Source organism: Stegostoma tigrinum, chromosome 21, assembly GCF_030684315.1.
Source record: "Stegostoma tigrinum isolate sSteTig4 chromosome 21, sSteTig4.hap1, whole genome shotgun sequence".
Taxonomy (NCBI): Eukaryota; Metazoa; Chordata; class Chondrichthyes; order Orectolobiformes; family Stegostomatidae; genus Stegostoma; species Stegostoma tigrinum.
Window position 1 is genome coordinate 13,721,473 of NC_081374.1, and position 60,260 is coordinate 13,781,732.

General features: G+C 42.6%; 1 protein-coding gene across 3 annotated transcripts; it reads right to left on the bottom strand.

Moving 5' to 3' along the window:
* Positions 1–15,652: 15,652 nt before the first annotated feature.
* Positions 15,653–52,966, bottom strand: LOC125462761 (pepsin A-like). Of its 3 annotated transcripts, none has more exons than XM_059653358.1 (9): positions 52,830–52,918; positions 24,318–24,480; positions 22,953–23,070; positions 22,183–22,301; positions 20,743–20,942; positions 18,177–18,296; positions 17,242–17,386; positions 16,499–16,597; positions 15,653–16,339 (listed from the first exon to the last, which is right to left on the bottom strand). In XM_059653358.1, exons 1-9 carry the CDS (start codon positions 52,883–52,885, stop codon positions 16,193–16,195), a joined length of 1,167 nt encoding a protein of 388 aa, XP_059509341.1. In that variant the 5' UTR covers positions 52,886–52,918; the 3' UTR covers positions 15,653–16,192. The 3 variants fall into 3 exon arrangements, with proteins under 3 accessions (XP_059509341.1, XP_048409059.2, XP_048409058.1); XM_048553102.2 differs by lacking the exon at positions 52,830–52,918 and adding an exon at positions 24,580–24,711; XM_048553101.2 differs by lacking the exons at positions 15,653–16,339; positions 16,499–16,597; positions 17,242–17,386; ... (3 more) ...; positions 22,953–23,070; positions 24,318–24,480 and adding exons at positions 42,054–42,792; positions 42,938–43,036; positions 45,580–45,724; ... (3 more) ...; positions 49,710–49,827; positions 52,568–52,730 and having other exon boundaries at positions 52,830–52,966.
* Positions 52,967–60,260: the final 7,294 nt, after the last annotated feature.

The following is a 60,260-nucleotide window of genomic DNA, read 5'->3' on the forward strand; positions in this document are numbered from 1 at the left end:
ATGAGAGAATGTGGAAGAGTAATGCACAGCAATCCTGAGAACATTTGACTTTCTAAAATAGAAAAAAAAATCTGCAGATTCTGAAGCAGAAACAGAAATTGCTGAAGAAACTAAAGACAGCTAGCAGCATCTGTGGAGAGAAACCAGAATTAATGTTTCAAGTCAGTGACCCTTCGTCAGAACCAGTCAAGATTGTACACCTCTGCTCTGTTTGGGGATCCTCGGAGGTGGAAGGGGCAAAATTGCAGTCTGGTTATCCTAATATCTGTCCAAGGGAAAATTCTAGAATCTAATTTTTAGGAAGTTGTAGTAGGGCTCTGAGCAATTTGGAACGCAATCAAACAGTGTTTTGTGAAAGGGAAATTATGTTTTGCTTACTATTGGAAATTTTTGAGGAAGCAACAACAAAAATAGATAAGTGGGAACCTGTGGATGTGCTGTACTTAGACTTCAAGGACGAGATATGCCATCAAAGATTGCAATTCAAAATTGGCGATCGTGATGTAGAGGCTAAGGTATGAACATTGAGAGAGTATTTTCTGGTTAATAGGAAGCTGAGGGTCGGCATAAATGGGTCATTTTAGGCTGGCAGGATGTGATAAGTAGTGTGCCACAGGAACTAGTGTTTGAACCTCATTTATTTACAATTTAATATCAATGATTTGCTCAGAGGTACTGAAAATTCTTAAATTTGCTGATGATAGAAAAGTAGATACAGAAGCAGTTTGTGTAGAAAGATATGAGCAGGTTAAGTAAGTAAACAAGGCTTTTGCAAATGGAGCATTATGAGAACGTGTCTACCTGAGCAGGAAGAACAGAAAAGTAGCATGTTATTTAAATGAAGAAAGGTTACAAATCTCTGAGTAACCGAGAGATCAGGGTGCCTTAGTACATGACCTGCAGATACAGGAAGTGATTTGAGAAGCAAATGCACGTTGTCACTTATTACAAAGACAGTGAAGTTAAACACTACTACCATTGAAAAAGGGCACTGCTGACAATGCACCTGGTGTACTGCATCCAGTTCTTCTTTCTACTTAAAGGATTTAAATATATTAGAAGCTGTTCAGAAAATGTTCACCTGACCGCTTCCTGGTAACAGGGGGTTAACTTACAAGGAAATATTGTACATGTTGACCTGTATTAATTCATGTTTAGAAGAATGAGAGGTGGTCTTATTGAAACACAAGGTCCAGAGGGAATTTTACATAGTGAATGGTGAAAGGGTGCCTTCTCATGTGGGAAAGATGAGAAATAGGGGCTGCAGTATAAAAACCAGGTGTCTTCCATTTAAAACATGGATTAGGAGGGATTTTTTTCATTCAGTTGCTCATGACTCTTTCAAAGTTCCTTCGAAGGAGTGCAGAGTTTTGAAAACTCCAAAGGCAAAAGCAAATAGATTCTTGACTAACATGGTCATCAAAGGGCATTGGTGTTCAGTGGGATTGTGTACTTGTGGGCCCAGTCAGATCAGCCATGATCTTAAATGGTAGAGTAGGGAAGGAAGGTCAACTGACCTTGATCTGCTCCTAATTCACACACCCATAGTCAGATGAAATGTATGCTGTTACACACGATTATCAACTGTTCACCTACATGATAACCTATTGCTCCTTCTGAAATGTACATTATTTAACTTACAGTACCTTGCTCCAATGCGTGTCTATTGCATGCACTGACCCAACAAGGACAAATGGTTCAGAACAGTGCATAACAGAAGAATATGTACTGACCAAAGCTGTTACTTTGAAATGTAGGACATTTATGGCCACGCATCTTGTTTTCCCCAAGTTAAGTTATCTGACTTTCTGTCAGATCGTAATGCAAAATGCAATGAAACAACAGAGGAATGAATCAATGCATCAGATTTAACCAACACTGTCTTGAATTCTTCAAGGTCGACATAGCTTCTTTATATTCCTATACACAATCTCCTGCGCAATCAACATGTGTTGAGTTATCCTTGAAATGCCCTTGTTATGTAGTGAAGAAGGCATTATGGTATGCTTATGTTAATAGTCAGTGCATTGTGTATAGGAGTTGGGAGATCACGTTGCAGCCGTACAGGACAATAGTTTGGCCACTTTTGGAACACTGTGCGTAATTCTGGTCTCCCTGCTGTAGGAAGGATGTCGTGAAATTTGAAAGGGTTCAGAGAAGATTTCCAAACATGTTGCCAGGGTTGGACAGTTTGACCTATAGGGAGAGACTGAATAGGCTGGGGCTATTTTCCCTGGAGCATCGGAGGCTGAGGAGTGAGTTTATAGAGATTTATAAAATCTTGTAGGGTACGGATAGGGTGAGTAGTCAAAGAATTTTTTCCAGGGTAGGTGAGTTCAAAACTAGAGGGCATGGGTTTAATTTGAGAGATAAAAATGGGACTTAGGAGGCAGCTTTTCCATGCAGGAGTTGGTGCACACGTGGACTGAGCTGCTAGAGGAAGTGGTGAAGGCTGCTATGGCTACAACATTTAAAAGACGTCTGGCTGGGTATGTGAATGGGAAGGCTTTAGAGGGAAGTGGACCAAATGCTGGCAAATGGGACTAGATTTGTTGAGGATGCCTGGTTGGCATGGACGAGTTAGACCATAGGGTCTGTATCTGCGCTGTAGAACTCTGACTCTATGTCTGGGCCAGGGCTTTGGTAGACATATTGTTACCACCTTTGAGCAGGGTGAATCAATTCCCCTCTTTTCAACCTCCACAGTTAACAGTATCAAAGACATCCATTATTAAGGAAGAAATAGAAAGGCATTTCTGAAAGCTTAACACAATCAAACTGAATCAACATGCTTTGTTGTGAAAAGGAAATCATGTTTGACAAATCTGCTAGAGTTTTTTGAGCAGAGTTTTTGAGGAGGAATCTGTAGATGTAGTGTACTTGCATTTCCAGAAGGCATCCAATAAGATACCAAATGAAAGATTATTGCACAGGATAGGAGAATATTGGAGTTAATGTATCTGCAAGGATTGAGGATTGGCTAACACACTGATGGCATAGAATCTGGTTGATGGATCTTTTTCAAGTTGATAAGATATAACCAGCAGAGTATCATAAGAATCAGTCCTCATTCTCAATTATTAATGACTTGGAGGAAGGGGCAGGATGTTTTGTATTCAAATTTGCTGATGATACAAAAATAGGTGAGAGGGCATGTTGTGATGAGTGCATAAGAAATCTGCAAAGGGATAGATAGATGTAATGAATCAACAAAAACTAGTCAGATAAAGTTTAATATAGGCAAATGTGAGGTTAAACACTTTGGAATGAAGAAGGAAAAGATAAACTATTGTTTAAAAGGAGAGAAACTCCAAAAGCATTTAGCTCAAAGAGATCTGGGTGTTCTTATGCATAAAAGACAAGAAAGTTACCATGAAGCTGCAGCAAGTAATTCAGAAAGTATAATGATTGGAACCAGGTTGCCCTTGTTGAGTGCGAGGTAATTGATCGGTGTTGCTAACATGGGCCATTCAGGAAAGTTTTGACTGACCGATATAACCAGGAAATGAAAATTGCCTCGGATCAGGGGACTGACTCCAAGCTGGCTGGCTGATCACATCCAGTGTACTGTGCACTAGTAAATAAAGGGTGACTGGGTGACTCACTCCTCAGCCTCCGATGCTCCAGGGAAAATAGCCCCAGCCTATTCAGTCTCTCCCTATAGGTCAAACTGTCCAACCCTGGCAACATGTTTGGAAATCTTCTCTGAACCCTTTCAAATTTCACGACATCCTTCCTACAGTGCCATTGTTTCAGTGGTGACAAGAGAAAACCAAATGTGCCTGAAGAATTTTTACTTGCTAAGTCATCTTGGAATTGGGGTAAGCATCTGTGGCATCTTGCCTTTATTTGGGAAGTTTGACCCGTTTGATCCTGCTGGCAAAGACTCGGTCCAATTTGTGGAAAGAATGTGATTTTTTTTCTGGGCAAAGGACATTGGGGCAGATGAAAAGCGACAAGTAATCCTCAGTTATGAGGGGCTTCACTTTCCCAGAGGCACCAAATACTGAAAATTTCCAAGAGTTGACAGAATTGGTTAAAGAATATTACGACCTCAAACTTCCTCTAATTCTGAGATGCTATCACTTTTATTTGGCCGTTTCAGAACTGAGAGAATTTGTATCAGGATTTTTTTTGATGAGGTTGAGATGGCTGGCAGAGGCATGCGATTTTGGGTTTACATTGACTGAGATGCTGTGAGACAGTTTGGTATGTAGGATTAACGCATAATCTTGCAAAACACCTACTAGCTGAAGTCCAAATGGACTTCAAACAGGCTCCACAACTGAAAAAGGGCAGGTGGAGCATGGGAACTACAGGGCATCCCAATGGAAGTGGACACCCTCACCTGTCTGACTAGGCTCAGGGAACACCACTTGAGTGTCAGCAATCGCAGAGCCTCAGTCAGGGTATTTCCTGAGCAGGGAAATGCTAAGCCAGCACCCAGCAGAACCCCACAACAAGCCGAGCCTCAGCTAAGCCATGGATGCCTTGAGCTGCCTCCCACTGGCTGATGTGCCAAGCCTGGAAGAGTCCATTTGAGTTTTAAACTTTCTGCCACCTTTCCAGTTGCTGTTGACGATACCCTACTGTGCGCACAACAAGACCTGGTCCCAGCAAAACTAAAATAGGTGGTTTTAATGGGGGAAACAGAAGGGTCCGTAGCAACCCGGATTGAAACCTCTCTGGTGTCAAGTTCGTTTTCGGAGACGCTCACAGACTTGCTGCAATAACAAGACACTGACCTGTTTAGAAAAACACAAATTATTATCAAGCATGTACAAGCTGTGGAGAATCACTGCACTTAACTTGGCACAGAGTGCAGAGTCTCGCAAGTAATTCCACCAAGCAGCGGACAGTCCCCGCTTTTTATACTTTACTAAGTACACGATACATAAAACAATTTCACATTTCACAATGACATGATACATGAAACAATTACCACAACAGACAAAGACAGGATACCAAACAATTATTACATCAAGAACATAAAAGATCAGGATATAGTATCGATTGTTAGTGAAGTGGCTGCTAATGGCAGGAGGCGATTTCAAGTTGTTACTGGGACAGATTGTGATTTCAAGTTGCCGGTGTGTCTGGCTAGAACAAAGTCAGTGCCCTGGCCCCTTTGTCAGTGACAGAAGTTACATGCTTCAGAAGTCTCACACCTTTACAAATGTTCCTCACTTAACCTTATTTGAGACAGTTTAATTCTAATTTTATTCAGTCAGGAAGCTTAAGACAGCGTCTGCATACCGATGTGTGGGAAGATAAGGAGTTACAAAGTCTTACACTGAATTCCTAGCTGGGCAGGAAGCTTCAGGGCAGTGCCTGCATACCTATGTATGGGCAAGATAAAAGACATTAATTTATAGAAGTATAGAAATCAAGGGGATGTTATCCCAATAACATCTCAGTCCCGCCTTTTATCATTTCATGATAACCTATATCGGGGCCGAGAAGGGAGCTGCCAGCCTGTCAAACACAAGTCTGCAGCAAGGGTTCAGGCATGCCATAAATGTACAGCAGACCGCTGCGTTAACTGCTAAAACAACTAACCCGTGTAGCAGGTATAAGCCCCAAGAACCGCTCATAAGCCATCCTAACAATCCCTCCCCAGTTCGGGTCTCCTCTCTGCACTGTTCCAACTGCCCCTGCATGGCTTGAATAGCCTGGGTAACGTTATAGGACTTGTTGGTGACATGGGTGATGCACTTGTCCCCTATAATAGTGCATACTCCATCTTGTTGACCCAGCTGATAGTACGCTGCATACCGGGTTTGCTAAGCATAGAGCCGAAGTTCAGCTAATTCTTGGTTGACTGCCTCCAATGCCGTCATTGTGCTGTTTCCCAGGGCAGTGAGCCCACATACGAGGTAATTCGGATTTTTTGCGGCTACCACCCCAGGGGAACCTTCCAAGCTGACAGTTCCCAGGAAGCCGTATCCCAAGGAAAAGCCCAAGGCAACTGGGTTCTGCCATGCAGCACAAAGCTCCCGGCTCAGGAAGCGTGTGACAATTCGCCATTGAGTTTGTGCTTGTTGGGGACCATGGACAGTGAGGAACCCAATGGTCCCAACAGCAAAGAACACCAGCAGAGTTGGAGTGGCAGTAGTGAAGGTCCCGTTAAGGAGGAAAACGAATCCCTTTTTTGCCCAGTAGCAGATAACAGATTCATATTTCTTGCTAGCTATGCCAGGAGGACTGACCCTTATGTGGATGGAAATTTGCAGAGTTAAACGGAAATGACCCATAGCCTGTTTCTACATGGGTGCTATTGCAATCCCCACAAGTCCACTGTACGCCCAGAATCACAGTTATGGGCTTAGATTCTAAGCAGGGGCAGTTCAACAATCCTCCTCTAGTGGTGCAATTTCTTTTTACGCACCGATGGGGCCAGGAAACATTATCGGGGTGATTAGTGACTAGAGCATGCACACAACAAGTCCCAGTTCCATGAAAGCAAAACGGATAGCTGTTGGGATTTGTACAGTCAGCCCCTTCCTTCCCATGCCTAGGTCTAGTGTCCACACAACCAGAGGGGCCACTAACTACCAGTTTCACACACTTACCCTGCACACCTCTCGTCCAAGTTCCCCTCTCCCCTTGGCAAGGATTACCGGAATACTCTACTTCATAAAGCTGAATAGGGTTACAGGCATAAGTGATAATGGGAACTGCAGATGCTGGAGAATTCAAGATAACAAAGTGTGAAGCTGGATGAACACAGCAGGCCCAGCAGCATCTCAGGAGCACAAAAGCTGACATTTTGGGCCTAGACCCTTCATCAGAGAGGGGGATGAGGAGAGGGTCCTGGAATAAATAGGGAGAGAGGGGGATGCGGACCGAAGATGGAGAGAAAAGAAGATAGGTGGAGAGGAGAGTATAGGTGGGGAGGTAGGGAGGGGATATGTCAGTCCAGGGAAGACGGACAGGTCAAGGAGGTGGGATGAGGCTAGTAGGTAGGAAATGGAGGTGCGGCTTGAGGTGGGAGGAAGGGATGGGTGAGAGGAAGAGCAGGTTAGGGAGGTGGAGACAGGCTGGGCTGGTTTTGGGATACAGTGGGGGGAGGGGATGAGCTGGGATGGTTTTATAATGCAGTGGGTGGAGGGGAAGGGCTGGGCTGGTTGTGTGGTGTAGTGGGGGAGGGGACGAACTGGGCTGGTTTTGGGATGCGGTGGGGGAAGGGGAGATTTTGAAGCTGGTGAAGCCCACATTGATACCATTGGGCTGCAGGGTTCCCAAGCGGAATATGAGTTGCTGTTCCTGCAACCTTCAGGTGGCATCATAGTGGCACTGCAGGAGGCTCATGATGAGCATGTCGTCTGAGGAATGGGAGGAGGAGTTAAAATGGTTCGAGACTGGGAGGTGCAGTTGTTTATTGACAGTATACCACATTGGCAGATGTGCAGGTGAACATCTAATATAGAAAGTCATCTTGGGGCCTGGGATGAGGGTGAGGGAGGAGGTGCGGGGGCAAGTGTAGCACAACCCACATGGGCCCCAGCTATGCCTGCCTCTTTGTAGGTTACGTGGAACAATCCCTCTTCCGCACCTACACTGGCCCCAAACCCCACCTCTTCCTCCGTTACATTGATGACTGTATCGGCGCCGCCTCTTGCTCCCCAGAGGAGCTCGAACAGTTCATCCACTTCACCAACACCGTCCACCCCAACCTCAAGTTCACCTGCGCCATCTCCAACACATCCCTCACCTTCCTGGACCTCTCAGTCTCCATCTCAGGTAACCAGCTAGCAACTGATGTCCATTTCAAGCCCACCTACTCCCACAGCTACTTCCGCCATCTACAATCCGACCCCACCACCCAAGACATTTTTCCATCCCCACCCTTGTCTGCCTTCCGCAGAGACCACTCTCTCCGTGACTCCCTTGTTCACTCCACACTCCCCTCCAACCCCACACACACCCGGCACCTTCCCCTGCAACCGCAGGAAATGCTACACTTGCCCCCACACCTCCTCCCTCACCCCCATCCCAGGCCCCAAGATGACTTTCCATATTAAGCAGATGTTCACCTGCACATCTGCCAGTGTGGTGTACTGTCAATAAACAACTGCTCCTCCCAGTCGCAACCATTTTAACTCCCCCTCCCATTCTTTAGATGACATGTCCATCATGGGTCTCCTGCAGTGCCACAATGATGCCACCCGAAGGTTGCAGGAACAGCAACTCATATTCCGCTTGGGAACCCTGCAGCCCAATGGTATCAATGTGGACTTCACCAGTTTCAAAATCTCCACTTTCCCCACTGCATCCCAAAACCAGCCCAGTTCGTCCCCTCCTCCCACTGCATCCCAAAACCAGCCCAGGTAATTGTCTGAAGGAGGCGTGCGATTTACCACCTGCTTGTTCATAGAGGTATAATAAAAATTTGGTCTGCAGCAGCCTGTTTAGCAGCCCAATCAGCCCGAGCATTGCCCCGAGTAACTATAGAATCAACAAAGGCATGGGCAGCACATTTGATAATAGCCAATTGTTTAGGGAGGAGGATTGCCTGGAGGTTTTTAACAGACAGGGAATCCTGGATGGGTGAACCTGAAAATGTTAAAAATCCACACTGGGCCCGGAGAAGGGAGTGGGGCATCAGTAAGGTCCAGGCGGGGAGAGGTTAGAAATTGGTCATGTGGGGGTTCGCTCAGAAATGTAACTGGGTTAATAGTGGAGCAGGAAGAGATAAGGAACAAATCGCAGGGAGAACCTGGGAACAAGGGGGTAATCCCTGAGCTACAGTGTCCAGGCGAGTGGAGTAGTAGGCAACTGGTCATTATAATTCAAGGTTAAAGAGCCTATTGTAAACCTGTCAGTTTCCGCGTGATGTCTGTGCGTGTGTAAGTGATGTAGTACCACACGGGGTAGGACAGCTTCAATACCCACTCCACATGATGATTGGTATCAGTCAGAAGGAAGGGCAACAGGATGAGTACACAGGAGGAATCTCTGCTCTGTGTCATGTCTCATTTGCACAGTGTCACAATATCCCATTTGCCAAAGTGAACCATGGAGGCAGTATGGGCACTAACATTGCAATGGTGTCCTGAACTGAGAGAGCGAGTGGCAGGAGGGGAAGAAAACTCTAGTTCGTTTAAAAAATTACCAAGCAAGAGTTGGATGTTTTAGAAATGTGCGTGCACATCACCATCAGTCAACAACTAGTCAAGAATTATAGTGTAAATTGACCAAATTATACATGCTAAAAAAAATTAATCAAATTTACCATACACAAAAATCAGAAATTCTTGGGAAAAAAAGAATTAATGTTGCAGGTCCAGTGACCATTCCTCAAAACGAGAATGAATGAATGGATGATGGGCCCTCGGACACAGCGGAGCCACAGCTGTGGGAAAAACCGCAAGTTTCAAGAGGTATCAATTACCTGGATAAGTGGTTGTGAATTTCAAAACAATGGCGCATGCCATTGATGGAAAGGTGCTCTCCTGCCTTAAAGCAGGGGGCAAGTGGGGGTGGAATTTCACGGCGCTGGATATCTTGAATGGTTTCTGGTCTATCCCAGTTCGGCAGGACCAGTACAAATTCGCATTTACTTTTAAAGGACAACAGAACACGCGGAGTTGTCTGCCACAGGGTTTCCATAATAGCCCCAGCGTTTTCCACCAGTGTTCAGCAGACTGTCTAAAAGACTTCAGTGAGTCACACAAGCTTGTACAATACATGGATGGCATCCTGTTGTTCACAAACAATAGTGAGGAACATGGCCCCCTACTTAGTGATTTGTTAAACTCCTGTGCAAGAGCCGGTTGAAGCTAAACCCTAAGGCGGCACAGGTAGGGTTGAGGGAGGTCAAGTTCCTGGGGCTGACCCTAAGGGCTGGAGAGCGCAGCATAGATGCAGCACAGGCTAAAGAGGGCTTAGGGGGTGGCTTGGTACATTTGAATAGTGCCTGGGTTAGTCTTTCAATCGGGGCCCTTGACATAATTAAACACATCTCTTGTGGCTTCCAAGGGGTGTAGACCTACATTGTATTTTGACCCACTTGTGTTGGGCTCAGGTGAGGGACAGTGCGATTAGGAAATTGTTGGTGATTTTTCTTATGGGGGTCCTTCTTTAGAGGGTGGCTATTCGAGGGTCTCTTCCAAACTCTGTCCTCACATTCACTATCTGCTGCCTGTGAGTCAGGACTATCATATTCTTCGCTACTTGTAGAATCGCTAGGAAACACTAAACAGGCGCTAGAGGGTCGAATGAACTGCACCTGGCGCTTATGTTTCCCGAGGCTTCTCCTTTGGGTTTTAAAAGAATCCTGTCGTCCCTTCTTTTGTTCACTCACGGTCTGGTCTGTGTTCTGTTTCCTGTTTGTTTTTAGTTTTAGATCTGGTACAACAGGAGATAGGGTCTGTACAAGTGCGGGTTTGTCAGGGGATTCATGTGGGCTGACTGCTAAAGGGCTTGGAGATTCTATGGGAGGTTTGGTTTGGTCAACATACTGTGGCGGTGATAGGGCTACAGGCGATTGCTGGGACTCATGGCAGCATTGGAGTGCCAGCAGATGTAGGTTGGCCAAGGACGGGTAAGGTTTGGAGGGGGTAGTGTTTCCGATGGGGCAGAGGGGTGCCTTCCCCAGTCCTCCTCGTCTTGTTCATCTGTGTCATTAATTTGAAACAACATCGGCATGCCAGATATGTCAGGAGGTACCTCTGATTTTTTGTTTTCTGTCAACGCAGCCTGCCGCTCTAGCCCCAGTTCTTTGTCTCGTTGTTCTCTCTCCTGCCTTTCTTGGTTAGCTCTTTCCCTTTCATTCATCTCATGATCCTCACACTGCAGTTTTAAAACTTCCCAGTATCTGCATACCTATGTGTAGGCAGATAAAAGACATTATTTTATAGAAGTATAGAAATCAATGGGATGTTATTCCAATAACATCTCACTGGACCCAGTGAGACCAGCTCACCGTAGAAGACAACATATTACCGTGGGGAGCAAAGGTGATTGTCCCAAGTATAGATCACTGCCAGACACTGGCTGAACTCCACCAGGGTCATCCAGGTGCTTCCAAGATGAAGATGCAGGCAAGAAACCATGTCTGGTGGCCAGAGTTGGAGACCAACATAGCTACATTGGTGGGGCAGTGCCTAGGGTGCCAACAAGGCCAAAACGTGCTTCCAGCAGCACGCCTATAATCTGGGAAACAGCTGAAGAAACCTGGACTCGGTTGCATGGCGACTAAGCCTGTCCTTTTGTAAGCTCAGTATTCTTGGTCATTGTGGATACCCTTTCAAAATGGTTGGACGTGCGCAGAGTTTGTTCAGCAAACTCAGGGATGATGATTGAGTAGCTGCAAGCATCATTCACGATACATAGACTGCCAGAATTATTGATCATGGAGAATGCGTCATCATTTACCAGCAGGGAATTCGAATATTTCTCAAAGTCCATTGGCATTCGGCAGATAAGGACAGCTCCATGCCATCCATCGTCCAATGATCTAGTGGAAAGTGCAATCCAAAGGATAAAGACAGGCTTAAAGCTGTCTTTATCATCAGAGTCTCCATCAATACCAAACTATCCCAGTTCCTGTTTGATTTTAGACCACCCCACATGCAACAAGAGGGATAGCTCCACCATAGTTGGTGATGAGGAGAAGACCCTGCACCAGGTTAAACCTGAAAAGATGGTGCAGCGGGTAGAAGAATCTACAAGACAAAAGAAGAGAAGAACTCACTGTCTGTGGGTCAAAGTGGTGTGCAACAGTTCTGATGAAAGATCCCGACCCGACACATCAACTTTCCTGCTCCTCTGATGTTGCCTGGCCTGCTATGCTCCTCCAACTCCTCATTGTGTTATCTCGGACTCCAGCATCAGCAATTGTTACTATCTCTGATTCCTGAGGTGAAGTGTTTGTCTTATCAGGAGCAGCTAAGTGGGTTAGGCCTTCGTTAATTGGAGTTTAGAAGAATGAGGGGCCTTAGCAGCATAAATGTTGAGAAAATGTTTCCACTCATGAGGGAATCTCAAATCAGGGGACATAGTTATAAAGTGAGGGGACACTCATCTGAAACTAAGGTGCAAAAATGCCTTCTCTTAGTGGGTTGAAAATGTCAGGAATTCTCTACCCCACAGTGCTATGGAGGCTAGATCATGAAACCAAAGTCTGTCTGCCACCTCACACACTCTCTCTCCATCTTGGCAACCGCACCCACCTCCCAGTAAGCATCATGCTTTGGCACTCTCACAATTACCTGTAACTTATCCTTGCTCACTCTCCCCACCCATTACCTCCCACACCAATAATCCTGGATGCCCTCCGTGCTGCCTCCCCAGTCCTTTGATACACTTCACCATCTTCCCTGGTCTGCTTCAGCACTCGCAGATGCACCATTCTCTTTAATCTCACTCACTGGTCTTCTTTTGCAGATTTCAGAAAGGCCAGCCCATAATAAGGCAGAGAGAGCCCTTACAGGTGGAGAGGTGCATGATGTTTGTGTCCTCATCACCTGCGAGGAGAGAATGGTCCTGTTGGAATGCAGAGATATCCATATTCCACCAAATGAGGAAACACCACTCTCCATCCGTCTGCAACTACCATGGTAACACTGCTCTCAATCTCTCAACTGTTGCACACCACTTTGAACCACTGACGGTGAGTCCTTCTCTCTCTCTTTTGTCTTGCAGATTCTTCTACCAGCTGCACCATCTTTTCAGAATAATGCCTGGCGCCTTAGAAGTGCTCTCCTAGATTTCTAAAGACGAGAAGACAAAGTGCTGGAGCGTGGCTTTAGAATAGTTAGCTGTGTTGCCTGTGAAGTATTCTAAACAGATTCTTGGACCAGTTTATTACTAATAAAACATGTTTATCCAGGTATTCTTACTGTATAAGACAGGCAACAGACTGCACTTCAAATTTAATTAAATTTTATTAAAACACTTGCAAGTTAACAAACAATTCTTACACAACAAATTATGTTAACGTCTCCCCCAAACTAGGCTGACTGCCTGAGAAACACATATGCTACCCACTCTGGTGAACTTGATTGGCGCTCAGTAAATTGGATCCTGCAGCCGATAAACAGGACACTCAGGTCATCATGGTACAAAAGTGGGTCTCACACAGAGTCCCCACTAGCCAAGTCTTCACTGAGGGAATGGCTGCCAAGTGCCCCTTCTTTACCCCCTTTCTGAGGCCCCTTGGAATGTTCCCAGGCTTCAACCAATGGAGCCACAGGTCAGTGGTGACAGCACTCAATGAGGTTGGGCCAGGTCATCCTAGGTACACCTATCCCCTTTCCAACATATGATTACTCCATGGTGCCAAGGGGCCTGGCTAAAACTGGGGAATGCACAAATGTAATGTCCCTCCCTATTGTTCGACCTGAGTACCTCTTTTCAATATGCAAGACAAATCATGGATCATCCTTGTTTTCTTTCGACCTTGGTCTCTTTCCTTCCATCAGGCCTTGCTGGCAGAAACCATTTAGCTAATTTTATATTGGGCCTAAATGTTTACCCGGTTGTTCACTTTGCCACAGGTGGTTATTTCTGACCAGCACAGACTCAATGGGCCAAAGGATCTTTTTCTGAGCTACAGATCTCTATGACTCCATGCAAGTATTGAAAGCTCAGAGGAAGCATCGCCAGAGCTGGCTCTTGCACTCCTTACCAGCCCCGACACAGACACCTCAAGGGGATATAGAGGGCATAGGCTCACAAGATGGTGAGCACCTCACAGAGACAGCTCTGCCGCTGTGTGAGGAAGAAACGCCCCAGGCTGCTGGCACATACCGCACTGCAGCTAACAAGGCTCCTGTTCAGCCCCAGGCAGGAGGTGACCCTGTGCTGTCAGCAATCAGGTCTACATGCACAGGGAGGACCAGGAGAGCCGGACAGGGTATGTGGGACACAACGGGCCTTCAAATCTCAGAAGCTGCCACAGCGTATTTAAGTCAGGCAACCTCTGATTGTCTCCATGGATTGGCTGCAGCCTTGTTACCTGCAGGGTTTGCTGGACAGGCTCATACAGCTGGGGCTCATCACCCCAGCTTTGGGACTTAGGGCTGAAAGCCTCAAGGGGTGGGGAACCTTGGCCTCAGCCCCATTCTCACAACACACCAGGGCAGTGCCTCGAAGAACACAGGTGGAGGTGCAAACATGGATAGGCCACTAAGACAGTGCAGAGGTGGTCAGGTCCTCCACCTCCTCCCTGTTTACCCTCGTCCAACCCTTGGGACTTCAAGCCTGCAAGGGTCAACCTCCTTCTGGCTAGATGTCCAGAAATTCCCAGTGCTCACCCACCCTTCGCCTCCACCCATCCCCTCCTGCTTGATTCTCCGGGACCACGGACTCCACTTCCAATTATGTCCCTCTACCTCAGCTGCGGAGCGAGGGTGTACATTAAAATATGGAGGGAGAGAATGAAGGAAACAATTTCAGGGTACATTAGTGACATGGATGAATGTCTCTCCAAGTTCATGCATAAATGTAACTGATGTAACTTCCAAGTGTTTGTGGGTCTCTCCATTTAGTTGCTAAGGGTACCTTCTTACCCATCTGTCAGCTCCTCGTGGCCACAGACAAGACTCCACACATGGAACTCAGAGCCTATTGTTCTCTCTGCTTCCGCAGGACACAGTGTGTACACATGAGATTAAGATTGGGTTAAGATGATCACTTTGTCCCTCCTCATTCAACATCCCCAATATATGGCTCCCTCTGGGTGCAAAGTTGTAACTGTCAAAGAGTTGTCCAGCAGTGACTGTACCACACACTGAGAGTGTCAGTGCTGTGCAATGGCCAGGGAGTTGTCCTGATGTAGTCATTCTTTGCTTGTCACCATGGAAACTATGGTGTTCCTGACTGTGGACACCTCCTTCCCGCATTGCCCCTTTCCCCATCCATACTTTACCACATCCACCCTTGCTGATAACACCTCCCCATCCCACTTCAAATTGCACCGAGCCTGTAGTGTGAGTCCCAAAGGCTAATCTGCCTAGGTTTAGCCATGTTACCACAGCCACAGTTACCCCAACACCTGACACCCCCCCAACCCCTGTTCTCCTTTAGTTTTTCTGATTGTACCCATCAGACTGATCGTGTCCCACCCTCTTGACCAACATCCCCCAAAAGTCCTGGGCAAGATGTGCCGAGATCCCTGACCAATACTTATACATCTCCCCGAGTGCTTTAGTCTTACCTCCAGACTCATCAGTATGGAGCCAACAGACTGAATGTGGCCTACTCCGTGGGCAGGAGAGGGACAGACTCATTGGCTGGAATCACACCAACTGGATGTCTGACCATAGCCAATTCCCTCAACTGGACACCCTATCTGACATGTGCCTCCATAAACTTCAGTGAGGACTATTCTCCTTGAACTTTGCTTGCTTGCAGCACATGCTGTGTGGTTGCTGTCTAAGCTGTTGGTACCTGGCACAGGTGTGAGATTGATGGGGCACACTGCCACCCAACAAGATGCACGCTCCCATGACTGAGGATGGCATAGCAACAAGGCAAGCTGCCTGGTCATGTGACTGTACTATTGGCACAGCGAGGCAGGGCACAAATGCTATGAACATGTAAATAGGTGCAAGCAATCATCACACCAAACAGTTCAAGTGTGAAATGAATTCAGGCTTCTACTCAGATGGACAGAACAGGAACAAAATGCCGAAACCTGGGAGAATGCATTTCATGATTTTATTTTATTGAGCAGTAATGAGAAGATTCCAGTGAATAGAAAAGGCAGCTGTATGATGTTAGGATCACATTTACACCAAGTCAGATTTCACTGCAGATGACATCCACCTTCAACAGTGCACATTTCTGAAGTTTCTGAAGCTCCAAGAATCACAGCCGAGTGTCACAAATGAGAAAGAACCGAGTAAAAGTGCTACACAATCAAAGTGTGGGAATAGTTACTGCCTCATTGTTCACAATTCCAATCCAGATCCAGCGTCCTTCGTCAGTTTCTTTAAAAACCCACTCTGACAAAGCATTTATTTATTATATTCGCATTAATTTGTTATAACTTAATGTGGGACATTGCTGAGCTCAATCTACAGGCAATTGTCAATGGTTCATAGTCATTCAGCAGATGAAGACTTGCTCCATTATACTGTGCAGCCAGATGACCACTGCAGTGGTGGGGATCCTAGTGATTACTAAACATTAACCCAGGAATGCGAATCAGGGTGTGTTTTTAATGAGAACATAAGAGAAAGAATTAAACAGCCTTAGCCAAGCCCACACGGTTGTTCCCCACATCGAAAATGGAATAATATTCCCCAATGAAAACATCTCCCAGAATCCAGAGGCTTCCACCAGTAACGCCAAATCCACTGGAGCAGCTTTGTTGGTTATCGAAATTTTGCTGGAAGAGAAATGGGAACGGTTAGGACTGGGTCATATCTTCAACACCTTTAGTCAGCATTACACTGTAGTAGAATATTGAATATAGTGAATACATTCGATTAAACCTTTTGAAGTTTTAGCTGTATTCATAGCACAGTGTGGTTGTCCAAAATCATACCTGCAAAGTGTAGGCTTGTGCAGGAAGAGGGAAGTCAACTCCATTGATGGTGAAGACCACATCGGGCATGTTGTTCAGATTGTTACAGTTTATGTTGTACTGCAAGAAAATAGAGACAGTACTCAGTCACTGTGTCACTGCAAGGATTTATAAAAAAATTTCATGGTACAATAACACGACTAATTCATCATTGCTGAACATATCACAGTTGAAATCTGAATACACAAGCCATTCAAAAGTAAATAAATAAAAAGAAATGGCAACCCACAGAGAGTTAATTCCCTTTTAACAACATCTTGCCAAAACATTTCTAAAAATCCATGCTCATCTCTCAGAGTAAGTACTTATTCTAACACCGTGCCCTCTTCAGCACAAATGTTTTGTCTTTGAATAAGTCGGTTTACAAATGCAAAGGATCACCATTTAAATCTTGCTCCAAATCCTGAGGCATAGCCCAATACTTCTGGGGCAGTGTATACATTCTGCAGTGACTAAACTCTCATATATATGTAATCTAATTTAAAACAATCCCCAACAGCACTTTAGCCCAGTCTACCCCTGTCACATGCACCCATGCTCCTATTCCCTGCAGAGCCAATTATAGATGAGATTTTGTGATAATTTTACAAGTATCTATTTGTAATAAATTAAATGATCTACTACATTCTGCATTATGCATCGGTCATTGATGTACATACAGACATTCCTACAATACACTCTACAGTGTAATGTTCCATCTCTACCTGGCCATAGTAAGTTGGAGTAGCTCCAATGGACTGCTGAATGTTGTTGATGGGAGTGCTGGGACCAACAAGAAGAGAAGTACCAGTATCAACAATGGCAGGACAACCTCCACTGCAGGCCACAACCTGACCATTGATTGTCACCCTGAGGGAAAGAAATGAATTAAGAGTTAATTAGAGATCGAAATGCCCCAAACTGCCTTAGGCTTATAGAACGTAGAACATTACAGCGCAGCATAGGCCCTCGGCCCTTGATGCTGCGCTGACTTGTGAACCCAACCTGAAGCCCATCTAACCTACACTATTCCCTTATCATCAATATGTTTATCCAATGACCATTTAAATGCCCTTAAAGTTGGCGAGTCTAGTTAATAACAAGCTGAGTCTGTAGTTTGCTGAGATATTCATTACAACCTGCATAAATACTGAGAGACAGCATAATTAATGGTATATAATATGAAATGAAAGTGCTGGAGAAACTCAGCAAATCTGACAGCATCTGAGACAAGAGGAACACAGTTTTTGAGTCTAATTTGGCTTTTCTTCAAAACTGATGGCAATAATTTTATTTTTATTTTGATCCTCCTTGGCTTTTATTATATACGCCTCAATATATTTTTATAGAATCAGACTCCAGGAAAAGTGGAAAAGCAGAAAGTAACAATCCCGGAGATAGTAGGAACTGCAGATGCTGGAGAATCTGAGATAATGAAGTGTGGAGCTGGATGAACACAGCAGGCCAAGCAGCATCAGAGGTGCAGAAAGACTGAAGTTTTGGGCCTAGACCCTTCTTCAAATTGGATTTCTGAAGAAGGGTCTAGGCCCGAAACATCAGCTTTCCTGCTCCTCTGATGCTGCTTGGCCTGCTGTGTTCATCCAGCTCTACACCTTGTTATCTAAGTATCAATCCCAGTGTGGCTGGGGTAATCACTTACCGGTCAATGAGGATTTGCCAGTAGGCCTCATAAGTGACAGGAACCCAGTGAATTTGACCAGTGTAGTGATTTGTGTCAATTCCCCCGAACACAATTTCACTTCCAGATGCCCCATCCTGTCTGTAAAACACAGCAGAATAATAAACAAGCTGATAGGCAAAGACACAACATCATTAACATCAACACAAGACTTCAGTTGTTGAGGTGAAGGTCTCCAAAAGCTTGTGATTTCAAATGAACCTATTGGGCTATAACCTGGTATCATGTGACTTCTGACTTTGTCCACCCAAATCCAAAACTGACGCCTTCACATCAAGCACATCTCTGAGTCAGCGAATTAGCTCTTAGTGGTGTGACATCCTGTACTGTATCAAAATCACTTTGCGAATGACTCATCAGAAGTGGTTGATTGCAAAATTGCCACAAATACCTCAAGCAACACCAACCATTCAATCTAATACTAACTGCTCAGGTTGAGCAATTCTGTCTTTTCAAATAATTATTCTTGGCTCAGTTTGATTCTGTTGTTTCAATTCTGCATTTGGTTGATGATAGCAGGGAACAGGTTCAATACTGAAGCCAAATCGCTTTTAAAGAGAGCAGTTGCTTTAATATATTGTATTCCAAATCCTCAGGATAGCCTTAAGCGCTTCACACACAATTAACATTTTTAAAATGTGTTTAATTTTGAGACAAATATGGCAGAACTTGTACTTAGCAGCATCCCATAAACCAACATTGGGAACTGTACAGATACTGAAGCAGTCTACACCCAAAAATAGCAAGATCTGGATACAGCCAAGCTTGGGCTGACAAGTGGCAAGTAACATTCATGACACACACGTGCCAAACAATGACCATCTCCAACAAGAGAAATTCGAACCATTGCTTCTTGTCATTCACTAGTATTACCATCGCTGAATTCCCCGCAATCAACATCTTAAGAGCTGTTATTGACCAGAAACTCAATGGGTTAGGCATATAAATATGGGGCTACCAGAGCAGGACAGAAGCTACCTCCTGACTCACCAAAGCCTGTCCACCATGTACAAAACACAGGCCAGAAATGTGATGTAATGGACCCATTTGCATGGATGAGTGCAGCTCCAACAACACTCAAGAAACTTGACATTTTCCGGGACAAAGTAACCCACTTGATTGTCATCAGAACCACTGACATTCAGTACCTCCCCTCTATGTGTACCATCTACAAGATACGCTGCAGAAATTCACCAAGTGTAAATAGAACCTTCCAAACCCATAGTGACCACAATCCAGAAGATCAAGTGCAGCAAATACAGGGGAATAGCACCATCTACAAGTTCTACTTCAAGCCACTCACCATCCTGACTTGGAAACATGTTGGTTTAGTATTGTTGGCTCAAAATCCTCGAATTCCCTAACAGCTTTGTGGGTCATCCTATACTAAATGGGCTGCCTGCAACCACCTTCTCCAGGGCAACGAAAGAAGGGGAATAAATCCTGGCACAAACAATAATGCCCACCTTCCAGGAATGGATACAAAAAACTGTGTGGAAAGGTACCACAGGCTTCATTTTGCCACCAATTTCTCATATTGTTTGATTCCCTGGAGACCAAAATATCTGTATTCCTCAACCCTAAGTATACTGAATGATGGAGCATTCACATCTCACTTGTGTACAGAATGCAAAAAGGTCTTGTTGCTCTGATTGATGAAAAATTTCAATATGACAGCCTAAATAATCAATCAGTCACTCCACAATTGCCCTATTGTATTCCAAATTTCATTTACCTTTACTTTATCCCCTGTTTAGCTCTAGAGAATCATATCTATATTTCAAGGAAACTGGTATATTTTTATCTTTGAGATATCAGAAGTGAAGCTCCAGTTTTCACATGTGCAATACAAATTACTGTATTAGTAAGCTTTTTTAAACGTCTGCTCTTATATTTGCAGCCACCAGCCTCAGTTTACTCTCTCGCTGTGACCACAAGAGGGTTAATTGCTAAACTATCTACCCCATCTTCTGAACGCCGGTGAATAGCAAACTAATTTACTGAACATCTCAGCATATGATAGTCCTCTCTTACCAGGAATCAAGCTAGTGATTTTTTTGACCAACTGCCTCATGGAAACCAAAACTGTGCACAATCTTTCAGGTGTGAAGTACCGTCAACAGGGAAGGTCAACATAGTCCTGCTCTCTCATTAGAGAGAAGTAGGTGGTTTAATCAGATGCACACCATGCCTCGGGTAAGAGGAAAGGTTGGGAAGGAGAGCCCTTCATGGTAGCTTCAGCCAGTGTAGGAATTGAATACGTGACTATTGGCATTACAAGCCAGCAGCCAAATGAACGAACCAAACTATACTAATGAACTGATTTTCACAAGTTACTCAAGTTCTGCATCGGGTTTGATCCCATGACATCTGACACAGGAACAAGGACTTTCATAATTCAAGTAAGAGTATTTATTCTGAGTGGAAAATTCACAGGGCTGAATGGACAACACCAGCTCCTATGAAAGGAAAATCTCTATTCTTCATTCAGGAACATACAGTACAAAAAAAATGAAAAGTACTTTACCTGGTCAGGTAGACAGAAAACAGAGGCTCATCCACCAGATTCTGAGACATTAAGTTCTGAAATACAGTTGTAGCTCCTGATGCTGCAAGAGATGGGTAGCCCATGCCCAGAATTCCATCAAACTTAACATAGGAAAAGAATCCACCAGGCTCACTAGTACTGAGACCAAATTCCTGATTGCGGATATTGATATTTGAAATCTGGAAAGATAAGGGCAAGTGAGGAAACCTGAGGAATTCAGAAAAGTGGTACCCTGTGCATTATAACTTCCCCATAAGTTGCCCACACTTAGCAAATAGGTTTCGCAACCACCGCACAGGCAATGGTGAGCATCAACAGTACAGAAAGACAATTAAATTATTTTTATTTAACAATTCTGGTTCATGGACACACTTTGGAAACGGAATGGGGAAGAAGATCATGCTGTTCTTTGAGTAATAGTTTGGGATTGTTTGTTCAGTTTTGAAAGGGCACCTACGGTACTATGGCACGCTCTGGCTACATTATCTGCACAAGTTGGTTTGATATCACAGTCTTCTGAAAGCGATCTCCTAACTTTTTGCTACAGTAGACACATAAAGATTTCATACTTCATACACAACACATACAGACACAACAGCGTGAGCTGAGCTGAATAGCTGCAGGTAAGGAGCATATTTATCAGAATTAAAAAACAAAGGATTCAGACTAATTTCATTTCAAGTCAAGAGCTTGAAGATATGGCCATTCACTGTTACTTCATCATTACAGATCCATGCAATTTCTTGACTTGGAACTAATTATTTATTTTTCCCAAAGATCTTTGCATCTTCGTTTTCTATATAGGCCTTTAAACATAGCAAACAGATCAGTACAGCATGGAAACAGGTCTTTTGGCCCACCATGTCTCTGCTGACCATGATGCCATTCCAAACTAATCCCATCTGCCTGCACATCATCCATATCCCTCTATTTCCTGCTTGTTTATGCGTCTGTCTAAATGCTCCTTAAATTTTGCTAATGTATCTGCTTCTATCACCTTTCCTGGTAGTGTGATCCAGGCACCCACCATCCTCTGTGCTAAAAATTTGCCTCCCACATCTCCTTCAAACTTTCCCCTTCTCATATTAACCCTATGCCCTTAGTATTTGATATTTGCACCCTGGGAAAAAGACTCTGACTATCCACCCTATCCATGCTTGTCATAATTTTATATACTTTCCCATCAGGTTCCTCCTCAGCGCTCTGGCGAAAAAGATCCAACTTTAATGAACCTCACCTTATAGATAATACACTCTAATCCAGGCAACATCCTGGTAAATCTCTTTTGCACCCTCTCCAAAGCTTCCACATCCTTCCATTAGTGTGGCAGCCAGAACTGCACACAACGCTCCAAATGTGTCCTAACCAAAGATCATTTACCAATACTGTGTGATTTGATGAAGTTTACAATTGACTTACTCTGACAGTGTCATATCCCAATATTCCAACCATGGCTCCTGTACCATACTGGATAGATACACGCTGGTTGTTTGAATAATATGTTGAAGATGCACTGGGGTTGAACCTGTGATGCGTTGCTGTAATGGAACACACACATTATGAAATTAATAAGAAATATTTGAGCATTTAGGATGCAGGATCAAATATTTGTGTTGAATAATAACTAATTCTTTTACATTTAAAGAGTGTTTTTGTTTCTAACAAGAATCTGATCCAAATTCTATCTGAGTTGGATGTGTTTGTATGTGTCCATGCGCACATTTACAAAAGTAGATACTATTTGCTGATCCAGGGGGACCTTTAGGTTAACCTAACACTTTGGAGAAACTTAAACTGAATCAAGTTCAGTAAGACACCAGAACAATTCCAGAAATGAGGAATGTTAGTTACTGGTGAGGTCAGAGAAGCCGGGTATATTCTCCTTGCAGCAAAGGAGATTAAGTGAAAGTCTGATCAAAGTTTAAAAGCTTACTGCTCTATGACAGTTTCAGACTAGGTATACCCAAGAAAACGTTTCTGATTTGTTGCTCATGAATCAGTCAAGAATGTAAAGTTCTCTAGGCCCAGAGGTTGCCAGGTAAAATTCTTAGTTTTGAGCCGATCATACAAAGTGTATGATTCAGCTCTAGCCATTCTAGAAGTATTATTTTCTTTCAGTCCTGAACATGAAAAGGCAAAAAAGGTCACAAAGCGTAGAATACTCTTAATGGATGGAAACATTTACTCACTGCATGACTGTTCAGTGCAGTAAACTGAAGGGACCCAGAGATTAGATGAACCAGTGTCAAAGATGACGGTGAAGCTCTGCGGTGGATTCCCAATGCTGATTGCTCCATAGTATGACAGCTGTCAACAAAAACAAGGAGACCACGATATTTCAACTGGAAATAAATCTGAGCAACATGTGTTAATGGGCTCATTATATTCTATACTCTTCAGCAAATGTAAATCTCCCTTTCACTACTTTTCAAAATAAATGGCATGGAAACAGCAGAGTTAATTTGTAGGAATAAATGATCTTTCTGTTTCTGTTGTTGAGCTGAGTAATATATCTCATTGCTAAGATGATATTATCTTTCAATTTTCACCCTTTTGCTTTCAAATGATATCTCAAATCTAACTGGTGCTAAAATAAATGCCAGCATTGTTAACAAGCCAGCAGCAGCACAAAGCCCAGCTAATTAAGAGTATGCTGTAATTTCAATCTTTGGTGAAAACAGAAATCAGCAGTAACATCTTACACTGCATCAGAAACTTCAACTTTAGATCAGTAGGATTTGGTGCTCTGCATTCAAACTCCAAACAAACAGAGAATAGCTACTAGCCAAGCAGAAGACCATTCAATTCAGCATGTCTTTCTAACTCACTGCAACAGCAGTTCATCTAATCTCCTCCCCTGTCTTGCCCCATAACTGTGTAAAGATATTCTGCAGATAATTATCCAGCAAACCATCTCTGTTCTTTTCATTTTGACTACTATATTACTTACAGGTCACATTTCTTCTTAACTTTGTTTCATCTGTAAATGTTGAAATTGTAATCTGCACATCCAAGTACAGATATTTGAAATAGGTGAAGATATTTTAATATTGATCCCTTGGGAACCAGCACTGTACCTTCATCCAGACTGAAGAAATAACTTCTCATCACAACACTCCACTACCTGTCACTCAGTCAACTTCATTGCTTCAGCTTTATTGTGAAGCTGTATAACACTTGGTCAAATGATTTTAGTTAGTCCACGCATTATGACTACCTTATTGTCCTATAACACAATCAAGTTACTTGAATGTAGGTTGTGTTTTACAAAGCCTTATGAGCCTTCCCTAATTAATCCACATTTCTCCAAGAGATCTTCAGCTCACAAAACAGCCCACATTTGGCTTTTGAGCCCCATCCTTTGAGATTTCCTCTGTCAATTATAGCAGGTTAAAGAACAACATCATGTCATCCAAAGCACAGTTTATCTACTCAGTTGTTACCATTGACTAACAACAATCCCTAAGAAAGGAGAAAATATATGCAGAAGCTTCAACAAATGTAAGTTATGATGTATTCTTTATCTTTGTTGATAAATGGGATAGGTGCCTTACGTCCAGGTAGTTAATCATTGGTTCCGCTGTATCTAGAACTTGGCTGCAATAGGGCACTCGATATTTTGAGCAGAGATCATACGGATGTTTCTTCAGGAAGTCTTCCAGCAATCCTTTCTCCTGGAGAACATCACGGGCAGATTTGCCCTTAATCAAAGGCATTCTGCCAAGAAAAGAACAAAAGTTACAAATTTCATCATGTTTTCCTGTTCCTTGCTATCAGGTTATTCTTTCCTTCTCCTGTCGTGTGACAATTTCCTACCTGATCATACATTCAGAAAGCTGAACACAAGCGAGAGCAATGAGAAACCACTTCATCTTGGCAGATTGTTTGGTTCAGAGACTCGTCAGAATCTGAAGTTTTGTGTCTGAGCAGCAACTTTTATACTCAACATAATCAAACCTTTCCATTGTCATGAGGACTCTGATACGATCATTCAATGTGAGAAGTAAATATTAAATCACTCATGATTGTTTGATCTCAAACTTATTTTCTCCTAGCAAGGACACTCTTGTGGTTTGGCAATAACTAACTGAGGACATTGGATTGTAACAGAATGTATTAAGTACTGACTAATTCAAGCCTTATGACTGATAAGGCAACTATAAATATGTTGCAAAATTAATCAAATGCAGTAATATCAAAACTGGAAAATAGGATTATCACAAGTGCATCAGATGAGAAATTAACCATTTTGCTGCTAGATCTAACCTTTGCTGGCATGTAGCTTCTGTGGAAGTTGAAATATTTCAACATTTGAAATTAGTCACAATTGGGAGTTTGATGGACCTGCCTGGTTGAGTGCAGCTGTAACAATATTTGAGAATCTTGATACCATCCAGGACAAAGCAGTCTGCTTGTTTGGTACCACATTCATAAACATTCACTCCTTCCACCACTGACACTCGGAAGCAGCTGTAAGCACTGTGAACAAGATGCGCTGAAGTAATTCATCAAGGCTTATTGCATATCAGGACCAGGCCAGCAGGTTAATAGAAACACCACCACTTACAAGTTCCCCTCCAAGCCACCTACATCCAGATTTGGAAAAATATTGTTATTCATCACTGTTACTGGGTCAAAATCCTTGAAATCCTTCCTAATGGCATTGTAGTCTACCTACACCAAATGAAATACAACAGTTCAAGAAGATAGTTCTTGGCAATAAATGGTGACCCAGCCAGCTACATGCACATCTCCTGAATTAATAAAACAAAGCAAAATAGAAATACATTTCAGCAATATTCCTCAGAAGAATGTTAAAGACAGTTTAAAAAGTCAAAACTGTCTATAATTTCTGAACTTTTGGTTAGCCAATGTAACGCTCCCATAAAGGAATTCCAAACTCTTCACTCCAGCTTTTCATTTTAGACTCCATTAGCAACTTCTTGTGGCTTGTGATAGTTATGGTTCTTTCACCTGTTAATCTGTGCAACTTAATTCTCGATGGCTGGGCACCTACTATTTTGAGCCATTTCAAACAGTTGACCAAGACATTAATATTCACCTTGTGTCAAGTTTTACAGTCAGTTGTAAAGCCTGTAACTTCTGAAGTAATGGCCCAAGATCCTATCTCTTGACTCTTTACTCCTCCTAAACTATCTGTACCATTGTTTCTTTCATTAGTCTCAATTTCATAGTGTGTCTGATTATCAGAGATGTTTGTGCTTTCTTCCTTCAGTCACATATGTAGATTCGCAGAACTGGTTGAAGTGACCCTTTTTTTGCACTGGAAATATTTTTCTCCCCGTTGGGAAATCTTGCCTTCCATTGGCTTTTTAGCACCACAGCATGAACACGTTACAATGACTGCAGCATTTCCCACTCTTTGCTCCACCTTGGCATGCTTTTGAACTGCTAGAGCAATCACTTTTGGGTCTACCCAACTAGCACGTTCAGCCAAAGCCCTACTTTATTCATGGATGGTGATCCAATTTTTCTCCCTACATCCAGCCTTCGGAACTCAAGGTTATCTTCCATCTGCAAAAGATCTGACAACTTTATGTCTCACGCTCTGACAACAAAGCACATGAAAATATTTGCAATGCATCGTATACCACTCTGTAAGGAATGTTGCATTGGATTCCACTGGCCTTTGGGGTCTCTAATTGAATTGGACTTACTTAAATACCAAGCTCCCCTTTGCAACTGAAGTGCATATTGAAAGTTTCTAGGACAGCTTTAAAGCATTCGTTTCTTTTACCGCTGACTGAAGAGAATGTTGTCGCTAACAGATGTCACTATTTGTAAGAATATACTAACATGATGTTACAGTTCTTTGGCAAGCAAATCCAACGCTGTTTGATCATTCTGGCATTGTGTTTTCCACAACTCCCAATGGTGGCATCTCCGTGAACCTTCTGGGTTTTGGAATGGCTATAGAAGTGGTATTGACTTCTCAACTGGTACCATTCTTGTCACAGATTCTCACTGTGCCCCACAACTAGGTAATTCTTCAGATTCTTCCTTTAAAGAAGTCTCCTTCTGATTTGTCCCCAAACAATTCTGTTGGTGACATCAAGTTCTCTTTAAATTTGCATCATTTCTGATGCTCTGTAGCATGTAGTTTTATTTCACTTTGGGTATCCCCGTGGGTAACTTGTGTCCTGTTCTGCATCAGAAAGGATTGTCTCTGCCCAAAAATGACTAATGTCAGTCTCCAGTGGGTTTCTCCAAAGCCCCTTTATTTCCACTATTTTACATTATACACTTCTAGGGAAGTATAGGTTATTCATATAGATTATTCAATCTCTCTTGTCAGACTCTTACACATGACTGCTGTGTCATTTTTACATCATCACACTATTTCATTCATCTACAGGCCAAACTGAGAACAGATTCACAGCAAGAGTGAACCAGATACACTTTTACAGCACCCAGTAGATACATTATTATTATTAATAAGAATACATCTGATTCTAGATCTTTGAATCCATTGGATTAAACTCAGCAGCTGCCACAGTGTTAAGGCATGATTCTAGAGCACCTCACGAGGCCTCTAGATCACGAAATGAAAAAGTTACCAATATGCCACTGAAGCCCCTCGCACTCTGGCACCCTACTCTGATTGTAAATCCCACTGCTATTTGTGCAACTTCCCTTAGTGTCAAAGTCATTAAATCTTAGTCATGGAGTTGTACAGCACAGAAGCAGACCCTTCAGTCTAACTTGTCCATGCTGAGCAGATATCCTACAGAGAAAAACCAAAAGAACTGCAGATGCTGAAAATCAGGAACAAAAACAAAGTTGCTGGAAAATCTCAGCAGGTCTGGTGGCATCTATGAAGGAGAAAACAGAGTTAACATTTCATGTTCTGAGGAAGGGTCACCGGACCCAAAATATTAACTCTGTTTTCTCCTTCACAGAAGCTGCCAGACCTGCTGAGCTTATCCTACAAAGAAGTTGTGCTTACACTTGAGTATTCAATTGATTTCACTCATTGTATTGTAATTGATTCCATCATATTCAAGACCGTGCCATGGGAAAAGGCAATGTTTCTCCCCCTGTTTATTATCAATTGGACTCTGTGCAATGTTGTCCCACTGGTCAGAAACTGCTGCTAAACACAATTAAGTACAACAGGCTATTAGCCTTAATTGTAAAAGTTGAAATTATGAATGGCACTTGTATGAACTCATCAGTTGTTAATGACAGAGAAAGTCAACATTTGCTGATGCACTTTGGGAAGTAAAGACACATAGCTGAATTCTGGACACCCCGCACTGTACTCATCATGGTAAGCAAACACAATCACAGGATTGACTGCCACGAGGGGTCATTGTTTTAAGGTGTTAGGAGGAAGGTATAGAGGAGACGTCAGAGGGATGTTCTTCACCAAGAGAGTTGTGAGCGCATGGAATACTTTGCCAGTGGTACTCGTGGAAGCGAAGTCATTAGTGACATTTAAGTGGCTGCTGGACATGCACATGGACAGCAGTGAATTAAGGGGAATGTAGATTACGTTATTTTATTTTTGGAATAGGATTAATTCATGGCACAACATCGTGGGCCGAAGGGCCTGTACTGTGCTGTACTTTTCTATGTTCTATGTTCTAATTGCAGATGGAGTTTGTTCAACCCATCAAACATACACTGGCTCTTCAAATGAGTATTGTGACCTGGTGCCAACCTCCTGCCTGTTCCTCATATCCTTGAACATTATTTCTATACAAATAATCATCCAATACCTTTTTTAAGCCCCAGTTCAACCCGCCTCGGCAACATTTCCATGCGGTCTATTTCAAATCCTAATTATTCAGTGAGTGAAAAAGACTTTTATCAGCCACCCTTACTTCTTTTCAACATCATTTTAAATAGATACACGTTGGAGCAAGAGTTTGTAAGTTAAGCATATTTTTCTGTTGCAGAAGGGGGCAACATGTAGATGTGACACAGCCTTTTGCTCCTGTTTTCTGCGGAATATTATCAGATAAACCAATCAGTCACCTTGTACTGTTTGGTTGCCCAAGAAACTAGAAAGTTATTCTCTTTTTTAATCAAGTGGAATGTTTGCCTTTATACATGACTATGAACTGTATGTCTGCTTGATAATTATGCCCCTTCTGCAATGTATTAAATTTAACTTACAATTTCTTGCTCTAATGCGTACATATTGCATGCAATTGTCCAACAAAGACAAGAGAAATAACTCAGAGCAGTGCATGGCAGGAGAACCTAGACTTACCAATGCTATTTCTTTGATACATGATTAATTTGTAATAACTAATCTTGTTTTCCCTATGTTAAATTCTCTGACTTTCTGTTACATGGTGGTGTAAAATGTAATGGAGCAACAGGTAAATGAATCAATATATCAGATTCAAACAATTCTGCCAGAGGTGTAAAAGCCTTGAATTCTTCAAGGTCATCACAACTTCTTTAAGACCTGCACACAAGCTCCTGTGCAATCACCACGTGGTGTGTTATCCTTGAGATCCCCTTGTTATGTCTGGATTAAGTTGGTACCGATATGCACTTCAATATATTTCTGTACAGGCCTATGTCCTTGGCTGTGTGAAAAAGGAAGGACCTTGTTTTAACAGAGATCTAACTGGATTGACATCAATGTCTGTATGCTCAAACTGCACGGAGAAATTCTCAATAATTGTTGTCTATTTACTGTCAGTTGGCATTTTGAAAGGGATTTTATTGAAGGCTGGAGTCGTTACCTATTGCACTCATGATGCATTCAAACTGTTCAGGCAAATGGTTGCAGAAAACTCCACTTTAGGGATATACAGAACATAGAACATAGAACATTACAGCACAGTACAGGCCCTTTGGCCCTCGATGTTGTACTAACCTGTCATACCGATCTCAAGCCCATCTGACCTACACTATTCCATGTACGTCCATATGCTTGTCCAATGACTACTTAAATGTACCCAAAGTTTACTACCGTTGCAGGCAAAGCGTTCCATTCCCTTACTACTCTCTGAGTAAAGAAACTACCTCTGACATCTGTCCTATATCTTTCACCCCTCAATTTAAAGCTATGCACCCTCGTGCTCGCTGTCACCATTCTAGGAAAAAGGCTCTTCCTATCCACCCTATCTAACCCTCTGATTATTTTATATGTTTCAATTAAGTCACCTCTCAACCTTCTTCTCTCTAATGAAAACAGCCTCAAGTCCCTCAGCCTTTCCTTGTAAGACCTTCCCTCCAGACCAGGCAACATCCTAGTAAATCTCTTCTGCACCCTTTCCAAAGCTTCCACATCCTTCTTATAATGCGGTGACCAGAACTGTACACAATACTCCATGTGCGGCCGCACCAGAGTTTTGTACAGCTCCACCATAACCTCTTCGTTCCGGAACTTGATCCCTCTATTAATAAAAGCTAAAACACTGTACGCCTTCTTAACAGCCCTGTCAACCTGGGTGGCAACTTTCAAGGATCTGTATACATGGACACCGAGATCTCTCTGCTCATCTACACTGCTAAGAATCTTACCATTAGCCCTGTACTTTGCCTTCCGGTTACTCCTACCAAAGTGCATCACCTCACACTTGTCTGCATTAAACTCCATTTGCCACCTCTCAGCCCAGTTCTGCAGCTTATCTATGTCTCTCTGCAACCTACAGCATCCTTCGTCACTATCCACAACTCCACCGACCTTAGTGTCATCTGCAAATTTACGAACCCATCCTTCTACGCCCTCATCCAGGTCATTTATAAAAATGACAAACAGCAGTGGCCCTAACACCGACCCTTGTGGTACACCATATAACACCATATAACTGAAGCCCTTTAAGAACTATCAGCTCACACAATTTCAATGCAATGTGTTCAATTGACTTAAAATTCCATCCTCTGTATGAAGAGCCAGAGAGTATAATCCAGTGAAGAAATGTGTTAGAAGTTATCCCAAACCAAATTTGATATAATCAGTACATCAAGCATCCATCATTCTGACTGTATATCCTTTATATACTTGGATCCAAAAGGTCCATGAGTTGTTGGATTTTGTTCCCTGCTTCTAACACAAGCTTTTCAATGCTAATGAGTATTGGAAAAAATGATCATGCATTTTCCTAGTGATTAAACAAATAGAAAAATCTCATAAATTGAAATAAATGCGGTTGTTTGTAAGGTAATTTATTAACATGGCATCATAATGCTTGAATAGTTATTTCTTTGCATTTAACAGTGCCTAAAAAAGCTTGGAGAGTTAAACAATGTGGATATTTGAGAAAACTGCACTTGTGGCCAATATTGCCATTAGCTGGAGCAGTGCCTGTGCTCATCTATAACTAGAATATTACTTTTATCAGGTTCATCAGGGCATTGCAGAGGAATGGAGAAATCTAGGCAGAAAATATAACGTAAAGGGATTTTGATCAATTTTACTACTAAATATTCTCCATCCAGGTGCTTACAAGCTCACTTACAGAACACTTTAAAACTATAAAACAATATAATCCAAATTGGAAGTGACAACATATTTTACTTTCAGTATACTGAGAAGCAGTGGCCTGTGAAATATTACAAGAAATTAACAGAGAGAGAGAGAGAGAGAGAGAGAGAGAGAGAGAGTGAGAGGAGGTCCTTGTGGGCTTTGTGGTCTCTAAAGTGGATCGATCTCAAAGCCCAGATGAGATATCTTTCAGGCCATTGAGAGTGGCAACAGAGGAGCTATGAGCTGCTAGGGGCCAGGAAGGTTGCTAAAGTGCCCAATTATTTAAAAATTGAGGAAAGGAGAGACCAAGAAATTACAGGCCAGTCAATCTGACCTTGGGAAATTGTTGGAAAAATGTATTAGGGCTGGACTATAGATGCACTTTACGGGAGATAGATTTTTCTGGGATGGTCAACACAGTCCTGTTAAGGGAATGTCATGTTTGACAAAGTTGATCCATTTTTTGGGGAGGTTAACAAGTAGTGTTGCCAGAGAAATGGTCAATGTAGGCTTTAACAAGGCTTTTAAGTATGACCTTCAGAAAATGAGATGCCATGGCAAAATGGTATGTTGCTTCCAAATTTGCCAAAGAGGTAAGCAGCAAAAGATAACAGTCGTGGGATGTTTCTGACAGTGTGTTCCTGCAGGGCTCAGTGCTGTGTCCTAGCTCTTTGGGATGTAGATTAATTGACTTAAATGTAGGGGGCATGGTCAAGAAGTTCATAGATGACATAAAAATTGATGCACCAGTAAATATGCTGCAAGAGGATATCAACAGATTAGTCACATGGGCAGCACAGTGACCACTGGAATTCAACACAGAAAAGTGAGAGATAATGAATCTGGGGAGGACTAACAAGGCAAGGCTTAAACTAGGAATGGTAGGGCCCTGGAAAGTTCTGAGGATTAAAGGGACCTTGGTGTGCATATCTACATTTCCCTGAAAATAGCATATTAGATAGAAAAGGTGGTTTAGAAGGCATGTTATTAGCTGAGGCTTAGAATATAAGAGTGAGGAGACTTTGCCCAAACTGTATAAAATGCCACTTAGAACTCAAATGAAGTATTACATGTTGTTCTGATCAACACATTAAAGGAAGTCCAAAGTTTCACTAGAAAGGGTGCAGAGGAAATTTACCAGGATGCTGCCCAGGTTGGAGAAGTCTGAGCTATGAGAAAAGATTGGATAGGCTGAGGTTGTTTTCCTTGGAGCAGTGAAGCCCATTGGGAAACCTGTTAAAGCTGAATGAAACAATGACGAGCGTAGTTAGCATGGAAAGGAAGGCACTTTTTCCATTAATAGAAGGGTCAATAACCAAAGGTATGGATTTCAAGTAGAAGGGTGAAGGCTAAGTGGAGAGTTAAGGAGAATTTGTGGGTAGTGGGGAGTCTGAAATTCATTTCTTGAAAGAGACATTGAGCTCAAAACTTTTGGAACATTGAAACAATATTTAGCAATTCAGTTGCATTGCCAGAGATGTGAGCCAAAAGCTTGGAAATGTGATGAGTGTGGTTAGATCTTTGACAGTGAAGATATAATGGGCTGAATTCCTTCTGTCCCGTTAATGTCTTTGGGTTGATAATTGAACATTATTGACATTTTAGTTGTGTCATTACGAGAAAACTTTTAAGGCAGTTGGATGAAATCCAGACTTATGATGTTCCGGTAAAAAGATCCTTGTCTCAAATTCAGTAAATGCTACACAATGGAGTCAGTGCAGAGTGGAGCCAGTCTTTCTGGCAGTCAGTCAGTCAGCCACATGGATCGTTACTACACGCCATTGAAATGTTAAAGGGTGAATATTTGTTCTGCTGACATGCAAGAAATTAGGTGCTAAATTGTGCCGTACAAAACGTGTAACCTTATTATACTCTACTCTCTGTAAATGTTGACCTAAGGCTAAAAAGATGAGGAACTGTCTAGAACAGAGATTGAGAATTGAGGAACTATCTAACTGAGCAGCTGACCTTTGCTTCACTGTTGCTAGGCATATGACTATTGCTTCTCTGTTGTTGGGCGTATGACTATTGCTTCCCTGTTGTTGGGCATATGACTATTGCTTCTCTGTTGTTGGGCATATGACTATTGCTTCACTTTTGCTAGGCAGATGATGATGGGGATATAAAAAAGTTGTATCTTGCATATATGACTGACTGTGATGTAAAATCCTATATAAAGGGAAGACGGTTCCCTTATCAGGGGACAGCACTGTGCAATACACCACATATAGCATGGAATTTGTAGAGTGATCCTCATTTGTAAGCGCTTACTTAAATAAATGTTACTGCAAGTTGTCTGTCTGCTGCTGCCATACATTTGTTTCAAGTGTATATGTTAGGTGAAAAGAACTCAACAGGACACCATGAGGTGTGATATCAATAAGCATGGGATCCAGGCTATGTGTAAGTCTGAAATCTTGTAACGACATAAATACTTAGTGCTACCAATAAACTGCAAGATATATGATTCTCAAGAATTAATCTTTGTAATATATTTCTAGGATTAACATATAGAGAACACAAAGATCATATCACATTGGCAGCTGTGTTTGATCCACAAAAGCACATCATACTGTAATGCTTGACTTGTATGAGCCTGCAGTTACTGCTTTAAATCAAAAATACTTTCCTTGAAGACTTTTTGCCTGTAGTCACAATGGGTAGGAGAAAGCCATTGCGTGTTTGATTTGAATAAGCATTCAAGTATGTCAAAGATTATTAGTTTGGATGGTTTTAATTATCATCAAGAATGCTTACGCTATTGGCATGATGTCAGTGGGGCTGCACATGCGCAGATGGATCACGGTGGTCATGTTTAATAGCAGTGACCATTTTCTCTTTTAGAAAAACTCTCTGATTTGAGAATTCTAAACAAAAGCTCATCAGTACTTCAAGCAAGTTATGACATTTGGTTTTGTAACATATACCTGGTAGACTCCTTGGTATTTATTTTCTTATGTATGTTGGTCATATATATTAATGGCCAAAAGTATTTTTTCCTTTTAACTAAAAAGAATGTTTTATTTAATAATTGCTATTCCCATTTGGTAAATCATGACATCATCCAAATTCCAAAGAGCTGCTGGCAGTTTAAGTGAATTGGTAACAAAATGCTAGATAAACATAGAGAGTGGAAGTGTAAGGTTACTTACAACGGAGGAAAGAATTTAAAAAGCAGATTTTTTTAAAAGAAATGAAACTTGGAAATGTTGTTCAGAGAAATTTGGATGCATCTGTAGATAAAACACAGAAAGTTAGCATGCTGATGCAGTAGGCAACTAGGAAGGCAAAGGCATGCTGACAATGATTGCAAGACAATTGGAGTACAAAAGCAATTCTTGCCACAATTGAACAAGACAATGATGTTTGACAAATGTGATCCATTTTGTGAGGAGATAACCAGTAGTGTTGCTAAGGGGACTGCATATGATGTCGTCAATGTGGGCTTTAACAAGGCTTTTGATTAGGACCTTCAGAAAATGAGAGGCCATGGCAAAGTGATCTGTTGGATCCAAATTTGGCTAAGAGGCAAGAAGCAGAAGATAATGGTAAAAGAACACTGCGAGCAGCGTTAGTCTCTATATTTAAGGAACAATATACGTGCAGTACAATAGAAGTTCACTAGGTTAGTCCCTCCATTGAGAGTGTTGCCCTGATATAGCTGAGTAAACTGGGCCTGTATTCTCTCTTGTGCTTAGGAAAAGAGTTGATCTCATTGGAACATGCAAGATTCTGAAGGCACTTGCAGGGAGATTATTTCCTCTGACTGGGAAATTTAAAACACAGGGGCACAGCCTCATGAGAAGTCGTCAATCATTTAGGGATAAGATCAGGAGAAATTTCTTCGCCTAGAGGTTTGTGAATCTTTGGAATTCTCTCATTCAGAAGGTTATGGCTGTTAAATATTCAGCTAAGTGTGCAATAGTCAGATTTGTAGTCTCTGTGGAAATCCAGAGATATTGAGAGAGGACAAAAAAGTCGAATTGAAGCCCAAAATCAATCACAATCATATTGAAAGGAGCAGTAAAGATCATGAACTGTATGGTGTGCCTTTCCTGTGTTTTTCATTCTTGTGTTCTCAAGGAAGGTGAAGACTACACTCTGCAGTCTAGCTATTCAAATACTAACAATCTTTCAGGTAATCAAGCTAGAGTCAGGATGATTTTGGAACTTCACATTGGCATCTTATATGTGAAATGGTGGTGGTGTAGTGGTAATGTCACTGAATTAGCAATCCAGAATCCCAGGCCAATGTTCTGAGGACATAGGTTTGAAGCTAACCAAGGCAGGTGTGAAACTTGAATACAGAAGAAAATCTGCAACTCAATTGCAACTACTGTCAATTATCATAAAGGCCCATCTGGTTCACTATTTTTTAGTTGGGAAGAAAGTCTGCTGTCCTTACCCATTCTGGGCTACATGTGATTCACAGAGGTCTCCAACTTACTCTGCAATGTGGTTGGCTCTTGACTGCCCTCTGGGCATTTAGAGATGAGCAATATGTGCTAGCCTCGCCAGTGATGCCCACAATCTGTGAATGAATAAAAGAAAACATCATGTCTGGACCCATCACCATCTTCTGAAAGACACTCTCTCTTTCTGTCTCTCTGTCTCACTTGTTATTCCTAATTACTTGGTACTGGTGTATCACTGCCTGGCAGAGGTTATATAATTAGGTGGTGCCAGCGGACTATAGGACAGTTAATGAGCTTGTACTTTTCCAGAAAGGTGACAGATATAAACCAGGGAATTACAGCCCAGTGAGTCTCACATCAATGGTAGGGAAAGGATTGGAGAAAATTCTGAAGGATAGAATTAATCTTCACATGGAGGGGTGAGATCTGTTCAGGGATAGACAGCATGGCTTTGTCAGAAGGAGGTCATGCCTAACAAATTTGATTTTTGAAGAGGTGACCAGGTCTGTCAAAAAAGTTGGTGCAGTTGCCATGGATTTCAGCAAAGACTTTGACAAAGCCCCACATGGCAGTGTGATAAAGAAGGTAAAAGCACATGGGATCCTGGATAACTTGGCAAGTTGACTTAGTATTAAGAGGCACCGTGGTGTAGAAGGCTGTTTGTGTGACTGGAGCCTGGTGTCTGGGGGTGCCCACAGAGATCAGTGCTGTGTCCTTCACTGTTCGTGTGTACGATACAGAAGGAAGTGTTTGAGGGATGGATGATAGGGTCATTTGTAAATTACACAAAGATTTGGCTGGATGGTTGACTCTGTCCATGACCCACAGCCTGGGCCTGTTAATGGCTACTTTAGCCAGGCCCAGGAGCAGACCTTCGACAAGATGTTTCAAGCTGCCCAATTCCTTCCGGACCGGATGTGCAAGGGTTGGGAGCTTGGAGCTGAAATACAAACAAAAGAACAATAACACATTACTTAAATTGGCAAACAGGAGATGATTCCTTCCACAGCCTGTATTAAATGTAGTTCAAGGATAAACGATTAGGCTTAGAGTCCGTGAACCACCTTAAGCTCTGATTGTGTGGGACTGCTGTACACGACAGCCCAGGTCCCCAGTGGAAAGTAGGAGGATTCCCAAATAGAAAGATCTCCATTGGGGATCCCCATCACTATCAAGGCCACCATTGATAAGTTTTGGAGCAAAGTGCATGTAAGGCAAGACACAAAGAGGATTCTTAAAGGGCATGACAGAGCAAGAGCTGACAGGATCCTTTCCTTCATGGGGGAGTCTAGGACCGAAAGACATAATCTCAGAATTAAGGGGTGCCAATTTAAGACTGACATGAGGAGGAATTTCTTCTTTCAGAGGGTTGTGAGACAACAGAAGAATGAACCAATGTATAGATTCAATCAACTCCACCAACGATACAAAAACTATGAATTCTTCAAGGTTGACATAACTTCAGTTGTGTGCATAAGAACTGCACACAACTCCTGTGCAATCACCATGTGGTGTGTTATCCATGGAGTGCCCTTGTTATATCTGGATTAAGGTGGTACTGGTGCACATCTCATTATATTTCTCTATACAGGCTCATTCCCCAAACTATGTTAAAACATCATGGGCTTCATTTTAAGAGAGGTCTAGCTAGATTATCATCAACATATCTATGCTCATATTGCAAGAAGAAATTCTCAGACAATTGTGTTCTATTTACTGCCAGCTGTCATTTTGCGGGAGATTTTATTGAAAAAAGAGTCAGTATCTATCACATTCATGTTGCTTTCAATTGTAGAAAACTCCCCTTTAAGGATATATCCATAGCACTTTAAGAACTATCAGATCATGCAGTTTTGCAGCTTGTGGTTAAATCAGCTTCTATATCCAGCTCTGGGTGGAATGTTTCTCTCCCCGAACAAACATAGGGCAAGAACAAAAACAGCAGATTCTCAACATCGATAAAAATTCAGCCACCTCTACAGGCTCTGCACACTCCACTTTGGAGCGGATGAACACTTACAACTTGCATGTTCCTGCCAGGTCACTTGGCACACGGGCATTGGCAAACATTATATGCACCTTTTCAGCATGCTGACGTAGACACTTATTACATTAAGCTTAATTTCTTAGTAATCACCGGTTTTCATGCTTAATTAGAGACCAACAACGTCTGTGTTATTTTTTAAGCACATAAGGCTTTCAGCATTAGGAGCCAGGCTGTTACCTGTATAGCTTAGCTTGCTTTTTACAATAGGGTAGGCAGGCAGCTTGTGGTAATCACTGAAAAGTCAATGAATCACTTCGGCAGCAGCAGACACGCCACTGTATGGCACTGTGCTAAGACAACATCAAAGCTGCAGCATTTGTTAGCATCTTACATGCCAAACACCACCAGATGCAAATTCCCCTCCAAGCCACTCAGAATCCTGAGTTGGAAATGTATCATTGTTCCTTTACTGTCACTGGGTAAAGATCTTGGAATTCTTTCCCTAATGGCATTGTGGCTCAACCTGAAGCACACGGACTGCAGTGGTTCAAGAAGGCAGCTCGCTACCAACTTCTCAAGGGATGGGCAATAAACGCTGGCTCAGCCAACGACGCCCATACACCATGAGTAGATTAATAAAAAAGACACTGCATGTGCATCAAGCAAATGGTGATTTTAAAGCACACACACAGTTCCGAGGAAGGGTCACTGGATCCAAAATGTTAACTTTTTTTTCCTTCACAGATGCTGCCAGACCTGCTGGGCTTTTCCAACAACTTCTGTTTTTGTTCCTAACTTTCAGAATTTGCAGTTCTTTTGGTTTTTATTTGGTGTTATTAAAGCCTTCAGAATAGCGAAGGGGGCCTACAGTCAATCTGGAGGTTCAACCAGAGCCAGTGAAGGGGCTTGTCTGACACTTAGTCCTATGCGAGTCCAGAGTTCAGAGTTCTTGCAGTCTGTGAGCTGGGCCACAATAAGTCCTGAAAGTCGAGTGCAAACTGACTGCAGACAACAGCTAGGTCAGTGGGTTATTGTTGATACATCAGTCTATGGTCAGTTGGGACTGTCCTGCTAAGTCAGTCCAGTGGGATGGTTTGAAGAATGAGAACGAAAATGAGTTAGTTGTGGGATTTTGGTCAATTATTATCTTATGCTTGTCAGGCTTATCATTCCTCTCATGTGGCATCTGAAGTAGTGCATAGCTGGGCTTTAGATATAATGTCAGAGGTGGTGAAACCAGATGGTCTCGGTAGTAATGAGGACATCCACCTTACGCGTCATGAGAGTCCCTCAGCAATGTGCCCTAACTCTCAATTGCATAGTTAATGAGAAGAAAAGCAGAAGACTGCTTGAGTAATTCCCCTAGGCCATGACAGAGCAAATGGGATGAATTTCACTGCCCAACACACTTTAATTGCAGAGATAACAAAGCGTGGAGCTGGATGAACACAGTAGGCCAAGAAGCATCTTAGGGTCTAGGCCCGAAATGTCAGCTTTTGTGCTCCTAAGATGCTGCTTGGCCTGCTGTGTTCATCCAGCCTCACACTTTGTTATCTTGGATTCTCCAGCATCTGCAGTTCCCATTATCTCTGATCACACTTTAATTGCAAGTAGGCAAATTCCACCCTCTATGTGAGACCTGGAGTCTCTATTTCAATGAAGGAATGCATCCTGAGTTAAGTTTAGTTTGCGATTATGTTTGGCATGGACTGTTTGGACCGAAGGGTCTGTTTCCATACTGTATGACTCTTTGATTCTTTGATTCTATAACATCATCTCCAATCTGGTGGAATCATAAAATTGATCATCTACTCCACAGTTTTGGCTCTATTTTTTTTAACATGTGAATTTCAAAACTCAGGAGTTGTTCAATATGTTATTTCTTCCTGTTTCTAATGTAACATTTCAATGCTTAAGACAAGAGGCAAAGAAAGGATTGCGTATTACGTTTCATTGATTAACTGAGCAAGGTAAAGAGCTCAAGAATTAAGTAATATGGAAATTTGTAGAAAGCACATTATAGTAGTGTCACAAAGCTCAAAATTGTTGTTGAGTGCTTTAAATAGCTTTAAAAATCTTCGAGATCACTACCTTAAAGCAATAAACATGTTGAAAGCATTTGTACAAAAACCCATCGACATCACCAGCAGGTTACGAAAACAGTTGATTGTGTAACATTTACCCAGTTGCTTTTCAGCTGCCTTAATGAACCACTGCAGTCCATTTAGTGTAGGAACACACACACTGCCATTAGGGAGGGAATACCAGGATTTTGACCCATCGACACTGGAGGAATGGCAATATATTTCCAAGTGAAGATAGAGAGTGGCTTGGGAGGAACTTGCATGTGGTGGTGTTTCCATATATCTGCTGCCCTCATCCTTCTAAATGGCAGTGGTCAAGAATCATAGAATTCCTACAGTGTGGAAGAAAACCATTCAGCCCATCAAGTCCACAGTGACCATATGAAAAGCATCCCACCCAAACACACCCACCTACTCTATCCCTGCATTTCTCATGAATAATCCACCTACCCTGCACATCCCTGGACTCTATAGGGCCTTTTTAACATGCCCAAACCATCTAATTGCACATCTTTGGACAGTGGAAGGAAGGCGGAACATCTGGGGAAACCCACACAGACACAGGGAGAATGTACAAACACCTACAGACAGTTGCCTGAAGCTGGAATCAAATCCAGGCCCCTGGCACTGTGAGGCAGTAGTGCTAACTACTGAGCCAGCGTGCCGCCCTAGTTTGGAGTTTGAAAGTCTCTGTGTAAGGAGATTTGGTGAATTTCTTCAATGCACCTCAGTAGTTAGCACTGCTGCCTCACAGTGCCAGGGACCTGGGTTCGATTCCAGCCTCAGGCGACTGTCTGTGTGGAGTTTGCACATTCTCCCCGTGTCTGCGTGGGTTTCCCCCTGGTGCTCTGGTTTCCTCCCACAGTCCAAAGATGGGCAGGCTAGGTAGACTGGCCATGCTAAATTGCCCATAGTACCCAGGGACGTTTAGGTTATGTGGGTTAGACATGGGGAGTCAGGGGTAGGATGATGAGCCTGGGTGGGATGCTGTTCGGAGGGGCGGTGTGGACGCGTTGGGCTGAATGTCCTGTTTGTACACTGTAGGGATTCTATGATTCTGTGATTGTACACACTGCTGCTGCTGAGCATCAGTGATAAAGGGGCTTCACTGAACCTGTATTAAGTATTGTTTACCATGTCACCACATAGATAATGTTCAGATACGTTTCACATAGCAGGTTATGTTATCCATGTAAAATTATCCATAGCATCACAGTTAAAAATGCTGGCATTATTGAGCATTGGTAATATTCCGCTTCATGTTGAAAGTTCTGCCAATACATTCCTATGGTGACATCAACCCTTCATAAACCTTGCTTGTTTGTTCTCTTTTTACCCCTTTTTATCAGCAATTTAAGCCAATCTAGAATTTCCATCCCATTAAAGTTGCTATCCATCAGCATTTTGGAATCAGAGGTAGTAGGAACTGCAGATGCTGGAGAATCTGAGATAACAAGGTGTAGAGCTGGATGAACACAGCAGGCCAAACAGTATCAGAGGAGCAGGGAGGCTGACGTTTTGGGCCTAGACCCTTCACAAGAACACTATCAGTGTTCACAAGAAGGATCTAGGCCCGAAACCCCAGCCTTCCTGCTCCTCTGATACTGCTTGGCCTGCTGTGTTCATCCAGCTCTACACCTTGTTATCTCAGCATCTTTGACATTGGTTTGGATGATATTATACAATACACGTCTCAAGTGAATATTTTGAAAAGTGGAAGTAACATTAAATTATCTTTCAGATGCTGGCCAACTATATATTACAAACATGATGTAACATAATAAATTTAATTGCACATTATGTCTCAAACTATGTTGGAAGACTCAAGGGTATGTCCACTAAAGTACAACCTATTCTGGAAATGGGATCCAGTGTATTGAATAAATGGGAGCTTTGGGAATTGTTTGGATTTTGCAACTGTGGCCAGATCTGGACTTCATCAGTCCTGGGTCCAAATTTCAAGAGAGCATACATTCCTCATGTCGTCTGCATATTCCTTGCAAATTCGCAAATTTTGGATTGAGCTACTGGGAGCTTACATCATTACGAGTATGAAATCATTTGAGGCTCCCTCTGCGTGAAAGGGACAAGAGATGGAAGAAGTTGGAGTATATATTTCATAATTCTACTTTTTTGTAGGAACTATTACAATGTAGAGATTCCAGAGAATAAGAAAATGCCACTGAGTGATGTTGGTAACATATTCACAGCTAGTCAGGCCTCACTGCAGAGGGTATTCGCCTTGAGCAGAAATATGTTAGTCTCTGGAGTGAATCACTGCTCTGGGAATACTTCAAAGCTGATTGTCAGAATCAAGAAAGAATGAAAGTGTAATGCAATCAAACAGTATGTTAAGACTGAGTAGTGATTTATTTATTTGTTATTTCCATATTCATTATTTTTGTTTATAATTCAGTGCAGAGCATTGAGCATTAGCCCCAGCAAAGTAGCCAATAGTATATCTTGGTTTGTAAAGGTTCATCTATTCATTGGCGATATCACTGGACCAGCAATCGTGAGGCCCAGATTAACATTGCAGAGACATGTGCTCATGTCCACAAAAGTAGTAGATGTTTTTTCCTTTAAACCTGGAATTGAAAACTAGTATTTGTAATGGTCACCATTAAACAATTATTGTTGATTATAAAAATGTGTCTGGTTCACTAATGGCGTTCAGGGGATGGAATTTACCATCCTTACTGGATCTGACCTACATGTGACTCCAGATCTTTGGCAAAATAGTTGGTTCTTAACACTTCTCAAGGGCAATTATAGATGGACAACGAATGCTGGCTTTAGCAGTGATGCCTGCAGCCTAAGAGCAAACAAAAACAATTGCAGCTTGATGACAGCTGTTGCACTGAGAAATCATGCGATGGATTAACATCAACTCAAAATTACAAATTAGAATCTGGTTTCATTGACAATATAAATGTCAAAAAACTAAACGGCCTTAGCCAAGCCCACACGGTTGTTTCCCATGTCAAAAATGGAATAATATTCTCGAATGAAAACATCTCCCAGAATCCAGAGGCTTCCACCAGTAACGCCAAATCCGCTGGAGCAGCTTTGTTGGTTATTGAAATTTTGCTGGAAGGAAAACAGGAACAGTTAGGGCTGGGTCATACCTTTAACACCTTTAGCCATTGTAGATTAATCCCTAAAAATATGTTATGTTTTATCCTTTTGAAACTTTACGGGTAGTCTCGCAATTAATTGTTGTGCAATAACATACCTGCAAAGCGTAGGCCTGTGCGGGAAGAGGGTAATCCACTCCATTGATTGTGAAGACCACATTGGGCATGTTGTTCAGATTGTTACAGTTTATGGTGTACTGTAAGGAAATAGAGGCAGTGTTCAGTCATTTTGCCAGTGTAAGGATTTAGGATAGCTCAGCTAGAGTGCAACTAATTAACCATTGCTGAAACTAATGTGAGATGCAATTGGAACACACAGGCAGGCTGAAAAGAGACTCATTGCCTGTGGGACAGGCTATGTTCAAGCTATGGTAGCATTGCTAGAGTCCATACTGTTCATGATGGGAGATTAACTTATCGTAATAATATTTTAGCATCAAGGATAGATGGTTAGATTTTCCCTTGCTGGAGATGGTCGTTGCCTGGCACATATGTGGTGTGCATTTTGCTTACCACTTATCAGCCAAGCATGAAGCCAAAATCTTGCCATGGATAGCCACAGAGGAGCTGAGATAATTGACCTCCAACAGTCATAACCATTTTTATTTGTGCTTGGTACAACTTCACCTTGTTTAGTAACATCACACTATAATCATGGAGCCCCCACAGTGCAGAGAGAGGCCATTTGGCTCATTAAGTCTACATTGGCCTTCCAAAGAGCATCCCACACCCATTCACCTCCAACCTTTCCCCTCTAATGCTGCATCTACCACGGCGAGCCCATCTAGCCTGCACATCCCTGGATACAATGGGACATTTTGGGATGGCCAATCCACCTAACCTGCACACCTTTGGACCATGGGAGGAAACTGGAGCACCCAGAGGATACCCAAGCAGACACAGGGAGGATATGCAAACTTCACACAGACAGTCACCTAAGGCTGGAATCAAACCCGAGTCTCTGTCACTGTGAGGCAACAGTGCCAACTACTGTGCCACTGTGCTGCCCACTAAATTGTTTCTAAATGTTGATCTAAATTTCAGAGTGAGGTGTTGCATTTTGGAAGATGTAACAAGACAAGGGATTACTCAATGAATGACAGGTCACTCAGAAACACAAATAAACAGAGGGATCTTGGGGATATTGATGCACAGATCCCTAAAGGTGGCAGGATAGGTTAATAAGTGGTTAAGATCATAGCAATATAAGGACAGGAGTTAGCCATTCAATCCCCCAAGCCTATTCCACCATTAAATGCTATCAAGGCTGACTTGTGACCTAATTCTATATGCCTGCCTTTGGCTCATATCACTTAATAACTTTGCTTAACAATCATATATTTATCTCAAATTTAAAATTAACTACTGATTCAGGATCCACTGCCATTTATGAAAGAAATTTCCAAACATTTGCTGCCATTTCTTCAGCCTGAGAGTGGTTAATCTTATGGTTGCAGACAGCTGGTGGCCAAGTCATTGAGTGTATTTAAGACAGAGGCAGACAGATTCCTGATTAGTAACAGGATCAATGGTTATGGGGAGAAAGACAAGAGAATGGGGTTGAGAAAAGTATCAGCCATGCTCAAGTGGCGGAGCAGACTTGATGGGTCGAATGGCCTAATTATGCGTATATATCTTATGGTCTTTGTGAGCGGAATTGCTTTCTCATATCTCTCCAGAACATTCTGATCCTACTTCTCAGATGTGCCTCTAGTTCTAGAATCTCCAACCAGTGGAAATAGTTTATCTAACCTGTCTTTTTATGTTAATATCTTGAAGACCTTGATCAGATCATCCCTTAGTGTTCCAAATTCTAGAGAAAACAGAACTAATTTGTATATTCTCTCCTCATAACTTAACCCCTGACGTCCAAACGTCTTTCTTGTAAACCATCGATACATTCCTTCCAAGCCAATACATCCTTCATAAGGTGCAGTGCCCAGAGAGTGATGGGAATCTGGAATGCACTGCCTGGGAGAGCAGTTGAGATCAGAACCTTCACAGCCTTTAAAATGCACTGAGATAAGCATTCAATGTCATAAGATTCAAGGCTATTGGTCGAGTACCAGAAAGTGGGATGAGTGTAGATTCGGAGTAGTAGTTTTGATTTATGTTTGTAGTGCACTTTTGGAGCCTCATATATGTGGAATTTACTTTAACATGTGCAGCTGCTGAAAAAATTGAGGCTGAGGGCATATATAAGAATTTGTAATGTTGAAACGAGTACCATAAACTGTGGCATTTAAGTTGATTCATTGCATAAGATGATGCAATTTTTAACCGTCAATATCATGTTTGTTGACATATTCAGAATGTAATTTGTCCCCCTGTTCAGCCACAACATACTATACTTACATTTTTAGTCCATCATAATTATTTCACGCCAAAAATACATGTTTTACTTATCTGTACATTATTAGCCAGCGCAAAGACTCAAGCAGCCAATGTGGGTTGTGCTGCAAAGATGCTCAGGACTTTCAGACACACCTACTCTTTACAATTGGAAACTAATGGCATGTTTAATAGTATCTACCTACAGCACATCTTTACATTCAGCAGTTAAGTCAACCACTATTTTTAGGATGAATTTTTAAGGCCCTAAAGGCTGACTTGTATGTCAAGATCTATGGTTTATCTATTTTCACTTTACAATAGGCAAAATGATCCACTGGAGGCTTCAATGTGAATAAATAACTAAGGCACATGCGGACACTCCTACAATGCATTCTATAGTGTTTACCTGGCCATAGTAAGTTGGAGTAGCTCCAATGGACTGCTGAATGTTGTTGATGGGAGTGCTGGGACCAACAAGAAGAGAAGTGCCAGTATCAACAATGGCAGGACAACCTCCACTGCAGGCCACAACCTGACCATTGATTGTCACCCTGAGGGAGAGGAATGAATCAAGAGTTAGTCAAAGAGCTAAAATAGCTACACAATTTGAGTAAGTCTTACAAAGTTGAATTTTCAGGTTAGCTGAGAAATAATGCATCCAGGAAATGTCAATGAGATCAGACAAAATAGCCTAAGCATTTATTTCTTCTTTTCTTTGAATTCAAATGTTTCAATATATTTTATTAAACTATTGTTTAATATTCAGTAGAGAAATAGAAAATATCAAGTTTCACATCCCACTGGCATGAACAGCAGTGGGTCTAAAGATGCCTGGAATTGGTTCTCCAGCCCCTGCTCGGGGATAGGCTGATTATTCATGGGCAGAGCTATCATGTAGTTGAAAGTGATTTGTAATGGCACCCACAGTTCCACAATGTAGAGGCATGGTTTTGGAAGTAAAATTGGATAAGTTCTCCCAACCAAATCAATGAGTCAACAAAACAGTCCCAGTGTATTGAGTCCCAAGCTGCTTGTGTCCTTGTCTGAACTGGAGTTAAACATCAAGTAAAGTATACTTTCCAATATTCATTGAAGGTAAATATTGACTGAAAAATGGAAAGGCTGCAAATAAGATTTCTGCTATAATAAGAATGACACAACTGTTTCTTTGCTCCAAGTTTAATGAAAAGCTGTTTCATTAGGATTTTGTCTCAATAAGAACTGATCTTTTTTCAGGTTGATTTATTGAAAGTCACTTTCAGAAGTATTCCTGATCTAATGATGAATCTAATGATGACCATGAATGCCAATAGTTGGAAAAACCCATCTGGTTCACTAATATCCTTTAGGGAGGGAAATTGCCTTCCTTACCTGATCTGGCCTACATGTGACTCCAGACTCACAGCAACGTGATTGACTCTGAACTACCATCTGAGCAACTAGGGATGGGTAATAAATGTTGCCTGCTCAGTGATGCCCTCATCCTGTGAATGAAAAATGATGGGAATCACTTACTTGTCGATGAGGATTTGCCAGTAGGCATCATATGTAACAGGAACCCAGTTAATTTGACCAGTGTAGTGACTTGAATCAACTCCGCCAAATACAACTTCACTTCCAGACACACCACCCTCTCTGTAAGAGAGCAAAAGATATAAGGAAAGGTCAGAGACAAAGAAATAATGCTGTTAACACTGTCATAAATCTGCTTTTGAGGCTTAACATTTGCCTGCCTATTCAATATTGTACCTAAATCTTTACGCCTACAATTCATCTACAAAAAAATCATTGATTGCAACATTGCTAGAAATACTTCAGGAAACTCAAAACATCCAATAAGAAGCTATCTGTTCACATTGATTAATTATGCACTTTAAATGAATTACAAGGGATACAATCAGGGCTCTCTTAGATTCTATTGTCTTCAATTCTGAATTGGCAGCTTGCCTCATGAGTAGCCTGGTGACTCTGTGGTTAACACTGCTGCCTCACAGAGCCACAGACCTGGGTTCAATCCCATGCCCACAGCACTGGAAAGTCATCACCCAACACCCGCACTGCTCCTCGAATCTTCCATGCCAATTCTCTTCTCCAATATTTGGCCGCCATAGAATACTACCACCTGCAAGTTTCCTCCAAACCAAGCATCAACCTGACATGGAAATATATCACTATTCCTTCACTGTCACTCAATAATATCCTGGAACCCACTCCTAACAGCACCTATTCCACATGGCCATCCGTGGTTTAAAAAGGCAGCTCAACATTAGCTTCACAATTTCGGTTGAAACACTGGCCAAGCCAGAAATGTCCACAACCCATGAATTACAAAAACGAACAGCTTGTATCATGCTATCAAGTTCTGCTTTTGGCTTGAACCCATCATTTTGTGGCATGGGCAAGATTAGCACCAACTGAAGCTAGCTGACATTTTTTTTAGGTGAAAGCAGAAACATGAACTGGGAGAAATAAAGTGCAAAAATAAATGCATAACAGATGTTTACCTGCTCAGGTAGACAGAGAAGAGAGGCTCATCCACTAGTTGCTGAGAGATCATGTTCGCAAATACAGTTGTAGCCCCTGATGCTGCAAGAGATGGGTAGCCCAAACCCAAAATTCCATCAAATTTAGCGTAGGTAAAGAAACTGCCAGGTTCGGTTATACTTAACCCAAATTCTTGACTGTGGATAGCAATGTTTGAGACCTAGAAAAATCAGATCGAGTCACAAGCCCATGAATTATTAGTGTTATTTTATAGCATTAACTTAAAATTCAAGAGACCCTCTCCTATATCTTCATTACTCATCTCTTCCAACAGTCTGACTTGTTGTGGATACTTAATAGAAGTGAATTTTCCTTGCCAAAAAGCCCTTTCCGTTCCCTTTCAGGAATACCCCACTGTATTATGTTCCACTCAAACACATAGCTGGGCTAGTCTTGCCCAGGATCAAGGGCCGCAAAGGGCTATCTCCTAATAGCTGCTAGTTGATCAATTTCTAGCACTTCTATTGAATGTCAGTGCCAGTGGGGAGATGGAGCCTGCTGCCAGCCAGTACAACATCTGCCAATGACCAGGATTGTTGCTGGATCCCAGGCCACAGGCAAGTGGCAGTGGGTGGGATGGTGGGGCATGTGGTAGAAGTCACAGCAGTTTGGGAGCAAGGGCAAAGGGTTGGTTATTAGTGGACCCCCAATCTCTCCTGATGCCCAATCCGTCAACCAGCACCAAGCACACATCTCCCGCTGCTCCAGAACCACTAAATAATTCCAACAGCGTTTGATATTATGTTCCCTTCTGCTGGATTAATTGCCCATTCAAGGGCCTTAATTGGTGGCATGATGTCAAGGCCATCCATGGGGCGATGCATATCAGTGGGGTGGAAGCAGGACAGAGGTAGTGTTCTCACTCACCATTCTCATACCTGCGCTAATGCCCTACCACAGATGAGTACATGAAAGTGTACACAGTAGGTATGATTCATAAGTTCTTGCTATCTTTGACTTGAAACTGTAACTTTGAAAAGCAATTATCACCATTATGTACTTTGAATGATCTGGTAATGGTTACAACTTACTCTGACTGTGTCATATCCCAGTTTTCCAGTCATACTGCCTGTACCATACTGAATGGATACATCCTGGTTGTTGGAATGATATGTTGACGACTTGCTTGGGTTGAATCTGTGATGTGTCACTGCAAAGCAATATATTAAAATATTTTGAAGGTTTGAAAATTAAGCCCTACCTTGGATCAAATATTTGTGGCCAAACCTGTTCATAGTTAAGATCTGAAAGTTGAATTTTGTACCCAGGGAGGGGTGGACAGGTGTGTGCATGAGCATGTATGCATTATTATTAAGCATTAATAGCATCATCGTTTATGGATTTCATTCACTTTTGCTGTTTCAAAGTCTGTAATCTCCACTACCTTTGCCTGTAAGCATCCCGCACAGGAGTAGAGGCTGTGCATGTTGTAACATTTAACTGTAGAGAATTATTTCCTACCAGTTAATAATGGAAATGTTTAGAGTCTAGGCAGGATTAAATCTCTGCTTTTTACGCATTCTAATTAGAATATTCTAGATTTAAAAAGCAGTCTAACATTTTAACTACATTGCATATATACTCATGTTACGTTAATCAAAATGATTTGATGCTCCCACCTTCAGAGTAATTCACTCCAGAATCAGGTTAGACACAAGCTGCAGATTTGTGCTAAAAGTTTAATATCAGTGAAAAATAGAAATTGTTTGACACTGCTGTTAAATTTTCAATTGTAATCCATCCGACAATTCTTCCACCTCCAGACAGAGACAACGAATAACAGTTAGAATCACCGCACTCTGTAAATTTCTCACAAACTTGGAAACAGCCAAATGACACTTTAGGGTTTCAACTAGTTTTACTGAGAGCATTATATGGATGTGTATTAGTCCAGAAGTATTACTGTTCCCAATATGAATTGTACACCTGTCTTTAACAATCAGGAATATCAAAGGGAGAAGCGTATTTAACAACAGGGTAACAATTACTCACCACATGGTTGTTGGGAACAATAAATTGATGGTACCCAGAGGTTGGATGAGCCAGTGTCAAAGACAACAGTGAAGCTCTGTGGTGGGTTTCCAATACTGATTGCTCCATAGTATGACAGCTGTCAGAAATAGCAAGAAGACCACAATATATACACTAGAAATATATCAGAGTTACATGTTTTATTACTCTTATTGTTGTAAATACTGCATCTTATAATTTTTCTGCATTTTTGATTGTGGACTAAAATGGGAAAAGGATGTTTTAAAAGCCAAGGATTGTGGACAGGGTTGTTGTAGTGTTTTTAAAAGCAAGTTAATGAAACTCGTAAGCTGTATTGACACTGCTGCTTTGTTCAAGTAGGTGAAGCTTGTGGTAGATGGCCTGGTAGCAGCGAGGGTGTAACAGAGTGAGAATCAGCCAGCAACAAGTAGCTGACAGGTTTGTGAGGTTGTGACAAGTTGTTCACAACACCCAAGTGAGTGGCCCCTAGCCAGCTAAACAGCTTGTGGGTGTGAACGATACTAGCAGAAACCTTTTCTTACAGCTGCAAGAGACAGATATTTTGTCTTTCTTTCCTATATAATACAGAAAGACTGAAGGCCAGTTTATTTTCCATTGCCAGTGGCTGTAAGGTATGGCTGTGGCCAATTACTATGGCACTTTGCAGCTAATATACCAACCATCTGTGTCACCCACAACAAAGAGAAGAGAACGTGGAGATGTGAGATTAAAGGACAGCAAGTGTGGCAAGCAAAAGCATCATCTCAGCAAATAGTGTTATCTGGGGCGATTGAACTGTTTTCCCAGATTTTGCTTCTCTCCGTATAAACAGAATTTTATAAGGGGAGTAGAAGGGTTACATGTCGACAGTTCATAGTTACTTACCTGCAGTGAGACTCTATTTGTTCATAATAAATAGAAGCTCTTATATCGAAACTTGGTCCTTGTCTTCTGTTAACCTGGTTCTACCAGAAAGGTAAACTGCGGAATTTTCGGATCTTGATAAAATCTTTAACTTTTGTGATGACTTTGAGAATAGCAGGGCTTGATTGGAAACGCACTACCCCAGCTACACTTGACGTTATTCACTACACCCCTCAGGAAACATACATCTCCCTCTTACAGTTTTTAAATCACATGACGCAAGAGGGGAAATCTACAAACATAAGTGAGATATTGAACAGAACCTAATTGAGCCTACAAGGGCAGATGGGACAGTTTGGGGTTGAGTGGAGTGGGGTGGAGTGGGATAGGGTGGGGTGGGGGTGGAGTTGATCATGGTGGGGTGGGATTGGGTAGGGTGGGGTGGGGTGGAATGGAATGGGACAGTTTGGGGTGGAGTGGGATGGGACAGTTAGGGATCGGTGGAGTGGAGAGGGTTGGGTGGCATGGTGTGGGGTTGGAGAGGGTGGGGGGGTGGAGTGGGGCAGGATGGTGTGGAGTGCAGTGAGGTTGGGCAGGGTGGGGGTGTGTGGAGTGAACTGAGGTTGGGCAGGGAGGGTGTGTGTGGAGTGAAGTGATGTTGGGCAGGAGGGGATGAGTGGAGTTGGGGAGGGTGATGTGGGGTGGGAAGGGTGAGGGTGGGGTGGAGTGGGGTGGAGTGGGATTGGGCAGGGTGGGGTGGAGTGGGATTGGGAGGGTGGGGTGGGGTGGAGTGGGGTGGAGTTTGGATTGGGGAGGGTGCAGTGGAGCGGGGTGGAGTGGGATTGGGCAGGGTGGGGTGGAGTGGGATTGAGAGGGTGGGGTGTAGTGGGGTGGAGTGGGATTGGGCAGGGTGGATTGGAGTGTGTTGGGGGGTGGGGTGGAGTGAGGTTTAGTGGGATTGGAGAGGGTGGGGCTCTATGGAGTGGTGTGAGGTTGGGCACAGTGGGTGTGTGTGGGGTTGGGGAGTGTGGGGTCGGGTGAGGTGGAGTGGTGTTGGGAAAGGTGAGATGGGCTTGGGGAAGGTGGTCTGGGGTGGGATGGTTTGGGGAGGGTGGAGTTGGGCGGGGTGAGTGGTGTGGGGTTGAGGAGGGTGGGGTGGGGTGGAGCAATGCAGGGACCAGGAGAATCAGGTGGGAGTACCTCCATCAGATTTCAGGGCAGGATAGTTGTTTCCATTAAGTCGGCAATGTGAATGATGCAACAACGTTGCTTGTTGTTGGTGGTTGTCAATAAGATTCATTCCAAAGCCTCTTGACACTAGTTGTAATTGACGCCAATGAGCCCACCAGAATTTAGCAGTGCCTGAGAGATCTAACAAAATGTGCTCAGCTCTGCCTCCCGAAAGCAGCCAAACCCTTTCAACTTTGCCTGCATCCTGGCTCACTTTGCACTGGAAAAGGGCTGAAGAATGACCTAATAGAGGTCTTTGAAATTTTGGGAAGCTCTTTTTTAAATGGATACAATGAAAATATTTATTTTCTAAAGGGGACCATTACTAAAGACCATCACCTGAAGGTCATCATCAAAATATTCGATAGAAAATTCAGAAACAAACATAGCAAACTCTTCAAATAAAGAGTCATACTGGGCAGGAGGCATTAAATCAATTTCTCTCTCCACAGCCGCTGCCAGATCTGCTGAGTTTCCCCAGCATTCTATGTTTGTTTCAGATTTCCAACCTCGACAATATTTTGCTTTAATTTGTGAAAATTAAAGACATTTCTCTAATCAGGGACAGTGAGAGTGTGGAATGTACTGTCACAAGGAGTCTTTGGAATAAATAGAAGGACTACAGTGATCAAAGGCAGCAGCTCAGCACCACCATTTACTGGGCAATTAGTTTTAGCCAGTGATGTCCTTCCGGAGAGGGAATCAATAATTAAAACTGTAGATTTAGATGAAGGAGAATGTTTGCAAGTTGACAAGTGACTTACATCCAGGTAGTTAATCATTGGTTCTGATGAATCCAGGGATTGGGAGAATAAGGGTCCTTCAAATTTTGAGCAGGGATCATATGGATGTTTCTTCAGGAAGTCTTCCAGCAATCCTTTCTCCTGGAGAACATCACGGGCAGATTTGCCCTTAATCAAAGGCACTCTGCCAAGAAAACCACAAAAGTTACAAGTTTTGTCATGTTTTACTGTTCCTTGCTGCTAGGTTATTCTATCCTTCACCTGTCGTTTGACAATTTCCTACCTGATCATACATTCAGAGAGCTGAACACAAGCGAGAGCAATGAGTAACCACTTCATCTTGGAGATGGGTTGGTTCAGAGATTCATCAGAATCTGAAGTGTTGAGTCTGAGCAGCAACATTTATACTCACTGTAATCAAACCTTTCCATTATCACAAGGACTCAGACACAATTGTTTAAAATAAATATTAATGTTCTCTTGATTAGTTTATCTCAAACTTAATCTGTTTAAGTAAGGATACTTTTTTTTACTTAAGTGGCATTCAGTTGAGTATATTTGAATTAAAATGAAACATATTCATTGTTGTAACATTAAACATTACCTTTACGGCCAATAAAGCCATCAGAAATATATTAACAAATCAGACTGATAAGCAGTGTCATGAGACATACAAAATAATTAAGTCACAAATACATCAGAAACTAACTGTTTCACTGCTGGATAATAAAATGTGAGGCTGGATGAACGCAGCAGGCCCAGCAGCAGCTCAGGAGCACAAAAGCTGACGTTTCGGGCCTAGACCCTTCATCAGAGAGGGGGATGGGGTGAGGGTTCTGGAATAAATAGGGAGAGAGGCGGAGGCCGACCGAAGATGGAGAGAAAAGAAGATAGGTGAAGAGGAGAGTATAGGTGGGGAGGTGGGGAGGGGATAGGTCAGTCCAGGGAAGTCGGACAGGTCAAGGAGGTGGGATGAGGTTAGTAGGTAGGAGATGGAGGTGCGGCTTGGGGTGGGAGGAAGGGATGGGTGAGAGGAAGAACAGGTTAGGGAGGCAGAGACAGGCTGGACTGGTTTTGGGATGCAGTGGGTGGAGGGGAAGAGCTGGGCTGGTTGTGTGATGCAGTGGGGGGAGGGGACGAATTGGGCTGGTTTTGGGATGCGGTGGGGGAAGGAGAGATTTTGAAGCTGGTGAAGTCTACATTGATACCATTGGGCTGCAGGGTTCCCAAGCGGAATATGAGTTGCTGTTCCTGCAACCTTCGGGTGGCATCATTGTGGCACTGCAGGAGGCCCATGATGGACATGTCATCTAAAGCATGGGAGGGGGAGTTAAAATGGTTGGCGAATGGGAGGTGCAGTTCTTTGTTGCGAAACGAGCGGAGGTGTTCTGCAAAGCGGTCCCCAAGCCTCCGCTTGGTTTCCCCAATGTAGAGGAAGCCACACCGGGTACAATGGTTACAGTATACCACATTGGCAGATGTGCAGGTAAGCCTCTGCTTAATATGGAAGGTCATCTTGGGGCCTGGGATAGGGGTGAGGGAGGAGGTGTGGGCCAAGTGTAGCATTTCCTGCGGTTGCAGGGGAAGGTGCCGGGTGTGGTGGGGTTGGAGGGCAGTGTGGAGCGAACAAGGGAGTCACGGAGAGAGTGGCCTCTCCGGAAAGCAGACAAGGGTGGGGATGGAAAAATGTCTTGGGTGGTGTGGTCGGATTGTAGATGGTGGAAGTGTCGGAGGATGATGCGTTGTATCCGGAGGTTGGTGGAGTGGTGTGTGAGAACGAGGGGGATCCTCTTTGGGCGGTTGTGGCGGTGGCGGGGTGTGAGGGATGTGTTGCCTCTACATTGGGGAAACCAAGCAGAGGCTTGGGGACCGCTTTGCAGAACACCTCCGCTCGGTTCGCAATAAACAACTGCACCTCCCAGTCGCAAACCATTTCCACTCCCCCTCCCATTCTTTAGATGACATGTCCATCATGGGCCTCCTGCAGTGCCACAATGATGCCACCCGAAGGTTGCAGGAACAGCAACTCATATTCCGCTTGGGAACCCTGCAGCCCAATGGTATCAATGTGGACTTCACCAGCTTCAAAATCTCCCCTCCCCCCACCGCATCCCAAAACCAGCCCAGTTCGTGCCCTCCCCCCACTGCAACACACAACCAGCCCAGCTCTTCCCCTCCACCCACTGCATCCCAAAACCAGTCCAGCCTGTCTCTGCCTCCCTAACCTGTTCTTCCTCTCACCCATCCCTTCCTCCCACCCCAAGCCGCACCTCCATTTCCTACCTACTAACCTCATCCCACCTCATTGACCTGTCCGTCTTCCCTGGACTGACCTATCCCCTCCCCACCTCCCCACCTATACTCTCCTCTCCACCTATCTTCTTTTCTCTCCATCTTCAGTCCGCCTCCCCCTCTCTCCCTATTTATTCCAGAACCCTCACCCCATCCCCCTCTCTGATGAAGGGTCTAGGCCCGAAACGTCAGCTTTTGTGCTCCTGAGATGCTGCTGGGCCTGCTGTGTTCATCCAGCCTCACATTTTATTATCTTGGATTCTCCAGCATCTGCAGTTCCCATTATCACTGTTTCACTGCTGGATACAGCATTTAACTCTGTAGCTGCTGCAAAGACTGAAAGATCTCCACTGAATTTCTGCAAACTGCTAAAACTTCAACAACAGTAAGACCAATGATCATTGTCTTAGGAAATTCATATGAAGGCAAAAAGATGATTTGTGCATCTGAAACATATGAACTTTCAAGGGTAGATGTTCGTTTAGTGACAGATATTTCACTTCGATGATATTCTCTTTTCAAAAGCCCACATTGAACACTCGAGTCCATTATCCAGGCATACACACAAGTGTAGCATTGATGGAGTGCTGCATTACAAGTGCTATCTTTCAGGTGCCAGATTAAACTGTTGAGCTTCTTTCTGCCTGTTAGTGAACGTTTTCAAAGAAGAGCACAAATTCTCCAAGTGTTTGATCCAACGTACACCTCTTCAATCTGTAGTGATTGTAACGAGATTAGCCAACTGCACTTCGTAGAATATGCGTTCCAATTAGCCCCAGTTAAAGAGCTCTGGCTGACATAAAAAGGTTGAGTGCAGAGATACTGCCATCCTGATGCCTGACTCAATATGAGGCAGCATTAAAGTCAAGGACTGTTCATGTATAAATGAAGGGTAACTTGGTATGGGGCTAGTGGTCTCTGTGGAGTTATTGCACAATCAAAACTACTAAATTAAATGAAGTGGTTATTGTCACAGCCATGATAGGATTACGCCAGTAATTCAGCCCCACTATTTCATAAGTTGTAATTAATGTATAATTGACCATTTGAATTATGATGATATGGGCTGTTATGACTTGGTGACTGTAACCCTATTCTTGAGTCGAGAGGCCTGAGTTCAAGTCCTACCTGCTCCGGAGGTGTGTAATAACATCACTGAACAGGATGATTAGAAAATATGTTGAATCACCATGATGGACATTTGTGGTAGATTTCCTATCTCTGAACCAGGAGACCCAGGTTCAAGTTCCACCCACACCAGTGGTGTATAATAACACCTCTGAACAGGTTGATTAGAAAATATCTTGAATCACCATGATGGATAGCTTCCCCAACTTCAACTGCTAGGTAGGATAAAAGAAACTCACATGAAGTTTCATCAAAAGCAATTATAGTATTTTAACAAACACATCCTTTAGCAAATGAAAAAATTGATTTTAACCACTAGTACGCAAACATAAACTATATCCCCTTTAAAACCAAACACAAACACACTTATTCATATATAGGACAGAGGAGATAGACACCTCTGCAGAAATATCATGGGTGAAAAACTTTAGCATAAAACAATGAGTTCTGTTGGTCAAGAGTTCAAACCACAAGGAAAGAGGTGACTTTCTCATAGATTTTTGACAATGGTACCATGCTGATGATGACTGAGTGACAGAGGTCCTCATAAGAGTAGCTGGTCAGTTGGACCTAGCTCTTTGCTCAACTTGAAAGTTCTTCCTTTCAGAATCTCTAAATTTTTATTTTTGTTTTTAGTCGTAGAGGGAGAGAAAAATAATTGTGTCTTTGCAGGCAGGCTTTCTGTAGGTTTGAATTCAAATGCCCCTTCTCAGGCTTATAGCAATCTACAACATAAAAATGCAAAAGCTATTGTGAGGCAACTTTTCAATGCTGAAGCACCAGCTTATCTCACAAAAGTATCAACATTATATTCTGAGACCCATAAGTGAACAGCACATACTTTTGACCAGCAAGTTTCTAAAACAAAAACACGCCTAGCACTTTCTGTGTAGCAATGCAGTACTTAAACTTTTGTTTTACGCAGTTTATCTTCAAGTAGTATATAAAGCATTTTTTTTCCTTTATTCATCTGATTTCTGTTCTTGGAGCTTTTTACTGTGCAAATTGCTATTCCTTAGGCCTACAACACAATTGTGTCTACACTGAAAAAGTAACTGATTTCAATCATAATGATTCCAACATATTCCTGCTTGTGTAATGGAGAAAGAAAAAGTGAAAATTTCCACTCTTAATTTGTATTCCAGGTCTCTATCATAGGTCATAGTTATGTTCACTGGGTAAAGTCAAGGTGAGGCTCAGCTTTGAACAGCCACTGCTTTCAAGGTAAGAGCTCAAGTCAAGAATGGGCACTTTATTTTCTTTATTCATTCATGGGATGAGGGTGTTGCTGGCCAGGCAGTATTTATTACCCATCCCTAATTGCCCAGAGGGCAGATAAGAGTTGACCACATTGTTGTGCATCTGGAGTCACATGTCGGCTTGACCAGCTAAGGATAGCAGTGTCCTTCCCTACATGACATTAGTGAACCAGATGGGTTTTTCCAACAATCGACAATGGATTCACGGTCATCACTAGACTCTTAATTTCACATATTTATTGAATTCAAATTCCACCATCTGCCGTGGTGGGATTCGAACCCGGGTTGGGTGGAGTGGGGAGGGTTGGGTGGTGGGGAGAGTGGTGTGGGTGGAGTGGGGCAGGATGGTGTGGAGTGGAGTGGAGTGAGGTTGGGCAGGGTGGGGGTGTATGGAGTGAAGTGGGTCTGGGTCTCTGGATTAACTGTCTTGGATTAACTTGGATGAATTCACCAGAAGACTCCTACAGTCCCATCTCTAGCAATGTTTCTCTCTCAACAGATGCTGCCAGGCTTGCTGAGCTTCTCCAGCACTCTTTGTTTTAATTCCAGTTGGTCATGTCTAGCTTAGCCAGCAGTACCAACATAAATGTTAGCAGAATGTGGGTCCTCATTTGTGAGGCTGACACAACCAAAGCAGGATATTTTGTCTGACCTCTGTCCTATGCATTTTAAAATTAGACTGGCTTTGGGAAGTAAGGAGGTGAGTTAACCCATCGCGGCAATAATTGTCATGTCATCTTCTGTCACTGAAAATTACCTCATGTCATATATATTCACATATTTTTCCAGTTCACATATTTTTCAGTTTGTGATCTTCCATTCTTACTTACTCACTAACCGGAGGGAGCAATCATTTATTACACAACTTCTCAAGTCCATTTCAAAATGTTGAACCTTTTAACCTTTCCTTTGTTATTTGTATCTGCAGGATTTTCAGATGGTGGAGTTTCCAGCCCCACCACAGAGAATGAGAGAGTGGGAACAAAACATCCACACCAATCACAGCAGCCCCTCCCTGGTAACCCCCTTGTGGAGCCTCCAGTGGCCAGAGACACACACCTCTGCTGCTCACTCAGAAATTGGTCGATTGATCGGCAGATTCCCAGCAGTGCCACCTGGAGCAGTGACTGTTGTACGAACTACAAGTATGCCCACCAGCCTGAGCGCTAGAGCCCACTCGACGAAGTTAGTCCTGGGATCTCTGAGTGAATACAGAATGGGATCCTCCTTAAAAGTGGGTCGGGGTGGGCCGGTATGCGATGGGAAAGTCATCAGGGAATTTAAAAAGCTGAGCAACCAAACATGCACTACATCCAGCCCAGCAAACTTACTGGTTGGATCCTGTAAAATGCTGCAAAATACCTTTTCATCCTCGATGTTATTGCACTGGTTTGAAATTATATCTTAGCAAGGTCTTCAAATACTTCTTCATAACGATATTGTCAAAATTTTATTTCAACTATTGTCTAACTAACATTCTAAATTGTCATTCCTTGACTTTGCATTCAATACCTCCATATTTATAACACTCATAACCATATCTCACCCCATTACAGCATTTCAACTTGTGAAACAAAAACAGAAATTACTGGGAAAACTCAGAATGGTCTGCACAAGGATCGCTGTGCCTGAAACATTAACTCTGCTTTCCCTATAGTGATACTGCTGGACATGCTGAGTTTTCCCAGGATTTTCTGATTTTTATTTTGATTTCAAGCATCCAAAGTTCTTTGATTCTTTTGATTTCCACTTGTGAGCTTGGTTTTGAAAATCTGGCTATCTGAAAACCTTCACTTTCTCTACTCCACTGAGAATTCACAATTAAGATTGTATCTCGTCTTTTTTTTCTCAGATTGTAATATTTTGCATTTATCGACATATCCCTTGTTTGTCAATGATGTGATCTCTAACCCACAATGATCATTAAGAACAGAGATAATGGGAACTGCAGATGCTAGAGAATCCAAGATAACAAAGCGTGAAGCTGGATGAACACAACAGGCCAAGCAGCATCTCAGGAGCACAAAAGCTGACATTTTGGGCCTAGACCCTCCATAAGGATCTAGGCCCGAAACATCAGCTTTTGTGCTCCTGAGATGCTGCTTGGCCTGCTGTGTTCATCCATGATCATTAAGATATTTGGTTCTCAACTCCTGTCTCTTATGGTTTACCTGGCCCCTTTGTTTAGAATCATCAGTAAATTTTGATCACCTTCCTACACTAACTCAATCAAAGTCCACCACATTAATTTATTTAAATAATTGAATTAAACCAATTAAGACTTTTGGAAATGCCAGGCACATTGGTAATATTCCTACCTCTGGGCCAAAAGGTAGATCCCACCCTGGAGATGTGTCATTAGTAGGTCCAGCTTCAATCTTACCTGTCCCAGATACGTATTACAATAAGTTGATTAAAAATATCTTAAAGCTAAACAATTAATTACTTTAAACTGTGATTAATAGTTTCAAGTATATTCAGCCAACTGAGAATGCCTGATCAAAAACATATTTACTAAGTGCGGACGTTCAATTAATGAATGCTTTGTTCGGTCCTCAAATAATAATCATTAATAAATACACCTTATTGACTCTCTATTTGATAAACTGCATGAACATGAGGCATGATCTTTATCATTAGCAAAGTTTTATAATGCTTTAATGTTTGTGAAACCAGCGAATTAAGACAACAATGGAGACAAATCTCGTTCTGGCAATAATGGTATTAACACTGTTATTTTTCTTATTTCTAGTTAATTTTCAATCATCAAATGAAAGAAGTTTACATGGCACGTTAGTTATATAGTATTTTCAATGTTCTTAGTACATCACAACATGTTTCACAGCCATTCATGTCCTTTTGAAATGTTTTGACTGTTGACATATAGCCACAGGCAAGGTCCCAGAGACTGGGGAATAGACAATATTGTTCCATTGTTTAAGAAGAGTAACAGGGATAATCCAGGAAATTATAAGCAAGTGAGCCTTACGTCAGTGTCAAGGAAATTATTGAGGAAGGTTCGTAGAGACAGGATT

Bases quoted from the DNA above. Each gene is read 5' to 3' on its own strand.
- LOC125462761 (XM_048553101.2), bottom strand. From the start codon at position 52,948: ATGTTGCTGCTCAGACTCAACACTTCAGATTCTGATGAATCTCTGAAC. The intron at 49,828-52,567 runs GTAAGTCACTTG...TATTTCTGACAG, and splicing joins CAATGATTAACTACCTGGAT to CTGTCATACTATGGAGCAAT. The intron at 47,878-48,748 runs GTAAGTTGTAAC...TGATTTTTCTAG, and splicing joins TGGGATATGACACAGTCAGA to GTCTCAAACATTGCTATCCA.